This window comes from Ursus americanus, chromosome 19 (assembly GCF_024610735.1).
Source record: "Ursus americanus isolate L20-20 chromosome 19, mUrsAme1.1.p, whole genome shotgun sequence".
NCBI lineage: Eukaryota > Metazoa > Chordata > Mammalia > Carnivora > Ursidae > Ursus > Ursus americanus.
In genome coordinates, this window is record NC_142145.1 from 58726493 (window position 1) to 58798581 (window position 72089).

The 72089-nt window shown below is 38.1% G+C and overlaps 1 long non-coding RNA gene across 1 annotated transcript; it reads left to right on the plus strand.

The window, feature by feature from the left end:
* The first annotated feature begins 11136 nt into the window (after positions 1-11136).
* LOC148108522 (uncharacterized) lies at positions 11137-42065 on the plus strand. The gene is made up of 3 exons (XR_015727816.1): positions 11137-11218; positions 39363-39563; positions 41403-42065. It is a non-coding gene; the product is annotated as an uncharacterized LOC148108522 (long non-coding RNA).
* Positions 42066-72089: the final 30024 nt, after the last annotated feature.

The window sequence follows — 72089 nt, forward strand, 5'->3', positions numbered from 1 at the left end:
GAGTTCATATTATGGGTAGAATTGTCAGCTCTACCATTTTGTAATTGTTTATGTGAATTTTAATAAATTAGAATTATCTTCAATACAAAGTTCATTGGCACAGATCTTCTTAAGCTCCTTACAAAGTTCTGGGGAATGAATTAAGTTAAAAGAAGATAAAATAATCTTTGAGTATTCCCTTCTTCCAGTTTTGGCACACCTAAGCTATAATACATAGCAATGTATTCAAAGCAAATAAGTGCAAAGAGAACTGCTCTAAATCCCTCTGTCTTTTGTTTAACATATTTTAAGTATCATGTGTAAAGTGACCAGGTATTACATGGATTAATTCAGAGTACCAAAAATAATCTGTTAAACATTAGTAAGGCTTACTTATTTTTTGAAATTAAAAGACACATAAATAGATGTTCTCATTTTTAACCTACACTTGATCAATTGGCTACAGACAGCTTAAAATGTGTTCACCCTCCTTTGGGACAATGGATTTAAATAACTTTTAATGACTATTTATTGCAGTCTTCTCTTTTGGTTCAGTAATGGATCTGACCCAATTAATACAGGCCCATACTTTCCACAGTCATAGTTCTTTACTTCTGATTCCATATTCACCCTACATTGCTAACCAGGGTAAAATTATGTAATTCCTCAAGTATTCCTTTCTTGTCCTCAAATGTTTAATATTTCCAATTTCTGTTAGGTCACTGTGTATTCCTTGGTGGTAGGGATTGTATTTAGCATTCAACCTTCATTTAATTTCTTACTTTTGACGAATTTATTGAGTAAATTTTCTTTCTGTTCTCTAACATCCTTCAACTCTCTTGTGTTAAATGTATGGTTCTTTTATTTCCTCTAAAGAATATTCTGGGGACAAAATTTTGGCGTTCTGTCTTTAAATTTGTTTAATAGCAGCATAAGTACTTATAGTGCAGATATTGCTCTAAGATATAAGGAAACTCTTTATTTACTACTAGCTCTCAAGTGAGTAAAATGAAGCCTTGAAGTAGGTATTGAAGTCAGCTAGTCTCAAACTTTCTTGGGCCCATACTATATGTCAGGAACCTGTCCTCAAGGATCTCAGAATCTTACTGTTCAATACTGACTCCAAATAACCCACTGCTAAGTGTGATGATACAGGTATGCAGTAAGGCAAATGTTGTTTTATGGAGTTTGCAAATTTCTCCTAAAAGAAGCTACCTTTCCCCAAAGAGGCAACTTTGTCTTTAATGATAGGCATTGATTGGCTGCACAGAGGAGCAAGAAGAAAATTTTAGGCAGAGATAATTATATGTAGGGAGGTATGGAAGCATAGAGTATTCTGACATATTGAGTGAACAGAAAATAGCTAGTATGTTTGAATTATGGTATAGCTTGGATGGTGAAGAAGGGAGAATTTTTGATGAGGACAGAAAGGTTAGAATGATAGCTTTGAAGGGTCTTAAATATGATTCAAAGTAGTTTGAAATATATTCTATAATTACTTAGGAGTGCTTAAAATGGTAAAACAGAGACTGAAAAGTATTGAGGTTTTACAGGGTGATGGTAGTAACACCGTGAAGTAACTCCTGTATTATTTTAATAACCTATGTAAGAAATGATGAAGGTCTGGGGCACCTTGGGTGGCTCAGTCAGTTAAGCATCTGTCTTCTGCTTAGGTCATGATCCTAGGGTCCTGGGATTGAGCCCCTTGTCTGGCTCCCTGCTCAGCAGGGAACCTGCTTCTTCCCTCTCTTCCAGCTCTTGTTCTCTGTTGCTATCTTTGTCTCTGTATCTCTCTCTCAAATAAATAAATAAAAATCTTTTAAAAAATAAATAAATAAATTCTTAAAAAAAAAAAAGAAAGAAAAAGAAATGATGGAATTCTGACCTAAAGCCATGGAGGGTAATGAAGAAGAGGTTCAGATTAACTTGTCAGGTAGAATTGTGAACTTTGGTAACAGAGGTTGTACAAAGGATGACACAAGACAAAAGCACAATCTCTAACCAAATACTGTCTGAAAAATAAGCAACACCAACCCAAAGGCAACTCCTAGGGATTCAAGTTTTAAAAAGTTACACAAATTCATGTTAGACTAGAAGAGAATATCAGCACCCAAGCCTGTGTACCTCCCTGGAAACACAGCAGAGTTAGCATCCAGGTATTAGTCCCTGGCTGAAGGTGAGACACAAATGAAAATCTTTGCACTGCGGTAGTAGCTTCTAAGCCACACACGTCTCCTAGTAAAAGATAAAATTCTACCTGGCCTAGGAGACTTAAGCAAAACCATTGAGTGATAAGTGGCTTATGATGTCCCAATGGTAGCCAAATGGCAAGATTAGAAACAAGGAAAAAAAATATCTCAGCAGGGACATCAGAGGCAACACACTGCAGGGGCAATAAACTTCTGAGTTCATTCAGCCAAGGAACTAGACAAATCAAATAACTACAACCAAACAACTACGACCAACCGATCATATAACTACAAGAGCATCAACATTGGAGAGAAGAGAGATCAGTTACCAGAGTCGCTGCAATACATTATAAAAAGTGTCCAGTTTTAATCAAAACTAATGTGACATTGGAAGAAACACAGTTATGTCCCATACATGAAATAAAAGGTCAATAGAAATTGCTTTTGTGGAGACTCAGATGTTGCACTTAGCAGACGAAAACTTTGAAGTAGCTATTATAATTATTTTCTGAGAACTAAAGGAAAGCATGCCTAGAGAAGTAGAGGACGGTATGAAAATATCAAGTAGAGGGTATCAAAAAAGATAGAAATTATTTTTTAAAAATGGAGATTCTGTTGTTGCAAAGTACAATAACTTAAATGTAGAACCCACCGGAGGAACTCACCAGTCAATGTGAGCCGTCAGAAGAAAGAACCAGTGAATTTGAAGATATATCTGTAGCAGTGATGCAATCTCAAGAACAAATAGTACAATAGAAAATGAGGAAAAATTACAAAGCATTAGGAGAACGAGTGACACCATTAAATACACCAATATATATGTCATAGGATGTAAATTTTGACTTCTAGATTGGACCATTAATCTCATCAAGATATTATAAATTCAAATAGGGAGTTCAGGAAGAATAACAGGTTTGGGAAGTTAGGTAACTAATTTAGTTTTTACATATTGGACTTGAGATGTCTTCAAGATACCCAGGGAATGGTTCAGTAGGAAGTTGAAAATAAAAATTTGCAGCTCAGAAATGAGCAGAAAGGAGAAAATGATATTACTGAGAGTAAGTTTAAACAGTAACTACCACCTTGAAGACCGGATGAGCAAGAGGAAGAGGCATTACCCAGAACCCATAAATGCTGCTGGGACAGTATGACCATTTCTGATGTTGGAACCTCTATCCTATTACTGAATAAGAAGATAAGAGCCCATGCACTTGATGAAGCTTTAGGAGCCTTGAACCCTTCAACATTGCTGATGCTGCTGAGCCCCCCAAAATAATTCTGGAATCCACAGTTGCCCAATACTGCTGCTGCCTGATCCCAAAGCAGAGGAATACAAAGGCTTTCCTCTCTTCCTGCCATCCAGTATCACATTAGTGTCTTCCACTGATAGAACCTGATAGGCATATGACTGCAAGGGAGTTCAGGAAATGTAATTTTCAGAACTGTAGCTATCTCCTCTAGAGAGAGGACTATAGGAGAGCTAATATGGGGCTGAGAGTCAAAAGAGAAATATTCAGAATCATCTTCCCATTTGGTTGCTCAGCATCCATGCACATCACTCCACCTTTATTTAAATTTCCAATCAATGACAGTTGCTTCAGCATAAAGACTCATCTGTCCTGCCTACAAATTAAGATATTGTCCTTTTTTTTCTCCAAAAGGAAAGCTAAACATTCTCATAGATTACTATATTCATCTCAGGTTAGTGTTGGGATTTCCTCTAGTTTAGTTATAATCCCACAGGAATATTCTGTAACTTAGAGACTAAGTGGTAAAGTTAATCACCAACATCTCCTTGGTGAGGAAAAATAAAAGAAAGTGAATTTGAAAATTCTTAATAAATATCATAAATACACAATTTTACCATAGTACACAATTCAGGAGGAAAATATTCTTAGTTAATATAATCATCATTTTCCTACCAATGAGTCACGAGACCCAGTTATCCACTGTTGTCTTCTTTTACTGCAAGTCCAGTGCAAACACGATGGCTCATGATCCTTTTGTAATGGAGGGGTTTGCATACGGCACTGAATCTATCACTTGCCATGGCTACAAGCAACATCATCTCACTTCCACCTAAAGGGTGAAGAAAGAACATCTGGATCATGGAGCCTTCATAGGAGATAGCCTTATATTCACTAATTAGGTCACAGATCATTTTAGGAGTAGCAAAGGAGGTCAGGGTCATATCAATAAAGGAGAGGTTGACCAGTAAGAAGTACATGGGAGAGTGTAAGTGAGGGTCCAGTTTTACTCCAAAGGTAATAATGAGTTTACCTAATACAGTGACTATGTAGATAATTGAAAAAAAAAATAAGAAAAAGCAAATCTGTAACTCATGAAACTCTGTGACTCCCAGGAAAATAAACTCAGACTCCATGGAGTGATTTTATTTCTCCATTTGTTTGAATATTGGCATATGTTACCTAAAACAAAACAAAACAAATTAGAATAAAGTCTGTGAATTAAAGTTGAGAGATGCAATACATATTCACTTGACTTTCCTCCTAAAATCCACCGAAATGTGCAAAAAGAATCAACAGTGTTGAACAATATTGAATTAAAATTTTTTTGAATGAAAAATGGACACTATTTCTTAGCAAAGGTTATGAGGGATTTCTGTCAAAAACTGAGACATTTGAACAAGATTGATGCTGACAATACCTAAGTCATATCTGCACTAACCTTGAGAAAAGTGGTACATGAGTTGGTGAAAGAATTTAGAAATTCCTTGCCCCTTTTTTTAGAGAATAAAAAAGATTTTTATAGATCTATCAGTCCATGGGAAAAGAAGAGGTTTCATCTTGAAATCTATTTCTACACTGCAAAATAGTGAGGGGCATAGCAGTGGAGGAGAGGCCAAATGGTTTTCTAACTAAAAAGCAGGACCAAGAAAAATGAAATTAAGTAGATGAAATATAGAACATGCAGAATGTAGGAGTCAGCTGGAAGTCAGCTGAGCAGCAATAATAAACACTGAATTTTAGACAGTTGAATCTATTGTTGGCCAAATTAAGGTCGCTTCTCACCTTTTTCCATAAGGTGGAAAAAAGACTCAGCTGTTTGGGTCTTTTCCCATGGGCTCTGACTTTACCTCCAGGCCTATGAATTTAGTAGATGGGAAGGTACAGTGCGCAGGGATGGCACAAATGGATGCTTGTTGCTAGCTTACTACTGCCTTGTTTAAGTTACTTGCTTTGTCGAGTGGTTAAATATCCTAATGGATTTGGTATAACATCCAGATTATTTATAAGAGAGTATGATTGTAGAGTTCTTTTTTTTAGATGGTTATTTATCTTCTTTAAATTTTTTTTTATTTTAGTGTTTTTTTTTATTATATTATGTTAGTCACCATACAGTACATCCCTGGTTTCTGATGTAAAGTTCGATGATTCATTAGTTGCATGTAACACCCAGTGCACCATGCAATACGTGCCCTCCTTACTACCCATCATCAGTCTATCCCAACCCCCACCCCCCTCCCTCTGAAGCCCTCAGTTTGTTTCTCTGAGTCCATAGTCTCCCATGCTTCACTCCCCCTTCTGATTACCCCCCTTTCTTTATCCCTTTCTTCCCTTACCCATCTTCCTAGTTCTTATGTTCCATAGATGAGAGAAATCATATGATAATTGTCTTTCTCTGCTTGACTTATTTCACTTAGCATTATCTCCTCCAGTGCCGTCCATGTTGCAGCAAATGTTGAGAACTCATTCTTTCTGTTACCTGAGTAATATGCCATTGTATATATGGACCACAGCTTCTTAATCCAGTTGTCTGTTGAAGGGCATCTTTGTTCCTTCCGCGATTTAGCTATTGTGGATAATGCTGCTATGAACATTGGGGTGCATATGGCCCTTCTCTTCACTACGTCTGTATCTTTGGGGTAAACACCCAGTAGTGCAATGGCTGGGTCAAAGGGTAGCTAAATTTTTAACTTTTTAAGGGACCTCCACACTGTTTTCCAGAGTGGCTGTACCAACTTGCATTCCCACCAACAATGTAGGAGGGATCCCCTTTCTCCACATCCTCTCCAGCAATTGCTGTTTCTTACCTTGTCAATTTTTGCCATTCTAACTGGCGTAAGGTGGTATCTCAGTGTGGTTTTGATTTTAATTTCCCTGATGGCTAAGGATTTTGAACATTTTTTCGTGTGTCTGTTAGCCATTTGTATGTCCTCATTAGAAAAGTGTCTGTTCATATCTTCTGCCCATTTTATGATTTATTTGTTTCTCACGTATTGAGTTTGAGAAGTTCTTTGTAGATCTTGGATACCAGTCTTTTATCTGTAGCATCATTTGCAAATATATTCTCCCATTCCGTGGGCTGCCTCTTAGTTCTTTTGACTGTTTCCTTGGCTGTGCAGAAGCTTTTTATCTTGATGAAGTCCCACAAGTTCATTTTATCTTTTGTTTCTCTTGCCTTTGGAGATGTGTCATGAAAAAGGTTGCTTTGGCCAATGTCGTAGAGGTTGCTACCTATGTTTTCCTCCAGGATTTTGATGGATTCCTGTCTCACATCGAGGTCTTTCATCCATTTGGAGTTTATCTTTGTGTATGGTGTGAGAGAGTGGTCAAGGTTCATTCTTTTGCATGTAGCTGTCCAATTTTCCCAGCACCATTTATTGACATTTATTGAATATGTCATCTGCAAAAGCAATTTATCTTTTTTTTCTGATTTGATCCCTTTTATTTATTTTTTTGACTGATTGCTCTGGATAGGACTTTCAGTACTATGTTGAATAGAAATGGTAAGCATGGACGCCCTGACCTTGCTTCTGACTTTAGCAGAAAAGCTTTTGACCTTTTACCATTGAGTATGATGTTTGCTGTGGGCTTGTCATATATGGCTTTTATTATGTTGAGGTATGTTTCTTCTCCACTCACATTTTATGAGTTGTTTTTTTTTTAATCATGAAAGGGTGTTGTATTTTGCCAAATGCTTTTTCTACAACTATTGAGATTATCATATGGTTTTTATCCCTCGTTTTTTAAATATAGTGTCTCACATATATTGATTTACATATGTTGAACTTTTCTTGTATTCTAGGGGTGATTCCCACTTGATCATGACATATGATCCTTTTAATTTGTTGTTGAATTTGCTTCCTAATATTTTGTTGAAAATGTTTGCATGTATATTCATCAGGAATATTGGCAGTAGTTTTCTTTTCATGTACTGTCTTTTTTTTTTTTTTAAGATTTTACTTATTTTAGAGGGTGAGGAAGAGAAGAGAGGAAGGGACACAGGGGAAAGGAGAAGGACAAACACACTCCACACTGAACACAGAGCTCAACACATAGCTCTATCCCAAGACCCTGAGATCATGCCTGAGCCAAAACCAAGAGTTGGGACACTCATCAGACTGAGCCACCCAGGTGCTCCTTGTGGTGTGTTTTTTGGCTTTGGTAATGCTGGCCTCGTATCCCCCCTAGTAACAATACTTTGGCAGCCAACCATGGACAAAAGTGCCTTTGTGGGAGCTTTGGGATCTAGTTAAGAGATTGTGAAAATCCCAGTGTAACCCATGATCAATGAGGGCCATTTTGAGTAGGCAGACCCATGCCCAGGTGGCAGACTCACTGATCTAGTGTCTGGGTACAGATTCAGAAACAACTGCAGTCTCCCTGTGGACTTGGCTAAACCATATTTGGTCTTGGTCTCCCCACCAACACCATCTATCCACCGGGACCACTAGGAGTCACACTCACCTGTGCCACAGGTAGCAGTCCTGCGAACCTCAGAACTTGAAGTGGCCTGTGACCCAATTCTGGTCCCTTTTAGCCACTAGTTGTGTATGCCAAGGGACCGGGTGGTAGACACATCTGTCCGTGTTCCTGAGGCAGGCCCTCTGAGCTTGGTCCAACTGTAGATCCTGATATGGCCCTTTAATTCAGTCACAGGCTGGGAACACTCCTGCTGCCAAGCATCAAAAAGTAAAAGTACTTAGGAATAAATTGAATCAAGGAGGTGAAAGATCTGTACACTGAAAACTGTAGGACATTGATGAAAGAACTTGAAGACACAAATAAATGGAAAGATACCTTGTTCCTGGATTAGGAGAATTAATATTATTACAATGTCCATACTACCAAAAGTCATCTATAAATCTAATGCAATTCCTGTCAAAATTCCAATGGCATTTTTCACAGAAGTAGATAAAACAACCTTGAACTTTGTATGAAACCACAAAAGACCCAAATAGCCAAAACTATGGAATACCATTCAGCCATAAAAAAGAAGGAAATTCTATTTGTGACAACAGGAATGAAACTGGAGGACATTATGCTAAGTGAAATAAGCCAAACACAGAAAGAGAAATATTGTGTGATTTCACTTACATGTGGAATCTAAAAAAGTTGAATTCATCAAACCAGACAGTAACATGGTGACTGCCAGGGGCTGGTGGCCAAGGATGGGGGTGGTGGTGGAATGGGGAGATGTTGGTAAGATGATAAGTTCTGGGGCTATAATATGTAGCATGGTGACTATAATTAATAGTATTGTATTGCATACTTGAAATATGCCAAGAGAATAGATCCTAAGTGTTCTCACCACACAAAAAGTGTAATTGTAAAAGGCGATAAATGTGTTAATCAACTTGAGGTGGTACTCATTTCCTCACAATGTATACATATATTAAGGCATCATTAACTTGTATAACTTCAAAAAACTCACTGTACAACTTAAATACATATAATTATTGTCGATCATACCTCAATAAAGCAGTAAGAAGAATGAAGGAGAAATATATACTTTCTCATAAAAACAAAACCGAGGGAATTCACTGCCAAGTAGACTTGCACTATGAATAATGTTTAATGTTTTCAGGCAGAAGTAGTGTGATACCAGACCGACACATGGACCATCCACCAAAGAAATGAAAAGCATTGGGAATGGAATAAAAGAAATATGTATGGTAGCAAAAGTAGAATTTATGGCAAAAAAAAAAAAATCACCCAAAGGATGAGAGTGAGGAATTGGGGATATACTGGTGTAAATCTCTTTTACAACACATCAGGTAGTGATATTATTTGAAGTTAGACTTCGATTAAGTGTTTTTAATCCTAGAACAACAATTTAAAATATTTTAAAAAGATATAAATAATAGGGAAATGATGAAGTTAAATGGATTCATAAAAACTAACACAAAAGGGGGCAGAAAAAGAACTGATTAGATAGAATAAATAGAATACAATTAGCAAAATGGTAATTTTAATCTAACCATATCAGAAATTAGATTCAATATAAATTATCTAAAGAAACCAAGAGACTGGGATGATAAATTAGAAATAAAAGGAAGACCCAACAATATGCTGTCTACTTAAAAAAAAAAAAGACTAAAAGTAAAATAAAATCTAAAAAATAATTTAAAAAGTAAAATACATACTATTCAAACATTAAACAAAAGAAAGTTGGAGTAGCTACATTATATTAGACAAAATAGACTTCAGAATGAGGAACATTACCGGAGAGAAGGACATCTCTTGATTCAAAAGGGGTCGTTTCTTTTCTTTCTTTCTTTCTTTCTTTCTTTTTTTTTTTTTCCAAAAGGGGTCATTTCTTGCGGAAGATATAACAGTTCCAAAGGTGGGAGGTACCCAACAGAGCTTCAAAATACATAAGCAAAATCTGATCAAGGTGAAATTAATTCAAAGAGTGAATTTTACTGTATATAAAGTAAAAAGAAATACATTTAAAATAGAATATATTAAAGATGATTCCACCTATATAAGTTTTAAAACAGGTAAATCTATTTTTTAGTGGATGAATAAAAAGTATAAAGCAAAGAAGTTTACAAGTGAAGTTAGGGGGAGAATTAGGGGTGATAAAAACAAAGGGACTTCCAGAGTTCTTGCGATGCCCTGCTTGTCTTTGGTAGTGGCTATTGGATGTTTGCTTTATATTTATTATACTTTTCATATATGTTTTGTGCATTTTATGCTGCATATTGTATTTTATAGGAAAGTTGTAAAATAATTTTTAAAATAAAACCATGGGGAACCCAACTGAATCAATTCTTTTCCAAGTATCATGCTATGTAAAATTTTGCTTCTCTGATTTATATTGTCTCATTATACAACTAGAACACTATAATTTATTTAGCTTCCTTTCTTGCTTTGGATTCTGGGATGCTCAAAGATGTTTATTCTGAAATTGAAGTTTTATTTACTGATCTGTTGTTTCTCACAATATTATGTTTCTTATGTATGATGAGTGTGCTGGTGTATCATATATTTTATTAAGCTTTTTTGTACTTTATTTGGGTGTGTATTTATACCTACTATATCTTCTGACAGACGTCTGACAGCATTCTTTTTTTAAGACATCCATTTTTTTAGAGCAGTTTCAGGTTTACAACAAAATTGAGAGGAAGGCACAGAGATTTTCCCATATATCCCCTGCGTGAGTGCGCAGACACACACACACACACACACTCCTCCATTGCCTCCCCCATTACTGACCACTCACCAGAATGGTACATTGTTACCAAAGATGAGTGGACATTGACATCATCATAAGCACCCAAAGTCCACAGTTTACCTTAAAGTTCACTCTTGGAGTACATTCCATGGTTTTGGACAAATATATAATGACCCAGCCATCCTTATAATAGTATACAGGGTATTCTCACTGCCCTAAAAATCCTGTGTCCTCTGTTAATCTTTCCTCCACCTCCACCCCTGGCAAGCGTTACTTTTTTGTTCCTGGGTCTTCTTAATACAGTTGGAAAAAGTAGACTCTCCAGGGCTGCCAATCACAGTGCCTTAGTAACAAACAAGGAAGCAGCACAGCTGCCTGCGGGCCTCCCTAGCACCAAGAGCACGTGCACGACTGTTGCAAGCTAACTGGCTGCAGGTGGGAGCGCGCGCGCTCCCCAAAGGCTTCTGGGCAGGAGCCAATAAGGCGCATGCTCAGGCACAGACTTCCCCGCCCCCTCCTGGCTCTGGAGTCCACTTTGGCATGGGGAATGGCCTCCGGTCCTGCAGCACTGAGCCGGTCTCCTGAGCCCCAAGTAAATCTCCAGGGAGAGACTCAGTCAGCCCAAGGTAAGGAGGCATGGCCAGCCACATCAACTCACTGTTTGAATTTTTAATCTTGCTGTTTGAACACTTTTAAGGTTTCCTTCTTGTCCCTGACATTCTCCCGCCGAAAGTATCAAACCTAAGCGGTAAAGTTTGAATCTTGGGAAACACGGTGGAAATGCTTCTGTGTGGGTCGTTTTTTACCTCTTACCCTGTATAAATCTTTTTATTGTCTCCATAGTTTTGCTCTTTCCAGAATGTCATAGTTGGAATCATATAGTTTGTAGCCTTTCCAGACTGGTTTATTCCACTTAGTAATAGCATTTAAGGTTCCTCCATGTTTTTTCATTGTTTGATAGCTCATTTCTTTCTCTTTTTTAAGGTTTTTATTTAAATTTCAGTTAACATATAGTGTAATATTAGTTTCAGGTGTAGAATTTAGTGATTCAACACTTAATTCAACACCTGGTGCTCATCACGTGTCCCCCTTAATCCCCATCACCTATTTTTTTTTTTAAGGGAAATTCGATTCTTTATTAGAACTCTTTAGATCAGTGTTTGCAAACATTTACCTGGGGAAGGGGACCGAGAACTACCCACACCATTTTTTTTTTAAAGATTTTATTTATTTATTCGACAGGACAGAGACAGCCAGCGAGAGAGGGAACACAAGCAGGGGGAGTGGGAGAGGAAGAAGCAGGCTCATAGCGGAGGAGACTGACTTGGGGCTTGATCCCATAACGCCGGGATCACGCCCTGAGCTGAAGACAGAGGCTTAACCGCTGTGCCAACCAGGCACCCCTACCCACACCATTCTTTCCCCAGCTTCTTCCTGAAGAAGCGGGACTTAGATGAATAGAGCAGCAGCAAGGTCTTCCACTTTATCTTTGCCTGGCTCCTGCTCCCGGGCCTGAAGTGCTTTTATGACCTGGTAACCAGGTCCTGCGTAGCGTTGGGGGACCTCTGGGTCGCCACCTCCGGGCTGCTGCGGGGTAGCTCCGGGTGGCTGCCTGGCGGGCAGCGTGGGGGGGGGGGGGGAGCTCCGGGTAGCCTCCTGGCAGGCTGCGCGGGGGCGGAGGGGGGAGAGCTCCGGGTAGCCTCCTGGCGGGCAGCGCGGGGTGGGAGGGGATAGCTCCGGGTGGCCGCCTCGCAGGCAGCGCCGGATGGGGGGAAGGGAGAGCTCCGGGTGGCCGCCTCGCCTCGTGGGCTGGGGGGGGTGAGGAGCTCCCGGTAGCCTCCTGGCAGTCTGCTGGGGGCGGGGGGGGGGGGGAGTCCGGGTAGCCTCCTGGCAGGCAGTGCGGGGTGGGAGGGGGTAGCTCCGGGTGGCCGCCTCAAGGGCAGCCTTCAGGGGACCGCCGGGTAGCAGCCTCGGGGGCAGCCTCGGGGGACCGCTGGGTGGATGCGTCCTGGGTAGGGACCTCGTCTGAGCTTTGTGCCCGGAGTTGGCGGTGATAGTCAGCTAAATTCATGATCATCTTGGCTACATCTTTCTGGTAATAAGGCCGACCAAATATCAAGATATAAGCTTCGCCCTTGGGGTCCCACTGATTAACATGAAGTAGGGTCTGTGACATACACTCCACGTGCGGGATGTGCTCTCCTCCGGCATAAGATCGCTTCCACCAGCCAGCCTCGAGGTGAACTGCCTTCGGACTCTTCAGATACTCCGAGTGGAACCAGTAGAGCCGCTTGCTGAGGTTACCGAGCATCGTGAATAGCGTCCCTTCTTGCTGCTCCAGCTGCAGGAGCATCGGAAACCGCCTTTAAGAGAAGCGAGCTGGTATGTGCGGAGACACACGTGCTTTCCCATGGTTTTAATGGGACCAGCATTCCTGAGGGGTTGGAATGACTTTTTCATGGAAAGCCTATATATAGGACCTGGAAGCCTCCCAGTTCAGTAATATGATTTTGTTAGATCAGTGTTCACGTTGATATTATTATGACCTTGTAAATAGTATCTGTAGCTGCAGAGTTTGCTACAATTTCTTGCATAAAGTTTTGTTTTTCTTGATGTCATTAATTGCTCTTTTGCTCAAATGCTTCTTTTTCTTTTAAAATGCTTATTTTTCTACCTTCTCCTTTATCTCCACACTCCCCAGCTGTGTAAATTTCTTCTCTGGACCTTCACGCACAGCAGGAACTTTATCATTTCATCTTGAGAGTACTGCTCCTTCAGTCTTGACTGCTCCAGTCTGGGTTAGCTGCTTTCAGGCCCACAGTCCTGTGGGTTACTATAGCCTTTCCTGGTGTTAGATCCTGGGCTCTCTGGATCCCGTGACTTCCTTTCTTTTGTGTGCATGCACATTTGGTTTTGTTGTTGTTGTTTGTGAAGCAGATTTTACAGTAGTAGCAAGAGCACCCTGGCAACAATTCCTGAGTTGCTCTGTGATCATCTCCAAGAGGACCCTCATGGTTTTTACTATAGTTCTCTTTCCCACTTTATTTCTGCTTAGCTTCCAGGAAGCTGAGGATGAGGTAGCTGAATTCCAGGAGGGAAGCAGAAAATGAGAGACAGAGTTGTGGGCATAATTAGTTTAGGCTGAATGAAGAAATAGAGACTTGCAGGCTGGTAAGGAGACTGCAGCTTGAAGTGGAAGCTTTGAAGCTAGTGGTAGCAGTGGGTGCCGATGCCTAATGTGCTAGGTTTATCAAAATGAGAAATATACTTTTTCAGGTGGAACTGAAGAGTGGTCATCAACAGCAACAACAACAGAATAAGCGTCAAGTGAATTTTTGAAATAAAATGTTTTATTTCATGGAACCAAGGGAAAGTGGTTTAGAGTTTAGAAGTTCACTTAGAAACTTCATAGCTGTCAGTTTTCTAGCTATAATGTTCCTATAATTTTCAAAGGCTGATTGTTTTGACAGAGTGCTTCCTTCTACAGGACTTTATTTTTTTTATTTTTATTTTTATTTTTTTAATGTTTTTTTTTTATTACATTATGTTAGTCACCATACAGTACATCCCTAGTTTCTGATGCGAGGTTCGATGTTTCATTAGTTGAGTATAACACCCAGTGCACCATGCAATATGTGCCCTCCTTACTACCCATCACCAGTCTATCCCATTCCCCCACCCCCCTCCCCTCTGAAGCCCTCAGTTTGTTTCTCTGAGTCCATAGTCTCCCATGCTTCACTCCCCCTTCTGATTACCCCCCTTTCTTTATCCCTTTCTTCCCCTACCCATCTTCCTAGTTCTTAATGTTCCATAGATAAGAGAAATCATATGATAATTGTCTTTCTCTGCTTGACTTATTTCACTTAGCATTATCTCCTCCAGTGCCGTCTATGTTGCAGCAAATGTTGAGAACTCGTTCTTTCTGATAGCTGAGTAATATTCCATTGTATATATGGACCACAGCTTCTTAATCAAGTCATCTGTTGAAGGGCATCTTTGTTCCTTCCGCGATTTAGCTATTGTGGATAATGCTGCTATGAACATTGGGGTGCATATGGCCCTTCTCTTCACTACGTCTGTATCTTTGGGGTAAATACCCAGTAGTGCAATGGCTGGGTCATAGGGTAGCTAAATTTTTAACTTTTTAAGGGACCTCCACACTGTTTTCCAGAGTGGCTGTACCAACTTGCATTCCCACCAACAATGTAGGAGGGATCCCCTTTCTCCACATCCTCTCCAGCAATTGCTGTTTCCTGCCTTGTTGATTTTTGCCATTCTAACTGGTGAAGGTGGTATCTTAGTGTGGTTTTGATTTGAATTTCCTTGATGGCTAATGATTTTGAACATTTTTTCATGTGTCTGTTAGCCATTTGTATGTCCTCATTAGAAAAGTGTCTGTTCATATCTTCTGCCCGTTTTATGATTTATTTGTTTCTCACGTATTGAGTTTGAGAAGTTCTTTGTAGATCTTTGATACCAGTCTTTTTTTTTAATGATTTTTTATTATATTATGTTAGTCACCATACAGTACATCCCTGGTTTCCGATATAAAGTTCGATGATTCATTAGTTGCGTATAACACCCAGTGCACCATGCAATACGTGCCCTCCTTACTACCCATCACCGGTCTATCCCATTCCCCCACCCCCCTCCCCTCAGAGGCCCTCAGTTTGTTTCTTATAGTACATAGTCTCTCATGTTTCATTCCCCCTTCTGCTTACACTCCCTTTCTTTATCCCTTTCTTCCCCTACCGATCATCCTATCTCTTATTTTCCATAGATGAGAGAAATCATATGATATTTGTCTTTCTCTGCTTGACTTATTTCATTTAGCATTATCTCCTCCAGTGCTGTCCATGTTGCAGCAAATGTTGAGAACTCGTTCTTTCTGATAGCTGCGTAATATTCTATTGTATATATGGACCACAGCTTCTTAATCCAGTCGTCTGTTGAAGGGCATCTCGGCTCCTTCCATGATTTAGCTATTGTGGACAATGCTGCTATGAACATTAGGGTGCATATGGCCCTTCTCTTCACTACGTCTGTATCTTTGGGGTAAAGACCTAGTAGTGCAATGGCTGGGTCATAGGGTAGCTCAATTTTTTAATCATGACATTTGCTTACCATCATATTGTTTCACTCATTACTTAGTAACACTAAATATAATTTTAAATTTAATGTGTTACAGGTTGAATTGTGTCCTCTCCAAAAGATATGTTCTGGTCCTCACCCCTGATGTCTCAGAATATAGCCTTATTTGGAGATGGGGTCTTTACAGAGGCAATCAAGTTAAAATGAGATCGTTAGGGCTGTCCCTAATCCAGTACGATGATGTCCTTTTAAAAAGGGAAAATTCAGACCTAGAGACAAACATGTGTAGGAAAAAGAAAAAATTAAGACCTAGGGAGAAAACAACTGTCTATAAGCCAAAAAGAAAGGCCTGGATCAATTATTTCCCTCATGACATTCAGAAGGAACCAAACCTGCCAACATCTTTATCTTGACTTCTAGCCTCCAGAAATATGAGACAATTTCTGTTGGCTAACCCACTCAGTTTGCAGTAATCTGTTACAACAGCCTTAGGAAAGTAATACAAGTATATTCGTTTCAATTTTATATGAAAACTTTCCATTCTAAAATCCAATATTTTATATTATCTTAATTTTTAATTCTTTAAAATATCAGTTCATAATAATTAGTGGTTTAGTACTGTATAAACATTGTTTAAACATATTTATAGACATGAAATTTTTCCTTGCCTTTCTTCCATGATATTTGCCTTTACCTGTTATAATTCTTCCTCTCTGCCCATTTATTTCCTAAATCTTTTACTGACTTCTTTACTAAACAATTCATGTGAGAATTCCTGTCTTGTCCATCTCCTCTTTCCCTTAGGCCATCTTGTATATATATCAACTACGTCCATATAGCTGTGTAGGTATATAGTCAAGTTATTAGTAGGTCACCCAGGCAACCCCAAATACTGACTCATTTAATGGTGTGACAGAGCAGCAGGGCCAAAGATTTCATCGAAATGTGAATGTACCCCGAGTGACTCAGTACCAGAAGCATATGAAGATTGGAGGAGAAATAAATTTTGAAATGTACATAACTGAAAATTCTTCTAATGTTCAATGAATAACATGCAATTAGAGAATTTGGTTCTCAAGTAATAGAAGTTCTTTCTTTTTGGGTATATGCAAAGATAAGCACACTATTTTTTAGTGGCAATTACACAAAATAGAATTTATCAGAATTCCTGTGTTTGTAGGGTACAAACCTGTGAAGTCAGTGAGTATGAAAGTAACAACTCGTGTGAAGGAAACTTGAGATTTTTCCCAAATTTGAAAACAATCCTTAAAGTTATATGATATTCCATTAACAAGTTATAATGCTAAAAATATTTTTTTAAACAACCAATGTTTTAAAAAATCAACCATGCTAGTGGAAAAGTAGAATTTTCTTTTTATTATTTGTATAGAAAATTATACTGAGGCACCAAGGTGGCTTAGTTGGTTAAGTGTCTGATTTTTTATCTCAGCTCAGATCTTGATCTCAGGGTCATGAGTTCAAGGCTCGTGTTGTGCTCTAGCTAGGCTGGAGTCTAGAAGGGAGGGAAGGAAGGAAAGAAGGAAAGAAGGAAGGAAGGGGAAGGGGCAAGGGAAAGGGAAAGGAAGGAAAAAGGGAAGGAAGGAAGGAAGGAAGGAAGGAAGGAAGGAAGGAAGGAAGGAAATTATATCACCAAAGCACTGGAATTTGAAGAGGAGGTCAAAGAGTACCCAGCCAAAAATATCAGAAAAGAAGTGTTACAGAAGTACGTCAGAAATAAATAGCATAAAAATACGTTATTTCTCTGGACTTTGTGATGTTTAAGGTATTAGTTTTTTAAAATTTGTAATTTATTATTTTTCTCATTCTAAGTAAATATCCCTGTCTGTATGTAATTCTGCATTTATGTTTTTTTTATTTTGCGAACTATATAATATCATCCTTTAAAAACCAAACTAAATGTATCCCAACTTAACTTTTCAAGCCAGATTTCAAATATGCCTTTTTCAACATCACCTGACATGAGGAGGGTAGAGTAGAAAAGGTCAGAGTTAAAAAAATATAGTACTTTTACCATGGTTAAAATATCTTATTTTGTGAATTTCACACACACACAAAATCTGATTGTGTGAATCCATTGCTAGCAGCTCTCCCAGAGCTGTAGAAGGGGCTTGGACAATTGAAACTCCCCAGTAAATCTTCTTGTGCCCCCCACTGAGTATCAGCCCATCCTTTCTCCATAATTCCATGGCCATAGGTTCAGTCATTCATTGAATAAGTTTCGGCAGGGCATTTAGTACATATGAGGCTCTGTTCTAGATGTGGGTGTAGAAACAGCGAATAACAATCCATGTTCCCACAGAGCTTTTTTGTCAGGTGGGGAGAGGGGAAAACCAATTAGCAAGTAAATACATAAGTAACCAAGACTATTTTAGATAGTCATATAAGCAATGCAGGAAATAAAATAGGAATTGATAAAGATGACTGGGGTAATGAGCAACCTGAGATAGTACTAGAAGGTGATTCTAAGAAGAAAATATTCTGAGACATAATAATAAACATAAACCATTGCTATAAATATTTTAGGAGAAATAATTTTAGAGAGAGAGAGTGAGCACACATGTGAGTGGGGAGGAGAGGCCGAGGCAGAGGGAGAGAAAAAATAAGCTGACTCTCTGCTTAGCTGGGAGCCCTATGTGGGACTGGATCCCAGGATCCTGAGATCATGACCGGAGCTGAAATCTAGAGTCGGACACTCAACAGACTGAGCCACCCAGGCACCTTAGAAATTATTTTTTTTAATAATTTGTTATTTATTTGAGAGAGAGAGAGCAAGCACGAGCAGCAGGGTGGAGAAACAGAGGAAAAGAAGCATGCTCCCCGCGGAGCAGGAAGCCTGACGTGGGGCTTGATCCCAGGACCTCAAATTCATGACCTGAGCTGAAGGCAGATACTTAACCGACTGAGCCACTCTATTATTTTAAATAGAGTAAATAATAAATGCAAAAGCTCTGGGCAGAAAACTGTTGCATGTTCAAGGAATCTAAAGAATGTAGTGTTGGCTAGAGCAGGAAAGCAGAGAACGGGAGGAAATGAGGAAGGGGTGAGAGCATGATGTTAGACTTTCAAGGCAGGACTGTTGGACTAATTGCAAAAGGCTATTCCTTCCTGAATGTTCCAAAGGCACTTCAGATTTAACATATTTAAAACCAAATTCGCCACCTTTCTTCCACCAGCATGTTTATGCTTCTACCTTGCCCATCTCATTTAATGACATCATCTCCCCTCAGTTGCCCGACCTAAAAGAATCTCCTACTCTGCCCTGTAATTCTTCCCTGATTCCAAATCTAGTTTATTAACAAATCTTATTTGCTGATTCTTCCTCACAAATCTCTCTCATCCTGCGCCCCTTTCCAGGTCACTGCTCCTGTTCCAGTTTACCCCTTCACCATCACCCCTGCAGTTTCACCTCACTTCCCTCTTAGAGACCCACTGCTTTTCCTTTTATTTCCCTGAGTTAGTCTTTACACAGCAGCTGTCATGAGCTTTGCAAACAATGATCGGTTATGTCGCTCTGTTGTTAAAACGCCTCCTAATGGTCCATCACCGCACAAATAAGAATGTCTACACCATTAGACATGGAATCCAAGATCCTTTAGGTCTGACTATTGCCTATGACTCCAGTCTCCATCACACAGATTAATTCTCCAACAAAACCAAACTACTTTCAATTTCCTTTATGTTCCCACTGCTTCAAACCTTTATTCTTTGCACATGTTGTTTTTGACATTTGGAAAGACTATTCCCATTACGTCCCCTGCTGTGTCCCTGCAAAATTCACCCTGAAAAGCCTAGGTTTAGTGTCCATATTTTTTGGTAACACTTCTCTTGAAGCTTTCTCTCCCCACTACACACCACCACCAGGACTTGACCTCTCATTACCTCTGTTTGTGCTGCTTTTTGCACATAGAATCATTTTAGAAGTCTGGTTTCCCCCTGTTGATACCCATTAGAATGATTTGATGCCTGTACTTCATGCAATGTGATGAGGAGCCTACAGAGCTTGTCCCTGAACAGTACAGCTATCGATCACAAAAATAAAACGTTAGACCTACAGGGAATTTTTATCATTAAGGTGATCCCTTGATCATACAAATGAAGGAACTGATAACCAGAAAGGTTAAGCAGCCAACAGCACCCTAACTAGTTTTTTATGTAGCCCATAGTAACTTCCTATCTCCTGCCTCCAGAGCTTTAGCCTCGGGCTTTGTGTGCCATTGGGGATTTCTCCCCTCCTCTGCCTTATTTACGTTCACGGATGTTATCTTCAATGGAAAGCTGATGGGTAGCTATGGATGCATTTACTTTATATTAAGCACTCTACCAACATTCCTGAAGGGATGAAATAAAAGGCTTGAGTTTGTAATGATCTAATTGATACTGTCAATGGAGTGAGACTATGCTTAGGAAGCCTATTGCTTCATTCCTTAATTCTTTTGTCAAACATTCACTAATCACCTTTAATATGCAAAATGCCATACTTTGTGTTGAGAATGAAAAGGCAAACAGAAAATGTGCTCTTTGCACACCAGAAAGTCACAGAGAAATAAAACACATGATCATAATACTAAAGCAAAGTTAGAAAAGCCATACTGAAAGTGTGAATAAATCAAGAAGTGCATGATTCTGGAAATCTTTTAGGAAAGAGTCACCAAGTTTTTTAGAGAAGATTATATTTGAGCTATACATTCCTTCATTTATTCATTCATTATTATTCATTTATTTACTATTAACGAGCACTTAGCTTGTTAATAACAATTTTTTTAAGAAGATGAAACTAAAGGATGAATCATGAAATAACTGCTCAATCAGTGTTATTTTTAGGGACAGCTTGACTTAATCTCATTGACAGTGCTGCTTTATTCATCACACCATGAAACTAGATTCAAGTCAGTGATATTCATATGCCTATAAAATTCAGAATTATTTCAACTTTTATTTTATTTTTTATTTTTATTTTTTTTTAAGATTTTATTTACTTATTTGAAAGAGATAGAGACATTCAGCAAGAGAGGGAACACAAGCTGGGGGAGTGGGAGAGGAAGAAGAAAGTTCATAGCGGAGGAGCCTGATGTGGGGCTCGATCCCATAACTCTGGGATCACGCCCTGAGCCGAAGGCAGACTCTTAACCGCTGTGCCACCCAGGCGCCCCTATTTCAATTTTTAAAATCGTATGTTTTATTAGTTTAGTCTTGAGTGTTTCACCTTTAAAGTTTAATTTTAATTTTCTCTCTGTGGTCTCTGAAACTGGAGTAAGTCCAGAATTCTTTTGTGATTAACCCTCTACCGATATGAACAACATGCTCATTTCGCTTGCCACAAGAATGCTGGTACGGGAGAGGAGTTAAGATGGCGGAGGAGTAGGGGACCCCTTTTTCAGCCGGTCCCCTGAGTCGAGCTGGATAGGTACCAGACCAGCCTAAATAACCACGGAATCAGCCTGAGACGCAGGATGATGCATCTGGATCTCTACAAATGAACATCTCCAGTGCTGAGTATTGAGGTACCAAGAGGGGAGCTGTAAACAGTGCACGGATATCAGAAGATAAACGGAAGGGGGAGGGAGCCGCCACGTTTGGGCGCCGGGAAGCGGCAGCCACCTGCACGGGGGAGCGGGCGGACACACAGAGGGCACCCGCGAGAGAGCGGACTGAGACTGGTGAGCCGTGAATGCGCGCGCCACCAGGCATCTCCCGGAACACCGGAATCCCGGTGTGCTCACGGGATCCAGACTGAGACCGGGAACTCCCGGAGCGCGCGCGGGGCGGCTGGCGGCTGGCGGGCCACCTGCACGGGGGAGCGGGCGGACTCGCGGTCGGCACCCGCGAAACAGCAGACTGAGACCCTGAACAGGGTGCACGCGCCACCAGGCTTCTCACGAAACTCCGGAATCGAGGTGTGCTCACCGGGCATAGACTGAGACCGGGAGACCCGGGAGCGCGCGGGGCGCCCGGTGGCTGGCGGCATTAGAAACACAAAGGACAGAGACGCGCCGGCCCTGGAAGTGAGGGCAGGGTCGCCAGGTGTGGGACGAACATCCCGGGATGCCGCAGGGTTGAGCAGCACCAACAGTAACAGAGTTAAAGTGGCCAGAACATCAGTGGAGAACGGGCCGCAATCCCTCTGTTCTGCGACAATGCAGCCTCTGCTGCTCTGACCCTCAGAAGAGGCATAGCCGGCCGCCAGGGAAAGCCGCCAGAGAACAAAAGCCTGGAAATACTGGCTCAGAGAGTGCCCATCCCCATCCTCCCTCGCAGGGGACACGGAGACTCTAACCAAACAGGGTTGCCTGAGTATCGGCGCGGCAGGCCCCTCCCCCAGAACACAGAAGGCAGGCTGAAAAATCAAGAAGCCCACAACCCGAGGCGCCTGGGTGGCGCCGTCATTGAGCGCCTGTCTTCGGCTTAGGGCGTGATCCCGGCGTTCCGGAAAGGAGTCCCTCATCGGGCTCCTCCGCTGGGAGCCTGCTTCTTCCTCTCTCACTCCCCTGCTTCTGTTTCGTTCTTGCTGTCTGTCTCCCTCTCTCAGATAAGTAAATAAATAAAATCTTTAAAGAAGAAGCCCACATCTCTAAGATCCCTATAAAACAAGGGGCACGGCCTGGGACCCAGTCAATAATTTTGGGCTCTGGAAACCCCGCAACCTCTCTTCATCAGAATTACAAGAAGGAGAAGCCCCCCCCAGCAAAGAAAAGACAGTGAGTCAGTGGCCTCTGCCACAGAAGTAACGGATATGGATGTAACCAAATTATCAGAAATGGAATTCAGAGTAACAATGGTCAAGATAATGAGTAGACTTGAAAAAAGTATTCAGGAAAATATTACTGAGAATATACAATCCCTAAGGGCGGAAATGAGAGTGAATTTGACAGAAATTAAAAATTCTATGAGCCAAATGCAGGCAAAACTAGAGGCTCTGACGGCCAGGGTCACGGAAGCAGAGGAAAGGGTTAGTGAATTGGAGGATGGGTTAATAGAGGAAAAAATAAAAATAGAAGCTGGTCTTAAAAAAATCCACGCCCACGAATGTTGGCTACGGGAGATTACTGACTCAACGAAACGATCCAATGTTAGAATCATCGGCATCCCCGAGGGGGTGGAGAAAAACAGAGGTCTAGAAGAGATATTTGAACAAATTGCAGCTGAAAACTTCCCTAATCTAGCAAGGGAAACAAAAATTCGTGTCCAAGAGGCAGAGAGGACCCCTCCCAAGCTCAACCATGACAGACCTACACCACGTCACGTCATAGTGCATTTCGCAAATATGAGATCCAAGGAAACAGTATTGAAAGCGGCCAGGGCAAAGAAATTTCTCACGTACCAAGGCAAAGGCATCAGAATTACATCAGACCTGTCTACACAGACCTGGAATGAGAGAAAGGGTTGGGGGAGCATTTTAAAAGCTCTTTCAGAGAAAAACATGCAGCCAAGGATCCTTTATCCAGCAAGGCTGTCATTCAGAATTGATGGAGAAATAAAGACATTTCAGAATCGACAGTCACTAGCCAATTTCGTAACCACGAAACCAGCCCTACAGGAGGTATTACGGGGGGTTCTATAAAAGTAAAAAGGCCCCAAGAGTGATACAAAACAGAAAGTCACAGCCAATACAAACAAAGACTTTACTGACAACATGGCAGAATTAAAAGCATATCTCTCAGTACTCAGCCTGAACATTAATGGTTTAAATTCTGGTTTCAAACGCCACAGGGTTGCAGATTGGATAAAAAGAAATGACCCATCCATTTGCTGTCTACAAGAGACTCATTTCGAACCCAAAGATGCATTCAGACTGAGAGTAAGGGGATGGAGTACTATCTTTCACGCAAATGGACCTCAAAAGAAAGCTGGGGTAGCAATTCTCATATCAGATAAATTGGATTTTAAACTACAGACTATAGTTAGAGACGCAGAAGGGCACTATATTATTCTTAAAGGAAGTATTCAACAAGTGGATATGACAATTATAAATATATATGCCCCCAACAGGGGAGCAGCAAGATACACAAGCCAACTCTTAACCAGAATAAAGAGACATATAGATAAAAATACATTAATAGTAGGGGACCTCAACACTCCACTCTCAGAAATAGACAGAACACCCTGGCAAAAACTAAGCAAAGAATCAAAGGCTTTGAATGCCATACTCGACGAGTTGGACCTCTTAGATATATATAGAACACTACACCCCAGAACCAAAGAATACTCATTCTATTCTAATGCCAATGGAACATTTTCAAGAATAGACCATGTTCTGGGACACAAAACAGGTCTCAGCCGATACCAAAAGATTGAAATTATCCCCTGCATATTCTCAGACCACAACGCTCTGAAATCGGAACTCAACCACAAGGAAAAATTTGGAAGAAACTCAAACACTTGGAGACTAAGAACCATCCTGCTCAGGAATGACTCGATAAACCAGGAAATCAAAAATCAAAGTAAACAATTTATGGAGACCAATGAGAATGAAAATACAACAGTCCAAAACCTATGGGATACTGCAAAGGCAGTCATAAGGGGGAAATACATAGCCATCCAAGCCTCACTCAAAAGAATAGAAAAATCTAAAATGCAGTTTTTATATTCTCACCTCAAGAAGCTGGAACAGCAACAGTGGGACAGGCCTAATCCACGCACGAGGAAGCAGTTGACCAAAATTAGAGCTGAAATCAATCAAGCAGAAACCAGAAGTACAGTAGAGCAGATCAACAGGACTAGAAGCTGGTTCTTGGAGAGAATCAATAAAATTGACAGACCACTGGCAAGACTTATCCAAAAGAAAAGAGAAAGGACCCAGATTATTAAAATTATGAATGAAAAAGGAGAGGTCACGACGAGCACCATTGAAATTGGAAGGATTATTAGAAATTTTTATCAACAGCTATATGCCAATAAACTAAGCAATCTGGAAGAGATGGAATCCTTCCTGGAAACCTATAAACTACCAAGATTGAAACCGGAAGAAATTGATTCCTTAAACAGGCCAATTAATTATGAAGAAATTGAGTCAGTGATAAACAACCTTCCAAATAACAAAACTCCAGGCCCGGATGGTTTTCCTGGGGAATTCTACCAAACTTTCAAAGAAGAAATAATACCTATTCTCCTAAAGCTATTTCAAAAAATAGAAACAGAAGGAAAGCTACCAAACTCATTCTATGAGGCCAATCTTACCTTGATCCCCAAACCAGGCAAAGACCCCCTCAAAAAGGAGAATTACAGACCGATTTCCGTAATGAATATGGACGCCAAAATCCTCAACAAGATACTTGCTAATAGAATCCAACAGTTCATTAAAAGGATTATCCACCACGATCAAGTGGGATTCATACCTGGGATGCAAGCGTGGTTCAATATTCGCAAATCAATCAGCGTGATACATCATATCAACAAGAAAAGACTCAAGAACCATATCATCCTCTCAATCGATGCCGAAAAATCATTTGACAAAATACAGCATCCTTTCCTGATTAAAACCCTTCAGAGTGTAGGAATAGAAGGTACATTTCTCAATCTCATAAAAGCCATCTATGAAAAGCCTACTGCAAATATTATTCTCAATGGGGAAAAGCTGTAAGCCTTTCCCTTAAGATCAGGAACTCGACAAGGATGCCCACTCTCGCCACTATTATTCAACATAGTACTAGAAGTCCTTGCAACAGCAATCAGAGAACAAAAAGGGATCCAAGGTATTCAAATCGGCAAAGAAGAAGTCAAAATGTCTCTCTTCGCAGACGACATGATACTCTATATGGAAAACCCAAAAGAAGCCACTCCCAAACTATTAGAAGTTATAGAGCAATTCAGTAACGTGGCGGGATACAAAATCAATGCTCAGAAATCAGTTGCATTTCTGTACACGAATAACGAGAATGAAGAAAGAGAAATCAGGGAATCCATCCCATTTACAATAGCACCAAAAACCATACGTTACCTTGGAATTAACTTAACCAGAGACGTAAAGGACCTTTATTCTAGAAACTATAAATCACTCTTAAAAGACATTGAGGAAGACATAAAAAGATGGAAAGATATTCCATGCTCATGGATCGGAAGAATTAACATAGTTAAAATGTCCATGCTACCCAGAGCAACCTACACTTTCAATGCTATCCCGATCAAAATACCGAGAACGTTTTTCAAAGAACTGGAACAAATAGTCCTTAAATTTGTATGGAACCAGAAAAGACCCCGAATCTCCAAGGAACTGTTGAAGAGGAAAAACAAAGCTGGGGGCATCACAATGCCGGATTTCGAGCTGTACTACAAAGCTGTGATCACAAAGACAGCATGGTACTGGCACAAAAACAGACACATAGACCAATGGAACAGAATAGAGAGCCCAGAAATGGACCCTCAGCTCTTTGGGCAACTAATATTTGATAAAGCAGGAAAAAACATCCGGTGGGAAAAAGACAGTCTCTTCAATAAATGGTGCTGGGAAAATTGGACAGCTACATGCAAAAGAATGAAACTTGACCACTATCTCACACCATACACAAAAATAAACTCCAAATGGATGAAAGACCTCGATGTGAGACAGGAATCCATCAAAATTCTAGAGGAGAACATAGGCAGCAACCTCTACGACATCAGCCAAAGCAACCTTTTTCATGACACATCCCCAAAGGCAAGAGAAACAAAAGATAAAATGAATTTATGGGACTTCATCAAGATTAAAAGCTTCTGCACAGCCAAGGAAACAGTCAGAAAAACTAAGAGGCAGCCCACGGAATGGGAGAATATATTTGCAAATGACACTACAGATAAAGGACTGGTATCCAAGATCTACAAAGAACTTCTCAAACTCAATACACGAGAAACAAATAAACAAATCAAAAAATGGGCAGAAGATATGAACAGACACTTTTCCAATGAAGACATACAAATGGCTAACAGACACATGAAAAAATGTTCAAAATCATTAGCCATCAAGGAAATTCAAATCAAAACCACACTGAGATACCACCTTACGCCAGTTAGAATGGCAAAAACAGACAAGGCAAGAAACAACAATTGTTGGAGAGGATGTGGAGAAAGGGGATCCCTCCTACATTGTTGGTGGGAATGCAAGTTGGTACAGCCACTCTGGAAAACAGTGTGGAGGTCCCTTAAAAAGTTAAAAATTGAGCTACCCTATGATCCAGCCATTGCACTACTGGGTGTTTACCCCAAAGATACAGACGTAGTGAAGAGAAGGGCCATATGCACCCCAATGTTCATAGCAGCAATGTCCACAATAGCTAAATCGTGGAAGGAGCTGAGATGCCCTGCAACAGATGACTGGATTAAGAAGTTGTGGTCCATATATACAATGGAATATTACTCAGCAATCAGAAAGAATGAGTTCTCAACATTTGCTACAACATGGACGGCACTGGAGGAGATAATGCTTAGTGAAATAAGCAGAGAAAGACAACTATCATATGATTTCTCTCATCTGTGGAACATAAGAACTAGAATGATCAGTAGGGGAAGAAAGGGATAAAGAAAGGGGGGGTAATCAGAAGGGGGATGAAACATGAGAGACTATGGACTATGAGAAACAAACTGAGGGCCTCAGAGGGGAGGGGGATGGGGGAATGGGATAGACCGGTGATGGGTAGTAAGGAGGGCACATATTGCATGGTGCACTGGGTGTTATACACAACTAATGAATCATCGAGCCTTACATCGAAAACCGGGGATGTACTGTATGGTGACTAACATAATATAATAAAAAATCATTATTAATAAAAAAAAAAAAAGAATGCTGGTACGATGAATTCTACAAAGAATAGTTTGGGAAATTGAAATAAAGTAAAAGTCTTCTGCTCTTATAATGAGACTATCTCCTATTTCACAGTATAACAAATTCGACAAACGGCTATTTCATTCGGCTTTTCATATTTGTTTGCTTGGTCTGTGTCTAAAGGTAAATATGTACATGTGCAAACCTATTCTTACTGTGTCTCTTAGTCATCCAAACCCTGGATTTCTGGAAGGCTAAAAAAGAAGCAATCATTCGATGTTGCCAGTTTGATTTCCAAACATGAAAGTTTATAAGGTTTTACAAAAACATCCCAAAGCTCTAGCTATGCATTTTAATTTATTTTGTTTACGGTAAAAATTCTCTGATAGCTTTTCAACATTTTTCAACAGTCATTTTAAAATTTTGAACAAATCTGCCTCTTGTTATTACTCTTGGAAGAGAAGATCCTATAGGACTTTTCTTCCTTTGATATGAAGAGTATTTCATAATATTATAAAATATTATCAAATCTAAAAATTAAATTTTTTATAAGTACATGTATACTTGTGTTTAACATGGAAATAGGAAAGTATAGCCATCATTAGTTATGTAAATAACTCCTGTCTATACATATAGATGTATGGATATAAAGATATCTTACAATTTTTAAAATAAGGTATCATGGACTTGCTTCGTTATTTTTATGATTGTTGAATACATGCCTCACTGTACCCTCACAAGTCAGTTATTTATATGCGCACACTGAAACTAAATGACTCACCCAAGATCACACAGCTAGATTACTTACTAAACTGGGTTGCAATAAAGCAACATTTAGGCCATGTGATAGATTATTTTTTTGTATGTAAATTTACTCCTTAGGCATGATCTTTTGTTTTGTGATTAAATTTCCAAAGGGCATTTTTGATATTCACATTACCTTATTTCAAGTGGAAATTAATTTCCCCTTGACAAGTGTTGTGAGTTTCAAAATATCCCTGTGCACACGTTTGCTGAAAAGGTTATTTATATTACAAATGTTTGCGTCAAAGATATCTAAGCTTTTATTATGCACACATATCTTTATATACATAGTACTCATTATAAGTTTATGAGATTAGTTTTCTGTAGTGACTTTTGGAAACTAGTCTACCGCTTATGATTATGCTGTGTGTTTCGCATCCTATTTAAATGTTATTTTGGCTTTTAATTTTTAACCTTGTAAGTTTCATTACCGTGTCATACAATTTCATCTGAATAACCACGTCCCCCCCCCAAAAAAATTAGAGCTCTTCAGCTCTAAATTCATGTAACTGAAAGTAGCTCTCCTCGTCTTTGTTATTATGATCAGCACATTGAAACTGGAGGCAAGGTTGTTGATGGGCAGAGATCCTGAGGGCAGGAACTGCAGGCAGCTCTGTGGCTGGAGGAAAGCATCTGAATGCAGGCCCTGGCACTTCTGCAGAGCAAGTTTCTTCATTCCAAATCTGTGGAATAGACCAAAAACCCGAAGCATCTGGCAGGATATGTGGCAGCTGGAAAATCCCCTAACCACATATTTTAAAGCCCGTAAGATGCTTGTGGTTTAGCACGTATATGTCATTATTCTAACATTCACTAAAATAAAATGCAATTACACATTACTGAATACTATTGATTTTCTCTTATATCAGGATAATTTCGGCTGTCTTAATTCCCTCAAATAATATCTTAGAACTCGTGTGCTAAATGGAAACCCAGAGAATAATTTACATTTTTCTTTTTAGTGAAGATATAAATGAATTAAAACTTTAGAAAGAATAACCCAAGGCCCTCAAGAACTGATTATCCCTCTTGCTTTAACCTGAATTCTCCTTTTATTAAGAAAGATTCACTATTCAAGGAACATTTTATCTTCATTCATAAAATGGAGTCTTTCATTTCTGGGGACTCATGACAAATGAACAAATGAAGGGACAGATGAAGACTCATTAAGGGACTTGTTTGAATTTAAATGGGGGAAAAGATTTCAAATAGGTAAATTAAATATGCAGATATATGTGCATATATGTATATGCATATACATATACTTGCCTGTGGTTTTCTTCAGTAAGTTAATTTATAGCTTTTTTTTTTTTTTTTTTTACTTTAAGGAATAGGAAATGGGTGTGTATATGAATGGGTTTTAATCTTTGCAGCAGTTCCACGATGTCTCCATTGCTTTTCACTTAAGAAAACATATCCAGCCTTTGCCCACCTAAATCAGGATATTTCCATTAGAAGAAGAAGGAGGAGGGGAGGAAGAAGGAGGAGGAAGAGGGGGAGGAGAACCACCTCACCAGGTTCAGTGTGATGCCTTGTTTTACATTAGGTGTTATAGAAATCTGTACAAATGTGTGCAGCTGTTTCCGTTCAGTCAATGATAGTATTTATTCGGAGACCTCCTGCAATTTCATGGCCGATGACTCCTGTTGCCATAAACCATTCAGAGGGAAAGGAAAACCCAATGAGTAATCACTGTGCACTGAAAATGTTGTTGTAAAAGTAAGGTGGCAGAGACAAGGCCTCTAGAGTTGAACTCTGAAGACCCAAACCAACTCTAATCAATCTGTTAGATCTTGTTACTCAAACTTGGTAGCATTTTTATGCTGCGTGAGCCATTTAATATTATTTTAAACTGAATGCCTTTACTTTAACATGAAATACTAATTAACCATTGTTAATTCCATAAGATATTTTTTTTATCCCCTTTCCCTTCCATTGGCTATATAACAGTGATTATAGTTCTGTAAAATGCCTTGTTTTCTTCATTTTTTTATTAGAAAAACTAAATTAATAAACTTGAAACCTTTCATTAAAAGAAGTTCTTCAAAATTTAGTATCTTAATGTTCAAAATAAGTAACTAAAGGGTAGCATAAGAAAATTTTTAAAAAAGGGATATTCCTTGATATATAATGTGTGTGCATATATACACAAAAATGATAGATAGATGATAGTCATAACATTATTAAAGCAACATTTTCTAGCCTGGGATATATTTTCAAAAGAAAATAGAAACATACGCACCTAATTTTATTTATATGGTAATTTTTCACTTTTTTATATTAGGGGAAAAGGTAATAGGTTTTTTTGTAGAGTTTTTTCAAAAGAAATAGTTAAGGGGCACCTGGGTGGCTCAGTTGGTTAAGCGTCTGCTTTAAGCTCAGGTCATGATCCCGGAGTCCCAGGATTGAGCCCTGCATCAGTCTCTCTGCTCATCAGGGAGTCTGTTTCACCCTCTCCCACTCCGGCTGCTCATGTTCTCTCTTTCTCTCTCTCTCACTCTCAAATAAATAAAATCTTTTAAAAAAATAAAAATAAAGTAAAAAAAAAAAAAGTAGTTAAAACCCATGTTAAGAAATCCCCTTTCTTTTAATATGAAAGTGACTTTTTATTTTATTCTATTTTAATTCAATATAGTTAACATACAGTGTTATATTAGTTTCAGGTGTACAATATAGTGATTCAACAATTCCATACATTACTCAGTGCTCATTGTGATAAATGTACTCTTAATCCTTGTCACCTATTTCACCCATCCCCCCACCCACCTCCCTTCTGATAACCATCAGTTTGTTCCCTGTAGTTAAGAGTCTGTTTTTGGTTAGTTACTTTTTTCCTTTGTTTTGTTTCTTAAATTCCACATATGAGTGAAATCATATGGTATTTGTCTTTCTCTGTCTGACTTATTGCACTGAGCATTATACTCTCTAGATCCATTCATGTTGCAAATGGCAAGATTTCATTCTTTTCTTCATTCTTTGGCTGAGTAATATTCCATTGTATATATATCCCACTTCTTTATCTATTCATCTAGTGTTGGACACTTTACGATATTTGGCTATTGTAAATAATGCTGCAATAAACATAGGGGTACATATATCTAGCCGAATTGGTGTTTTTGTATTCCTGCATCATATGGTAGTTCTATTTTTAATTTTTTGAGTAACCTCCCATGTCTTCTGCCCATTTTTAATTGGATTATTTGTTTTTTTGGTGTTGAGTTATATCAGTTCTTTATATATCTTGGATACTAGCCCTTTGTCGATTATGTCATTTGTAAATAGCTTCTCCCAGTCATTAGGTTGTCTTTTAGTTCTGTTGGTCATTTCCTTTGCTTTTCATTTTGAAGTAGTTCCAATAGTTTATTTTTGCTTTTATTTCCCTTGCCTTAGGAGAAATATCTAGAAAATGTTGCTATGGCCAGTGTTAGAGAAATCACTGCTTGTGCTTTCTTCTAGAATTTTTATGTTTCAAGTTTCACATTTAGGTCTTTAACCCATTTTGAGTTTATTTTTGTGTACCAAGTAAAAAAGTGGTCCAGTTTCATTCCTTTGCATAGAGATTTCCCAACATCATTTGTTGAAGAGACTCTCTTTTACCCTTTGCATATTCTTGCCTCCTTTGTCAAAGATTAATTGACCATATAATTACAGGTTTATTTCTGGGCTCTCTATTCTGTTCCATTGATCTATGTGTTTATTTTTATGCTGATACCATACTGTTTTGACTACTACAATTTCGTACCATAACTTGAAATCTGGGATTGTGATACTTCCTCTTTGTTTTTCTTTTTCATGATTGCTTTGGCTATTCAGGGTCTTTTGTGGTTCCATACAAATTTTAGGTTGGTTTGTTCTACTTCTGTAAAAAATGCTGTTGGTATGTTGATAGGGTTTGCACTTAATGTGTAGATTTCTTTGGGTAGTATGGACATTTAAACAATATTTGTCCTTCCAATTCATGAGCATGGAATATCTTTCTGTTTGTGTTGTCTTTGATATCTTTTATCAATGTTTTCTAGTTTTCAGAGTATAGACTTTCATCACTTTGGTTAAGTTTATTCCTAGATTTTTCTTTTTAAAGATTTACTTATTTATTTGCCAGAGAGAGAGCACAAACAAGGGGGAGGAGCAGAGGTAGAGGGAGAAGCAGGCTCCTCACTGAGCAAGAAGCCCAATGTGGGCCTCCATCCCAGGACCCCGGGATCATGACCTGAGCCAAAGACAGATGCTTAACTGACTGAGCCACCCAGGGGTCCCTAGTCCTAGATATTTTGTTATTTTTGGTGCAATTGTAAATGGGATTATTTTCTCAATCTCTCTTTCTGCTGCTTTATTGTGTATAGAAATGTAATGGATTTTTGTATATTGATTTTTATATCCTGTGATCTTACTGAATTCCTTTATTAGTCGAATAGATTTTTGGTAGTCTTTTGGGTTTTCTGTATGTGGTATCATAAGACATTCCTTTCTTCTGAGAGGAACTGAAATAATCATCATACTTGCGTTTTCTATAGCTAAATCATTCCTTAGTTCTATTTTCTCTCACACAAAGCATTGGGTTATTTTCCTTAGAGAAGATAGGTTTTTTGTTTTGTCTTAGTTTCATTATTAAGCAATTGAGAGAATCACTTGTATTCTCTGTATCTCAGTCATCAGATGGATCTTCTCAGAAGATGATTATTCCCCAAAGGTGGTGCATGGTTACAGAGATGTTAAGGAGTGAAGGGACCATACCTTCTATTTTTTGTAACTCCCAGAATTTCCAGTTCAGATTCCCGTATCTAAAGAGAGTGCAATTCCAGGGCGCCTGGGTAGCGCAGTCGTTAAAGCGTCTGCCTTCGGCTCAGGGCGTGATCCCGGCGTACCGGGATCGAGTCCCACATCGGGCTCCTCTGCTGGGAGCCTGCTTCTTCCTCTCCCACTCCCCCTGCTGTGTTCCCTCTCTCGCTGACTGTCTCTCTGTCACATAAATAAATAAAAATAAATAAATAAATAAATAGAGTGCAATTCCAAAGCATCCCAATGATATTGTGCTAACTAGCTTTTTGTGCTGCTTTAACTTCAACTAGTGCTTATTAGGTCTGTAGGAAGCTCTATTTTTAAAAAAGATCTTTTGCCATTCCAGTATGAACTTCCCCAGATGGAGTTTTTCATCCCCTCTCAAAAATAATCATACCTACTTCTCTATTGTTGTTGATAGTTCCATTTGTCTCTCCTTCTCTGCAACATCATTTCATTTATTTATCGATAACCTAATATTTCAGGTCCAGTTTGCAGTTTTGAAAACACAAAGATGAATGGGCCATATTCTCTGACGTTAAAGAATTCATGGAATAGTCAGAACCAAAACACATGGTCAAAATCCAATACTGTAAGGATGATGGCATGTGTAGATCAAGGGGTATGACGGGAACAAGGATGCAGAATACAAACTAAGATTTAAATAATCAGGAATTGCTAAGTAAAATCACCAGTTGTGTTTTAAAGAATGAAGAGTAATTATTCAAGTAAGGCAGAAGGAGGCATTCTAAACTGAGGATAAAGCTTTTCTTTCTCTTTTTTTTAATGAACATGAAGTACAGAGCTTGTATCGAGTATAAAAAATTGCACATATAACTAGTGTATCAAATCCATCCTCCTTGGAATGAAAGTATACATGACCCTGATCCTCCTCTTATTATTCTTTATATTCATTTGATGAGGCTAATCATTTCTCTTTTCTCCAGCTGAAACTCGGAGTTTCCCTCATGATTTTTCCAGTCCGTTCCTTCAGTCAATTATTAAAATGCCCAGTCCCATAAAATAGTCAAGATTCCTAGTTGATTTAAAGTTAAAATTTCCCTTTCCCATCTTTTTCTTCCAGTTGAAGAAGGGGATGTGGAAGTATCTTCTCTTTTGCACATAATATAGGAAGATTGGAGTTAATTCAAAGAATATGTAGAGTCATTGAAAATACCTGATCATAACCGTAGTATAGTTATATTTCAGTTTGTAGCTATGCTTTGTTTAGAGAATGGATTTAAAGAAATAAGACCAGAGGCAGAAGAGAACAAAGGAGATTTCCCCCCCAATTACCCATGATAGATCTAGTAGTGATGCAGAAGAAAGAAAAGGGAAACTAAGAAAGTAAAATCTGTGTGCACTGGGTGATTGTTTAGATGTGAGTGGAGAAGAAAAATGTGAGATCAAATGTAGATCTCAGTTTCCATATTGGATGGGATGGGTGGAATCTGTTGTTTCTGTGGAGGTATACAGAAGGTGGAGTTTTAGACAAGATGTTAAGCTCAGTTTTAAATGTGTTGACTTCAAGGTGCATATGAGACAAAGTGAAGATGGCCATTGGACCCTTGTATCTATTATGGAAGTCTCAAGTAGAGAATGATTATTGTTGAAAACTATAGATAGTTATAAATGTAGATATAAGTACATGGAGTATACATATACATAAGATCTATGTATCTATACTTTTTTCTAGAATTTCCATTTGGTTCTTCAATGAACATTTCAGTTTATATGCTAAGATTTATGTGTTTAATCATTATGTGTGTATTTTAATTTACATACTGAGCCTAGTTATTATAAATGCTTTTAAAATCTTGTCTGCTAATTACATATGGATCATTTCAGAAACCCCAGTGATTGCTTGTTATTGCTGAAATAGTTTGAGAAATTATTCATATGATAGAATTTATCATTTAAAGTCTATAGTTTAGTGGTTTTTAGTATATTTACAGAGTTGTTCATTGATTGCCTTTTATTCTGAGTATTAGTTACATTTTAATGTTTCTTTGTATAGCTAATAATATGAGATTATATCCAACATTGTGAATGATACCTTACAGAGACGCTGGATTTTGATATATTCTATATCTGTATGTATAGACATATACACACACACACACACACACACACACATATATGGCTAAAGTGTTAAATCCACAGAATGGGAAAAACAAGTAGTCAAGGGAAGAAGACACACCTGGACAATGCCAATGTGTATAATGAGTGGTCTACACAAAGAAGACAGAAAAGAAAATGAGAATAAGTAGAGGTTATGTTATCACAGAAACAAGACATATTATTTCTAACTTAGAAATTTATTGATTTATTAAAATCTTAACTTCTCAATTCTGTCAAGATTACTTATTTCCATTTCATTACAAATATCATATACGTTTGCTAAAACTTATTGTAAGTGCATTCATCCTTCCAGAAATTAAAAGGAAATGCAATATAAATAAATTAAAAACAAAAAACAAACTTCCTTTTAAAAAAATGTCCATGACTGCCTGATAAATCTGGATTACTCCTTTTTTTTTTTGGTGGGGGGGGCAGTGAAGGGAGTGTTGGTAACTATGTTGTGATCAACATCTTTTCATTCTCTGCTCCCCGCTTAGCCATTTAGGATGCAGGGTTTCTGCCAGAGTTATAATGCAGGTGTTCTCTAGCACATTATCATTCCATGATTATGTATACAGACCTTGGATTTACCTCTGTTTCTGGAACTCTCTGTCATTAGGAACATAAATTTATCACTTTGACCTTTATCTGTGACGGAGTTTTGTTGAAATCCCCACCATAAATCATACTGGTGTTAACTATTTGTTTTAAAGTCTTTAGGGCCATTATTTTATAAACGGAAATTGAAAGCATCTTTATCTCAATTAAATGAGGTACACATTTTTGTATATGAGAAGAGATATTTAGAGTCACCTAACAGAAATCTTTGAGTAAGATTGGGATAAGTCAACTACTTTTCTGGTTGAGTAAGTATTGTCAGCTTTATTGTTACTACTAAGAATTTTATCAGCTTAGAACTTGAATTTTGATTTTAACCATGTTTTCAGAAGAAATTTATATCTTTTCTCCTATAATTGTTTGAATGAATTATTGTAAAATGAAGTATTTACTGAGTGAGCTATAATAATGGCAGCTACTATTTATATAGCACTTACTATAATTTTGTTCAAGTATTTAAGGAATAAAATACCAAATTTAACAATAAATACAGAAATATTGAAGTTCACTTGTATCCATATCAAGTATAGAAGATCTGGGATGGATGGATGGATAGATAGATGATAGATAGATAGGCAGATAGACATAAATGAAACAATGAGAGAACCAGTCTATTTCTCAAACTGGTAAGTAGTATTTCCAGACCACAGTGTTATAACTGACTGAAAACTGGTACTAAGGAGAAGACTAAGACCTTATTATTGTCCTCAAGGATATTTTTTCCAACTGTATTGAGATATAATTGACATATAACATTGTATAAGGTTAAGATGTACAAGGTGATTATTTGAACACATATTTTGTGAATGACTACTATAATAAAGTTAGTTAACACCTCCATTATCTCACATAATTACCATTTTGTTTTTGTGGTGAGAACACTTAAGATCTACTCCCTTAGCAACTTTGAAGTGTATAACACAGTATTGCTAACTGTAATCATCATTAGATGCCCAGAATTTATTAATCTTATAACTAGAAGTCTGTACTCCTTGACCAACTCTTCCCATTTCCCATCCTGTGGCAACCATCATTCTATTCTCTGATTCTGAATTTGGCTTTTTCAGATTACACATATGAGTATTTGTTTTTCCCTGTCTGATTTATTTTACTTAGCATAATGTCCTCAAAGTCCATATAGGTTGTCATACATGGCAAGATTTCTTTCCTTTTTATGTTTGCATAATATTCCAATTGATCAATTTATATGGAATATATATATATTCCATATTATATGTATATTTGCTATTTTTGCTATATATATATTTATATATTCCATATATATATGTATATTTGCTATTTTTCTATCCATTCATCTCTCATTGCTTTAGGCTGTTTCTATATCTTGGTTATTGTAAATAAGGATGCTATGAACACAGGAGTGCAAATATCTCTTTAAGATAGAGATTTCATTTCCTTTGGCTGCATGCCAGAAGTGGAATTGCTGGATCATATGGCAGTTCTATTTCTAGTTTTTTGAGGAAACTCTAAACTGTTTCCCATAGTGTTTGAACCGATTTACATTCCTGCCAACAGTGTATGGGGGGCTTCCCTTTCCTCCACATCCTCACCAACACTTGTTACCTCTTTTCTTTTTGATGACAGCCATTCTAACAGATGTGAAGTAATATCTCATTGTGGTTTTGATTTGCGTTTCCCTGATGATTAGTGATTTTTTTTTCCACGTAACTCTTGGCCATTTCCTCAATTATATGTTAACCCAATAGAAAGACAAAGCTACTGTATGAAATGAAAGACAATTTCTGTTAAACTCTGTGGAAACAACTATAAGAACAACAGAAGACTAGACTTCATTTTTACTGAAAATCTAATTGCTGAGAGCTTTCACATGCATTCTCTTATTTAATCGTCACAAGAATGCTCTGTGGCGACATTATTAAGGCCATTTTGTAGGTGAGAAACTAAGAAACCTGTGCTAATTCACAAACATGACTCAAATCCAGATTTATCTCATTCAAAAGCCTGTGATCTTTCCATTATTCCACAGAAGTAGTGGTGAAGGACGCAGACTATAGTTTCTTTGCTCTGTTTTTCACATGAAAGTAGATTCTGCATGCTAAACTCTGTTTTGTATCAGTGAAGCTCCTTTAGGTGGCATTATTTTACATTTGTAAAGGTTAAAGTAATCCAGTTTTTTTTTGGGGGGGGAAGGAAACTTTTCTCTTTCCAAGGATGGGTGATAACACTCTCAATTTAACCCAAAAGTAGTAGACCAGGAAGGTTTTACATAACACAACTTCCCAGCTTTGCCAACCATGGATATCTTTAGGAAAGTTAAGTCAAGATTTAGACCTCAAATATATAATCCCACCATGAAGTTTCAGACTTCTAATATGAGGTTTCAGAATTTCTAATACATGTTCAAGCAAATGCAGATATCTCTATTTTTTCCTTGCAGAAAACAAAATTGTGATCGTCATAAAAACAGACTGCATTATGCACTTTTTATACCACTCATAGAATCTAATATTATGCTAAGAGAGTAAAAGTTATGGTAGTTGCTAAATAAGTCTGGAGGCAAGAGCCTCACTACTGTCTAACCAAATAAGTATTTTACATTAAGGAACTTCAAGCCAGGCAGGAACTGTAGACAATCATGAAATGCTGTTGGTGAGAAACGTAGGCCTGTCTCATATGTCTAAGCTTGGAGTTATCTTTCTCACCCAAATATATGTAGTTATTTTCCATATTTTTCTTTTCAAACTTGTTACCATCAAAACATACTGAATATATACAGAGCTTGGTAGCCTCACCAGAAGTGCTGCAAAGGATGAAGAGTTCAAAGTTTCAAGAGGTGGTTTATACCATTGAAAGGTGTTAATAATTTTTAGAGCAAACTAGGCCTGAAGACATCTCAGATCACACTACGTGGTAACTTCAGTATCCCCTAAAAATAGTGACAGAGCCAATCTCAGTGGACATTCAAGATTTGCCTCATTTGTAGATACTATCTGGACTATGTGTTTAGAGTGAATAAGAGATTGATGTTTACAGACTTCTGTTAGATGCCTCTCCAACTAGATTATACTGCTTATTATCATCACCCTTAAGATGTTTTTAAGTCAACTTTTAGAGAAAAACTGATCCATTTGTTCAACACATATATATTTTTTAAATTTTTATTGAAATTCCAGTTAACATACAGTGTAATATTAGTTTCAGGTGTACAATTTAGTAAGTCAACACTTACATACAACACCTGGTGCTTATCCCAAGTGCATGTCTTAATCCCCATCACCTGTGTAACCCATTCCTGCACCCTCAACACATATTTTTGAGTACTATGAAATAAACCTTAATCTCAGTGCAAGAGATACCACAGAGAACAAGACACACAAAGTTCACACTCTCATAGGGTTTATGTTCTCATGTAATACCCATGTCTGCATCGTGTCTTCCCTGAAAGTATTTGTTTTTATTGACTGATATTATAAATATCTTTAACAAAATATATCAAGTGAATTATAATGAAAGAAAATTAACTTTTGTCACCTCATTGGTATATGATATTGATCAATGAATAAGTGAATTAATTATTTTCATCAAATATGACTGTTATTAACATAGTTCTGCTTTCATTTTAGGTTTGGAGTATGAGTCAAAATTTACATCCATGCTGGATTTTACTAAAACTATAACCTCATTTGTGGCAATTAGTTTCATGTAACATCCAGTTTCTACTAAAGGACATTCTGGAAGGTATTCTGACAAAGAGTGGAGCATTACTTGTTTTCATCTGACCGCTAATAATCAAATTCCAGCCAGTCTGCAAACTTTGGTCAAAAGTAAGTGTCACTTAATTGTCTAATAAATTATTTTCTATGGTGTTTCTTCCCCTCATAGTTGTTTTTTTTTTCCTATGAACTTTCCCCGCTTTTCAGTTTTTCCTTCTCTTAGTAGTCAAGTTAGTGTTATAGGAAGGGTGTATTTCTTAACTGCAACCCAAAAGACTAAAAATAAGACTGACAGTGGAATTCTTAATAGAAATTTTTTTAAATGGCAATTATCATTTTAAACAAAATAATTTAAAATATATAATTGTATGCCCACTGAAAATATCCTTCAAAGTAAAGGTGAAATAAAGACATGTCCACAAAATTATAGTGAAGAGAATTCACTAGTAGTAGATAGATACTAAAAGGAAGTCTTCAAGAAGAAGGAAAATACTCCTAGAAATAAATAAGAAAAGAGTAAAAGTGCTAAAAAAACTAAAGAATGGAAAAACATGTATCCAAAAGAAGTCTTATGTAGTTATGCCAATGTCAAATAGGGAATATTTTAAGGCAAGAAGTATCACTAGAAATAAAGAGAGAGCAAAAAAATAAATAAATAGAAGAAAAACATTTCATAATGAAAAAGGTCAATCTACCAAGAAGATTTAATAATTCTAAAATTGTGTGCATCCAACAGTATAAGTTCCAAATATATACAGAACAAAATGGGAAAAGTAAAAGGTGGAGTGCAAAAATCCACAATGAAGAAGATTTTAACACACATTTCTCATAACTAAGTCCAAGCAGGAAAAAAATTCAATAAGCACATAGAAGATCTGTAGAAGTTATTAAGATATTTACCTAATTGATATATATGAAGTGCTGCAGAACAAAATAGGTGAATGCACAGATTCTCTTGACATTCACATGAACATTTATCAAAGTGTATTGTAAAAAAATTTATATAGGCTGGAGTAAAAAGAAAATCTCAACAAATGTTAACTAGATAATTCAGAAAGTCCTTTGATCACAATGTAGTTAAACTGGAATTCAGTCATAAAAGATGACTAGAATATGTCCTTATATTTGAAAATAAAGCTATATATTACTAAATAATCCACAGACAATATTTTGAACTGAATTACAATTTTTTAAAAATCTAGTATTGCCTGCAGAGGCAGGCAAAATTGTTTAGACAGAAGGTATTACATTAAATGTATATATACAAAAAAAGAAAGGCTAAAAATTATTATTCTAAAGGAGTTAGATAATATCAAATTAATTCTAAGAAAATGGTAGAAAAACATAAAGAGCAGAAATTAAAATTTAAAATCTATGGAACACTAGTCAATAAAAGTATTAAACAGCCAAAAGTTGATTTCTCTATAAATTATAGACTAATAGATTTGATACACTCCTAATAAGATCTACTTAGAGGGGCATCTGTGTGGCTCGGTCAGTTAAGCGTCCTACTCTTAATCTGGGCTCAGGTCATGACCTGAATCTTGTGAGATCAAGCTCTGTGACAGGTCTGTGCTCAGCGTGGCGTCCGCTTGAGATTCTCGGTCTCCCTCTTCCTATGCCCCTCCCCCACCCTTAAAACTATAATCTGTGTGACTATACAGATAAAGGAAGAAATGTTTTCTCTAAACAAAACTTCGTTCAAGCTAAAAGACATCACAGACCAGCACAAAAAAAAACAAAAAACAAAACCCAAAAACCAAAAAAAAAAAAATAGTTTAAATTATGTTCTGTTTCAAGAAAACAAAGTAAGAGATTCATCTAGCATTCAGCAGTTAGAGATTAGGAATATAATAATAAAACTATGGAAATCTGTATCAAAAACTGATTTTCAACCTTTCCAGTTTCATGGCGGTCTCATAAATAGCTACCGTATTTTCATCCTTGCAGATGCGAGAACGCTCGATGCCTATCAAAAAGGAACGATGAGGCAGAGCAGATGAATGAAGTAGGGAAGTCTTTTGAAAAAACAAATCAATACAAAAGACTTTCTTTAATAATAGAGTGTAAATCCAACCAGGAAGCAGTTGTGCCAGAGCCGCCTTGGAATTCCCCCAGGAAAGACAAGGCAAGAAGGAGTCAACACTTTAGGCTCAGCTGGTTCGAATTACTCTGGTGCCTCTGGGGCCACAGAGGTGGTCTCTAGTTGCCTGAAACCCATTCAGGGCAGAGAAAGCACCGAGCTCCGCATCTTCAGCTCCGCACTCGCACCTGCATCAGGGAGCAGCTGTGGCTCCGCCTCCTTCCAGTGGGAGCGTGAATAGTCGGTTGCCGAGGCTGTGTCACATGGCGCGCCGGCCTCGTTCCTCCCACTTCCTGTCCTGCTGTGGATGTTTCATAGCACGTCACAGAGACAAGGGTGAGTGCGTTGTAATAAGGGATTTGGGGAGAGGGGGACCACGTTCGTGAGCTTTTGTGAACGTATATTGCTATAATGACGCTATTTTATTATTGGGTACTTCTGTGTCTCTTCCGGTGCCTCCTGTAGGCATTAAGCTTTGTTAGAGGGGCTTAGGTATAGGAAAGGGCGTCGTGTCCGCGGGGTTCGGTACTCTCCACGGTTTCCAGCACTGCTGCGGTCCTGGCATGTGTGCTCCCCAGCAAGGAAGGGGACACGACCGTACGGGTGTGGGAGGGAGAGCTGGGTAAGACGTAGTTGGGGCATGGACAGTGCGCTGCTTGGTGTGTACATGAAAACGTGCTTGTGGGAAGGTTGTCGTTATCTTCAGGAATCCTCTAGCTCCGGGAAGGGCAGTCTCTTCCCGGGTCTGAAGGCTCCCAAGAGAGGTCAGAAAGTCATAATATGCAGAAAATAACCAAGCACAATTCATACACATACCGAGTGTTGACAAGGGTGTGGAGGAACTGGAATTCTCATACACTTGGGAAGACAGTTTGGTAGTTCCTTTACAATGTAAACATTTACCTGCTTTGTGACCCGGTGATTCTACAGTTAGGGGTCTCTCTACCCAAGGGAAGTGGAAGTGTAACTCCATACAGATATTTGTACACTCGTATGAGGTATATAGCTGTGTATTTTGGATAGCCAGGATTTTGTAAACCATCTAAATGTATGTCAGCAGGTGAGTGAATGAACTGATGGTGGTAAAGTCATGTAATGGAATACTGTTTGTTAACACAAAGGAGCAACAAGTGAATGTGCACGTGAATGAACAACACCATGAATGAGTCTCAGAATAATTACGCTGAAAGAATCCAGTGCATGCCATATGTCTATAATATATTTCATATAATTCTAGAATTCTTATAAATTTATGTAAAATATATGTAAAATTGTAGAAAATGCAATCTAGGATGACAGAAAAATGTTCAGTGGTTTCATGGGGATGGGGTGAGTGTTAGGGAGATGTCACTGGCAAGGGGATCATGTAACTTTTTGAGGTGATGCATTTGTTTGCTATTTTTGTTGTCAGTTTCCTGACTGCAAATTTTATTAGTTTCCTAGGGCTACTATAATAAATTACCACAAACTGGTTGGCTTAAAGTAACAGAATTTTATGATGTCAGTTCTGGAGACTAGGAGTCCAAACTCAATGTGTTCCAGGGTCATGCTTCCTCTGAGGTCTCGACGGGAGGATCCTTCCTTCCTTCTTCCAGTCTGTAATAGTCCTGGGTGTTTCTGGCTTTGGGGCAACATCCCTGCAGTCTCTGCCTCCATCTTCATATGGCCATCTTCCCTGCATCTGTGTCTTTTTCCAAAGTTCCCACTTCTTAAAGGAAGGGGAAAATGAAGGGGGGGGGGCATCAGAGGGGAGACGAACCATGAGAGACTATGAATTCCGGGAAACAATCTGAGGGTTTCAGAGGGGAGGGGGGTGGGGAGATGGGTTAGCCTGGTGATGGGTATTAAGGAGGGCAGGTATTGCATGGAGCACCGGGTGTGATACACAATGAATCATGGAACAGTACATCAAAAACTAATGGTGTACTGTACGGTGACTAACATAAAAAAACCAAAAAACACTAGTCATATTGGAATTCCAATACGACCTCATATTAACTAATTACATCTGCAGTTACCCTATTTCCAAATAAGGTCACATCCTGAAGAAACAAATATTTCAACATCTTTTTAGAATTTGACCAATATATGTTTATTTACATACTCAGAACTTATCAAATTGTATCCTTCAACATGTGTGGTTAATTGTATGTCAATTAAACCTCAATAATCTGTTCAAAGTTGCTGAAAAGAGAGTCCTATAAGCAATACACTACAGTAGGCCAAATTCTAGATCAGAATTTTTACAAAAGAAAAAAAAAAACAGCATAATAAGAATAGGCTGTGTATCATATGAAGGAAATTGAAAAAAACATTCAAGACACTGGAGTCATCCCATTAGAAGTTCCCTCAGGAGAGAAGAGAATGCTGTCAGGAAGACGAAGCATCATGATTTTATCCACAGGGTGTCCATTACATGGGTGAAGTGTGGCAGGCTTACTGCTTAGAAGACATTCAGTTAAAAAGGGTCATAGGCAACACCAAGTTTTGAAAGTACAAAATAATAGCTATGTTTTCAAAGTTTAAAGGGTCCTTTAAAATTACAGAAATGTGTTTCAAATACCCACCCAGAGGAAGGAAATAGGAGCATTGGTATATTTAAGTATCTTTACAAATTAACATATTTGAATGTTAATTAGAATTCAAATAAATAGATTTAATAAGAAAATGTATATTTTAAAATAAAAGAGATTTAAGCACGGTGGCCATTGAAATAATTTTCATATAAATTTCTGAATACATTTTAGAAATTGGCAGAGTGAAATTTAAAATAGCTTGTATTTGATTCAAAAATTGTATTTCTTTTAGTAGGGTACATTCGAAGACTAAAATATATTCTTGAATATGACTTAATTAGATAGTACCTGCAGTGATTTAGTACAATTTTTTTTCTTATACTGGACATAGAAAAATAAGAGAAATCAAATATAATTATGTTTTCTGGTATACAAACCTATTCAAAACTGCATCTAGATTCATTTTCTAGAAATACTTGAAATAGGGGAAAGATTTCTTCTGAAATTTGCTAAATTTTTTAAATCATTATTAGCATTTCTGCCCATTAATAATTACCAAACCGTTTTTTCTCCCTTGAAGACCTCCTCTGTTCTAATTTTATGATGTTACTCCTAAAATCTTTGTGTATCTACTAACCTAGTTCTTGGGCTGGTAGTGAATTTATTTTCTAATTACAGGTGGCCTGGTTTAGGTCAGACAGTGATGGGTCTCCATCTATATTTTGAGTCAGGAATGAAGTCTTATCATCCTGGTGTGCTAGCATGGAGTCCAGTGAGCTATCCAAAGATACGCTTTTTTTCCTAAATGAATTGAAGCCAAGGGGATGAGTGTCTAGCTCTCATTTGGTTGGAGGTCTAGTGTGGAACCATGCTGAGCTGATCACTGAATGAGTCTTTGTGGAACATCCTTCCATGTGCCACTTTCACTGGGCAAAAATCCCCTGGGGGTTACATGAGAATAAATGGAAAAAAGTATTTTACCTTTATTAGTCTTATGAGACTAAATTTTCGATTCAGCATTATTTTCTTTTCCTAGTTCTTCTAAACTTTAGTGATCATGAAAGTCAATTTGTTCCACTTCTCATTCATTTACCAATGGAAAACAATCCTTGGGGGCTCTTTTAAGATTACGTTAAATGTAATTATCTGGTTTCAAGTGAGTAAGACCCTAATTACTTTTGAAAGAAGGTGCCTGAATGATATACCTTCAACCTACATCCAATTTGTTTTACTCAGACAACCATCAAGGAAAACATTCAGTTACAGAAATACAATGTGTAGTCTAATTTGGTATGGAATGAATATTTTCTGCAAGGCTAATTACAACCTCCTGGAAAAAAAGACTAATCTCTTGTCACTGACACAGTAGGTCAATAACTATATTTACATTCCCCATTGGCACCTGCTATGTTCTCCGGTAATCAACTCACCAGTAAGTAGGACATACCTACCATGCATAATGTGGTTTTAAATGTACTATTACATTTTATTTTTTTATTAAAACATTTTTAATTTAAATTCAATTAATTAACATGTAATGTATTATTTGTTTCAGGGATACAGTCTGTGATTCATTAGTCTTATATAATACCCTGTGCTCATTACAACACATACCCTCCCCAGTGTCCATCACCCATGTACTATTACCTTTTATTTATATCTATTTTTCAAAGCAAGCACATAAGCTAAACTATTTATTTTCATTCATTAATTAAATTTAGGTACAGAGAACTCATGAATTCATCTAAACAAAACATAAATTACAACTAGCGCTAAGACTAAGCAAATTTTATTGCAGCAAATACTGCTATAAAATCTGCAGTTTAGTGTGAAACTGTGATTAATGCCCATGTTTGCCAGGTAATACCTAGGGAAGTTGTTTGGTGGGGTTGTTTGTTTGTTTGTTTTTATTGACATTGGATTTCTGGTCCTTGTCTATAAGAAATTGAAATATTTTTATATTTCTTTTATTTTTGCTTGTTTATATTCTTTTTACTTTTTCTGGTTTAGTCTCACAGACTGATTTGGTCTTATAGCCAGCAATCATGTGTGAGTGTACATCTGCATGATAGCAAAGGAGTGACTTTTCCTTCCTTTGAGTATTAACCTTAATGTGCCTTATTTTAGTTTTCGTTTTCCCTTGGGCAATGTTCTGAGTGCATACTTTGACGTCTACAAATTCTCTTGCAAAACTACATGTGGCTCCTTTCAAATTGAGTGTTCCCCTCCCCACCCTCCCAAAGATAATTTCAAAAATTTGATCAGAAGTCATAAACTGGCAGCCTGTAAGCCAAATTCATTCAGCAGATGTTTTTCTATTGCAATGACTGTTGTGAGTTGTATTGTTTTGTTTTTACCTCTGTAGTATTTTTTAATTGAATAACTTTTAAAAATCGGGAAATTTCATGTAACCTGGCTTTTGAAAATTGTGGGATTTGCCAACATGGAGTTCACTTTTTACAGGGAAGAGATCTTCTGGAGTCAAGTCCTTCTAGCCATGGCAAGTACACATCAGTTTACCATAGATTTCAACAATCATGATTTTTCTTATCTTGGCTCGTTTCATTCATGTATTATTTGCTTGGTCCAAGTAGCCATTTGAGAGTGTAATATGTGATTAATATGCATTCAAAGAGCATATAGATTGGAGTACCATGCTTGTGCTTATGGCCACAGTTTGGCTTAGTTTCCACTAAATGACGTAGCTGCTTGACAGACAAAAGCAGTGCTCTGAGAAAGCGTCCTTTATATGGTCATAGTTTACTAAAATTCAAAGTGTTTTACCTATATAAAAATAGCTGTTTATTAAATATAAAGGCAGATATGGATAAAACATATATACATTTCCATTACAAGACAAAATGACGTTAAAGCAAGATGTGAGGGGCGCCTCACCCCACAGTTGGTTAAGCATCTGACTGGCTCCGGGCACAATCTCTGAGTCCTGGAATCGAGCCCCCACATCAGGCTGCATGCTCGGTGGGGAGTCTGTTTCTCCCCCTCTCCCGTTGCCCCTCCTGCTCACTCTCTCTCTGCCTCTCAAATAGTCTTTTAAAAAATAAAAGAAAGCAAGATGTGAAAATAAAAAGATATAAGTCTAATTTTAACTTGCCCACTATGAGTTAAGTTTGTTTTTTTTTTTACTGGTTTATGAAGACAAATTTACTTTCAAGTACACCTTGGCTATATACAGCCCCGGGGCAAGTCTTGTCTCTCTCCCCTATGCAGTAGTTGTTCTGCTGTTAGCCAAGTGCCAGAACCCACCCACAGAGAGCACAGCAGTACCGGTTTTACCTCTGAATCTCAGAACCGAGACCAAGTCCTCACTGAATCTGTAGGGACTGAGCTGTGTCTCATTCTTCTCCTGTCGTCTGACAAAGAAGCTGTCCTTCAGGGTGGTAGCTGAGCCCACTAAGGTTGGCATGTCATACCAAGTCCGCCATCTTCTTGCTGTCTCTCTCTCCAGCTTCTCTTTGTGCCTTATCCCAGTGCTCTGCTCTCTTTACCCTGAATGCTCACATGAAATCTAAACCCTTCCAACCCTACATCTTCCATTGTTACATTTCTAAGTAGCAAAGCATCAAAACACAGCTGTTTCTTGAGAAGTTTTTAATGATACTCTCTTGTATGCTTTAAACAGGATTAAACAGTGTTAAACAATTTTTTAAAATTCGGTGTAATTTTTTTTTTTAAAGCATTTCCTACTTCATCTTTCCCATAGTGCTAAGGGATGTAGGGACACAGCTGCAATCTTCATTTGCTCCAGCTCTACCTTTGTTGTTATTGTTGGGTTTCCCCAGATGCCTCCTCCTGTCTACAGTGGCTCTCCCTACGTACTTTTCATAATGAGTTGGGTTTTAGTATTCTCTGTAGGTGTCACCGATGTCCTAAGTGGCCTTGAGAAGAACTCCATGAAAGGAGAGGATGTCTGAAGTGGAGGAGAAAGGGACGCCATTGAAGTTAATCACACGTGATGGTGATTCAACCTTCCTGTACTTAGTATTAGTTGCTAGAATGAAGCTGAGAGTAGAGAGGAAGACAAATAGTGATCCTTTCATAAAATCACAATATAGGTAAAAATACAACTTTATTTCTATCAGGACAAGGTGTACGTAGAAACATCACATAATCCCTGATACTTCGTGTAGCTGATGAAGTGAAATATGCCTGATTTCAAATCACCACTTCAGCCCATGTTTTCAATATGTGTTTTCATCTAGAACTTTTATTTCTTGAAATTGAGATGTCAGGGAGTGGCCAAGCAGGATGATTAGCTCAGATCATTTAAGGAGTAGACCTTGGGCAAACTTGTTAACATTTTGAAGATAATTTTTTTTTTTAAATATAGCTTTATAATATTGTGAATTGAAATAATAGAAGCACTTCATTTTAAAAATCGAACATATCTGTACTTTAATGATTTTTCTTCAGTATTGCAAATTAAAATTTTATTTGTAGAATTTAGTAAAAGCAGAGTGGGGCATAGTACTTAAGCCTACAGTCTTATTCAAATTAAAATACCCAGATCTTTTAATTGATTATATCACTTAGAAAGGGTGTGATCTAATTAGTAACGTTGCTGTGCCTGGTTTTCTGATTTGAGAGATGGAAATGATAATAGTCATATATTAATACTAACTTAATGAAAAAAGAGGCTTTGCAGATGGGAAATATTTCCATCCATTTGACTAATGCCCTGATTTAGTTAATTCTAGGTCCTTCTTGCAATTAACAAATATTTACCAGCACGTAGGTGTTCTGGTGCCTGCTATGGAATGTGTACTGCGTAGACCTCCCATCTCTCCTCATGTGACTGCCTGGTAGGTGGCAGGGTAGAGGAGCCCCTTAAGACTGGGCTGCAAAGAGGAGTTCATGGGGAATTTGGCGTTGACAAAGCAGTTACTAAGAATTTCTTATCTTCCAATCCCATGTCAGTTCCCACGGTTTATTGTCTCCGGTCAATATTATTTGCTGTGGATTAGGTACACGTGGCTTTTATTATTTTGCTAGTAATGTGGACATTTTCCTTCTTTACACATTGGCAAATGTACATCATGTTCTGTTTCCTGATGGCCTCAAATGTCTCCACTAATTCCTTAATGTATAAGTCAGCAGTGGGAACAAGGCTGACCACAGTACTATGTCAGGAGGAATCCTAAAATTCCTAAGAAAGATGACATAAAGGTATTGTAGCTTACTCAAGAAGAGCGTGGGGATTGGAGTTGTATCCCAGTTTGAACACAGAAACTTCCATTGGGTGACTAGCTGGGCTTCTTTAAACAAATCAGTCAAACTTATCTATGACTGATTTTTCTTGTTCTTAGAATAAAGCAAATCTGGACAGATTGAGAGTGATGTTGGATAGGCGAGGAAAGTTAATATATGAAAAGCACATAGCAAAACACCTGGCATACAGCACTCATCCAAGGAATGATAACAAACCTTATCATCATCAAAATCATCTTGGGGATAAAGATCAACATTACAATGACTTGCAATTTTATGCCTTTTAAGGCCTGGCTTTTCAGAGATCCTGTTACCCTGTTTCAGGTCTTTTATTTACAGTATTAAAACAAGCAGTGTTTTGGGTTTTCTCTGTATGAACCAGCTTTAAAAAGTGGTAACGAGATTGGTAGATCATAGGATGTGAAAGCGTGAGCCATCATTCTAAATGGTGTATCCACATTTCATCAAAAGAAATTGAGATGTAATGTTTTTCCTGCTTTAATCAATATAAATATCAAAGTCAATATTTACATTCTTGAAATAGAAGCAGACAAAGGACCCTAACACTTCCCTGGTAAGGTGGCCATTAAGTTCCAGTTAGCCTGAAATAGGCCCAGATTATGTTTGTTTTCCTGGTATCCTTATTATCGGTGTCCCTTTTACTCTTAAAAGTTCAGTTTGGAAAATAGTATATAACTTACATGGTTGCAACATAAAATGGTAGACTTGTTAGGCTGTGGCAAATTTATGTAGCAAACTGAGAAAGGCACCTGACTGTCCAAATGTGATTTTTGAAATTCTGCTACCTACCTGTCTGACATGAGGACCTCCATAGTTTTCCCGGATCTAGTTGAAAACCTTTGTTATTCTGAGAACCTCCAACATAGGAGGAAGAACTGTAAACCTAAAAGGTGATGTCATGATTGAGATCTAGTGGTTTTAGTGATTGACTAGGATTTAATGCTTTGATGGAGATCAGATTCCCATATGAAATAGTTTTTTTGTAAACCACAGTAAAGTGCTCCATGCATATCCCACTTAAAGAAAACATGTGAACTTGACTCAAAAAGAAATCAAGGTTATTTTATGAACTAATAATTGCTAAAATACTTCCCATTCTGATAGCCCTACTGCTGCATTTAATTGCCAAAGTACATGTTCTTGGGAACGCATGGACAGATTTTGATTTTTTTTAAATAAAAGATAATTATCCCAAAGTCACACAGAAAAGCATCTCTTTTATTTTAGACAGAGTCACAATTTAAAAAAAAATAAGTAGTTACATTCACATTCAATGTGTATTAACTTTTTAGAGACTCTTAATATGTTTGTATTTTCTTTCTATTCCTTCCAGGCAAACTCTTACCTTCACTACCTATCCACCAGTTCTCTAGCTAGTATTTTTATTTATTACTTACAGCTCAATTACTTGATCCCAAAGAAAGATCAGATTTAATTGGGAAATTGAGCAGAAGAAATGCACTGGCTTAGAAGCAAGCAGTGGATACTAGCCAACTTTAGGGAGTTAGGCGGCCTTTCGCTTACAAAAGTTGTGGCCAAGAGGCAGGTAAACTACTCCGTAGTCATCGTCTAAGGAAGTACTGCCTAATGGGGTTCTTCTGTACTTGTAATTAACCATCTTGCTGTGGATCGAAGGTAGAGTCACTTTATGTCAAAGCTACACTCTGCTATGGAATGTTAAAGTGAAGTTCCATCACACTTACAGTATTAAATCCTGCACAGGATATGTCTGGGAGTGGTAGGTGCCAATCACTCACCCACTCTACCCCACACTCCCACCCACAGGGCTGCTCTCCTGCTTTTCCCACCTGGGTTGAAAGACCTACCAGATCATACTCATGGATAAACAATGCCATATACAATTACTCCTCAAAACTTTCTATTTTTCTGAAATATTTGATTTTATTCCTTCTGTTGTTTAAAATCTTATCTCTGTATGTAATGATAAAAATAGAAGTAAAAGACAAGATTTTCCTGCACCTCCATTTATATGTCACTAACACTGGAAATTTGTTTCATTCAAAACAATTCATTATATAAAAAGGTATTTATTTGAAGTCTCTTATTTAGGGTCTTCCATATTGCTCCATGTGGGATAAATGTTTGAATTTTCCACTTTACTTTCCACATTATTATAGGGACATCAATGAAATTGAAATCTTGGTTAAAAGTACATCATTTAAGTAAATTATAGGGACAAATGAACTTTTGGGTAGAATTACACATTTTAAGTAAGTAAATACAATTTACAATTGGTACGGGCGGACTGTTTAGATAACTATATTGGAATTTTAAAATCTGATTATCTTATTCATGTACAAACCCAACTCCTCTCTTTTATGTTGAGAATTCTTGGTATGCTTTGACTTGCTCTGGAGATTCACATGAAGTCCTTGGACTTTAATTACTTCACTTATACTAACTCACGTATACTAACTGCAAGACTATGTTGTAGTCTCTCCTGAAAGAGTTCTCTAAACCTTACAAAACTTTCTTTCTCTGATTTAACTACACAGGTTTGCCTTACCGAGAAATGTGAGTATAGTTTTCTTTTTTAAAAAGGGAAAATCTTTTCTCACAAAAGAACAAAGCCATGAATCTATAGAATATCCCTTCAAAATATTACTGTTGGATATTTCTTGTATACTTTTTGGACTAAATGTATATATCAATATAAAAAGAGCATATAGGTTTATGTGTAGATACTCCCATTTAAGTCACTCAAAAAAATAGTTTCATGTCATGAAGAACATACGTAAGGCGTTTTCAACATATATGATTAATTACGAGACTTTGAGTCCACAGATAGAAATATCACCAGAAAACTGTAAAATCTCAGTGAAGATACAAAACCACAAATGCTTTTACGCCATCTACTTCATGAGAAGTAGCTTCTAGTTTCAGGTAGAATAAACATAAGAAAAATATTTTGACAAATACAATTCTAATTCTGGTCAAAGGGATGTAAACTACATCTCCTACATCTTAATTATAGTTGGATCCTTTAGGGTAACTACTAGATGACTTGGAGGCTGTCAGTTTCTACTGGAAATGAGAACAAAGTATCCTTGTTTGTGTCAAAGATGTGGTTTTATCATTTGGAACCAGAAATAGCTTTAGAAACAATTAGGCCTATTTTCCAATGCCTGTGCATTTGAATATTAACCATGCAAAAAGCAAAATGTTGACTATCTCAAACTCCAAAATTTAAATAGGAGATATTTTTTTCCAATAGGATAATTCATTCATCTGCATGATACATTTTATATAAAACATACCACTAGTTAACTTATCAAGGCAAAGCTCAACTCAAATGCTATGGTGTTGGATTGGAGAAGGCTTTTTTAAAATGACAAAAAGCTCAAAAATATATAAATAGCTGTGTTTAATTACATTAAAGTAAAACTGCATATAAAATTCTACAAACAAAAGATAAAACTGGAAAAAATGATAATTCCTTTAACAGTTAAGGAATTCATATTCTTAACATGTCCAGCATCCATGTGAATCAGATGGGAAAAGACCAATGTCCAATGAAGGATTGGGAAGATGACATGCATGTGGGGAAAAATCTCATCCTCACTTATACAAATTGAAACTCAGCTATGTAACATACCTACCCTATTCCTATAGTTAAAAAAAAAATTACACAATGTATCAATGGGGTGTCAGGAAAGCATGCATTCTCATGCGTTGCTGGTGGAAATATAGATTAATACAACAGGCAGTTTGGCAATATTTCTCAAAATTGAAATGTATAATTCATTTTGCTTAATAATTCCCCTTCTAGGAATTTATCCAGTGACATACATGCTATCTAAATGACATCTGTGCAAGATTTATTTGGAAATAACTTAAATGTCCAACTGGTCAAATAAATTATAACACATTTCTATAGCCATTAAAATAAGGAAGATCCTGTGCTGATACAGAACGAAGAGTGTGTGCGTCCCCAGGTGTGTGTGTGTGTGCAAGCACACTTGTCCATGGAGCTAAGTGATAAAAGTTGAAACTAATTTGTAGGACAGAATCATTGTGTTAAAAATAAAGGGCAGGGAAGCAAAAAGAAATCATGTTTCAATATCTTTGCTTGGGAGATATAATTGTTTGGCTGGGATGCTTCTGGCAGCAAGAGACAGAAGGGAGATAGACTTTAAATTCTTGTGCTGTGTATCTTGAAATTTGTGCTGTGTGCATATATGTGTGGGTGGGTGTGTGTGTTAACTTTGATAGTATTTTGATTTTTAAAAATATTTACTCAATGTTGTCTTTAGGAATTTGAATTATTCTTACTCTTCTAAATTTATTTTGTTGTGCACTAAAGAAAATCTGATGCATGCCCATACTAACAAATCTTATAAATCAAAGGGTGTCAAAATGTTCTTTATAGGCTCATAAAGCAGGGTTTTTTCCCCTAAGACAATAACATGATGCCTAAAAAACTTAGTGAAACACAAGACATAGGGTATATGACCCTGCTCTTCAACTTATTACATATATACCTATGGGAGGTCACTTAAGTTCCATTTCCTCATTGTTAAATAGCCAAAACTTGCTCTAACATACAATACTGTAAAAGTCCAAAGACATAACATATGTAAAATTGTTTTGTAATCAAACAAGGAATACAAGTGTAAATTATAGGAAAAGTAAATTTTTTCAGAAGGAAACCAAAATAAAGCATGTATTTAGGATACATCATCAGCAAAATCGGTACATTTTCCTATTTCCTTACTTTTGCCTCTAGGCACAGATATCCTCATCCCAGCCTGTATCAGATGAAAGTTTAACTGTACCTGCTTCTCTTTCTGTATCTATCAAGAACTGTTAATAATTTAATTGTGCCTTTGTGTTTCCTTCAAATCTCTCCAGACTGCCTCCTTTTGTATTAAAAAAAGCATAGTATTAAGGAGGCCACGTATTGCATGGAGCACTGGGCGTTATACGCAAACAATGAATCACGGAACACTACATCAAAAACCCAATGATGTATGGTGACTAACATATAATAAAAAATTAAAAAAAAAAAGAAATTAGGTGAGAGTAAGGAGATAAGGTATGTGTTTAACTAGAAACATCAGAGGTCTTTGCAAACCTGCAAAAGTTTCCTGTTGAATTTCAGTTTTTAGCATTTAACTTCTTAATGTGTATTCTTAGAGAAGAAAACTAATGAGTGAGGAGGAGGAAGAAAAGGAACAGGAGGAAATGGGTGTTTATTAGCTCCCCTGAATCCCAGATTAGGGGTATTAATGTACAAGGGGTATCAATGTATAAAATTCAAAAATAAATAAAGCATAGTAGGTTAATTTCTATACCCAAGTGAAATACATATCTACATGTTAATGATTGCGAGGTTAAATCCCTTAATAAGACACTTTATGGCTCTTTTCTGTAACTATGTCGGATTTCCAGGGGAGCTGTTTCAGGACAGGTTGGCCTTAAAGAATAAAGGAAGATGTGTGAGTACCTTAGTGGGCTGAAGAGGAACTCAACTCTTATGTAAAAGTAGTTAAGTCTGGAAATTGAAGCAACTGTAGGCATTTCATTTTTCTTAGATACAGAATGTTCTAGATGAATGTCAAATTTCTGAACGAAAATGACCTTGCCTGATGAAAGATTGAAACAATATCACCATTTAAATGCAACATGATTTTTTAATGTCTTTCATGAAAATCTCATTTTACTGGAAATGGCACTAGAGCTGTGAGAAAGCTACATGCGGTGTTTAAAATAAAATATCTAAGTGATCTTGCAATGTATTAGGACAAGTTTTAACATAAATTACAATATTAAAAAACCTTTAGAATGTATTATCAGGCCTTCACTACCCCACTACAACTTCTGCTATTTTCAAGCAATTTCTCAGAATAATAAAACTTTTTGAGAAGAAGCAAGTTCATCATTGAAATAACTACAATAGAGCTTTCTTTGGGTAGACAGAACAAATAATAGACCTGAGAACCAATTAAATATGATTGTTCAGGCACATTAATATTGGGGAATACTTACAAGTTTTCAATTTTCCCTTTCCGTGATTGGTAGCATTTATCTATTGAGTGGAGTTTTGCTTTGGGCAGAATGATTCCTGGGGAGGAGACTGATAATAGTCAAACGCAGGAGGACTTATAGGGCATTGGGATCCATCCAAACCGGCTTCCAAGAATGGAAAAGCAGGAACACTGAGATAAATACTCCCCCCCCCCCCTTCAGGTACTGTTATGACGTAAGTTGGGTCCTAATTACGGCCACTGATTTCATTCAGTGTTATAGTGGAAACCTAACTACTTTTACAGTACCACATCAGAAAGTTTAGAGAGCGGATGTATTTAATGCAACTTCATTTTAGCAATGGGGCGATAAAATTATTGTTTCTCTTGAAGGGAACTGGAAATTAGGAGAAGGGAGATTTAGTTATTATTTTTTTCATTGATAACATATGACGCTATATCAGAAATAGAGCCCGAACTGGAGGAAATCACTTGGTTGCTGTAATAGTAGCTGATCACTGCACTTTCGATTATCAGTTTCTGAATCACAGTTTGCTTACCAAGACCATTGTGTCTTACTTTGTTACTGTTGTCTTACTTGGTGTCTCCAGTCAGTGTCTAATCAATCTCTGATAATCCATTTTCTAGGTGATCCTTAGAACCACCAGCCATCTCAGCTTTATGAGTATTTCCCTTGTAAACATGGTTTGAAAGGGAAGAGTTGGCTTGGTGTTCAACAGAAACAAAAGTGTTATGTTTATTTTTGTCATAGAGCAAGTTCTTGCTATTCATGAAAGGTATGTCTTGAATTCATAAATACCGTTATTTTAGAGAGAGATGCTGAGTCAGTGGAATACTAGTATGACTGAACAACATAATGAGTCCCTCCCACAGACCAGCCTTGCAGTTCGCATATCCGTAGGGTACTTACATACATTACCTCAAGAAACCCCTATAACAATCCTATATTGTAAATATTATTATCAATGTACTTTGTATCATAGACCTCGGTGTTGACTGTGAGAAGTACAAAAAGCATTTTAAATCCTAAAATCAAAATATATATAATAGATTCAGTAATCCTTTTTTATTAACTCTAAAAACGTTGTTCATCTTCATGAACTGTTTGAGAATCTGATGAACTAACATCAACAGATGATCTAGCATCCAGTGCCCATTACCTATAAATTATAAAGATTGATAAATATTCCCAAAGCTTTAAGATTGATATTTACATAACATTTCATGGTTTCTAAGGTGACCCTAAGTCTTTGTTCTTCCACTAAATATTGGTGACATAAATGGCAGCAAATCACCCATAGTTTGCATCTGGATTTTTGACATTATCACTCCCTTTCTGTTTCTGCCCCATTTTTTTCTAAATGCACTATCCTCCTACAGACAGCCATGCAGAGCACTCAGTGTCTGCCTATTTGAAGATGTAACACACTTTTCTCTGGTGTACAGGCTGGCAAATGGAATCTTGCACCACGGAGTATGTGCATATTTAATTTCCCTAATTAATTTTCCTTCCAAACAAGTTGTATACCAATTTTCATTTTCATCCCCAGTTTAGGAATGCCCATTTCTTTATACTCTCACTTACACTTAAAATTATCCAACAATAAATAATATTTAGTTGATTTTTTAAAAAAATCCCATTGCTGTTTTATGGTACAATCCTGATTATTAATGGGACTGCACATGTTTTCATAATTTTGTGTCCCATTGTATAGGTTTTTCTGTGAATTTGCTATTTGTATCTTTATCCATTTAACCTTATTCACTGTTTTGTCATTTCCTTATTAATTTGCTTGTCTTTAATTTCCTTTATGGTATCTTTTGTCATGCAGAAGATTGTAAAGAATGTTGAAAAGGCAGTTAACTTGTAGCATGAGCATACAAGTTAAGCATAATTCTTGATAGAAATACAACATGAGAGGGGCGCCTGGGTGGCACAGCGGTTAAGCGTCTGCCTTCGGCTCAGGGTGTGATCCCGGCGTTCTGGGATCGAGCCCCACATCAGGCTCCTCCACTGGGAACCTGCTTCTTCCTCTCCCACTCCCCCTGCTTGTGTTCCCTCTCTCGCTGGCTGTCTCTATCCTGTCGAATAAATAAATAAAATCTTAAAAAAAAAAAAAAAAGAAATACAACATGAGAAATCCAAAAGCCTGTCAAAACATTTCTTTATCCTCAATATTGGTGATAGTCAAAGGTTTCAGACGATAACTCCTAAAAGAATACATACATATATTCCTCCTTCTAAGTTGTAATCTTTACAACTATCTTAGGTATAACATCAATCCTATGTGAATGAGGATAAAAAATAAAGAAATGTGGCTTGAAGAATGTTGAGTAATCTCTCATTTTAAAAATCTTACCTTCTGTCTTTCATCAAGTCTCTGATTCTAACATGTTTCACTAAATTGTCATTATTACATTATTTTCAATTTAAATCCTGGTTGAATGGATTTTGATTGAAACACCAATTTCAAGGATCAGTGTTAAGGGGGATTTAAGTCTGGGGATGAGTATAATAGGGGGACAGAATGTACATGAGAGCCTGTGGTCACAGTTGGTAACCATAAGAAAGTTCAAGGCAATGCAGAGAGTGACTTTGGTGTGTCTATGATGGTGTCTAAGGCATAAGCAAGGATATTGTCAACAGTGGGGAGTTTGGATTAGAGGGTGGCGATGAACTTCATGTAAATTGACAAGTAGGCCGGATGAGAAGTGATGAGAGCTTGAACTCATATCGAAAGGGTAGATCGAGGGAGGAGACAATAGTTTTAGTACACACTTAATAGAGGAATCCTCCTTCTACTTCCCCAGTGAGCCTGGCAGGGAAATGGGTCTTGGATAAGATAAAAAGTCTGAACAGGTCAGGTGGAGGAAGTTTCCTCCAGGGTTCTTTCTAACTGGGATAGGGTAACTTTTAGAGATATGTTCCTGGCTCAGCAGTAGACTCCTTTCTTAGTCTCACTTTGTGTGTTGGGGTGTGTCTGTGTAGGGGAGGCAGCATGATTTGAAAGTGTCTGATTGAAGAAGGGGAAGAAACAATGCTTTAGAATCCAGAAGTACTAACTCGGGTGTTGAGAGATAAATGGCCAATGATCAAGCAGTTAGGCAGATGTTTCCCTACCTTCTTATTTGTTTAGACTGAGGGTCACACTCACTGCTCATTGACTAAATCCTTCTCACGGAAATTTTTTGTTTGGTCTGCACAAGACTTGACTATTTTGAGTTAACATATAAGAAATTGTACATGAGGATTCCTGGCTTCTGTGTAAGAACTGGAAGCTCTGGAAACCTGGTCCTCGTTCCCATGTGGCGGCAGGCAGTGGAGCTGAAGAGTCGTTTCTTGATGGAATTTTAGTGCTCACTTCTTCATTCTCACCACACAGCTTGCTTCTTACGCATGGCCTCTTCCACTGAGATTTGTGGTGTTCTTTCTCTCCTCTCCTCTCCTCTTTCTCTTCTCTCCCTTTCCACTCTCTCCTGTCCTCTCTTTCCCCTCCCCTCCCCTCCCCTCCCCTTCTCATTTCTTCTCATCTCATCTGCCTGACTTCAGTAAGCAGTTTGGAGACTTTAGGATAAGATAAGGCTCAGCGTTAATCTTTGGGACATAGACGAGTGTGTGTGTGTGTGTGTGTGTGTGTGTGTGTGTGTGTGTGTGTGTAAATATATATGCATGTACATCTGATTCAACCGTTACCAATAAATAAAAGATAAAGGTCTGTAACTTACCCTTATACTCAAAGAGAAGCCAGTTTTAAGTGCCTTTCATGCCTTAGATGCTTCTGTGAAATTAGCAGTGTCAAACCCATCACCTCACGGCTAATATTATTTGGAGGTACGCAAAGGACCAGAGATAACCACAAAATGACCCACCAGGAGCCTGCACCACAACTGCCACCAGAGGGTCTTTCTAGACTGATAATGCAGACCTAGTGTTACATCCTAAAGACGAGGGATTTGTGTCAGGGAAGGTCTAACCTCGCTAGTAAGGAGGAGATTGTGCTAATGGTGGCTGGAGATTCTAAGGCAGAAGTTAGAAATAAGCACTCTCAAAGGCAGGGGACTTGAGGATAGGAATTTTCAGGATTTACTGAAAGACTCTCTGGAAGGTGTTAACTTTTCACGTGTGTTACCCTTGAACTTTGGCAAAAGTTCTGTACTGTGTACAGTTCTGTGTGTTTTAATTTAATAAATTAGTTTTGGTGTTTTTATGTGCTTATTGTACAGGCATGGCAGGATTGTTGGCACACATATTTTGGTTAAGCCCCCTCAAGGATGTTTTCGTCCTTGTTTGTATTCAATGTTTTCTCGCCTTTTCTTAAACAGTGTGGTAATGGAGAACAAAAACATCTTTTGTTGGTACTATGCCACTCCCGGAAAATGGACATTTTTGTAAGACAGCCTACTGTAAAAGGATATGCTTCTTATAGTGTGTGTGACAGTGATCCAGTGGCTCAGGCTATTCAAGCCCCTTCCTGGTTACTCTCAGAGCTACCTTATCTATGGCACAGAGATTGGAAAATGCTGCATCTGTGTATAATTTTCTTTTCCTAACATGACCCTTTCAAAAATTGTTATATCCTTGATAGTCTGCAAGGTTGTGTTGTGAGAGACAAAATACCCAGCTAGGAAAAGACACGTGTTCCACTCTGACAGCCATATCTGTTTTTGTGTTACATTGATTTACCTTCCTGGTGGAGAGTCCATTCTCATCCAATTCTCTGAGTACATTCTGTTACCCGTATTGATAGAACTACATAACTGGACAACGTGGAAGCGAAGGAGAAAAGTGTTCTGGAACCACCCTGAGGTTCCAGGCTGTGAAGATGTGCACATTCGATGTGCCACTCCAGCTTTTCTCCTGAGTGGAGCAGATTTCAGGATTCACCCAGTTGTTTAGGCCACGAGCCAGGCAAGATCATGGCATCGCACAAGGGGAGCACTGATCTTAGTTACACATTGGACACGTTGCTACACTTTCTCCACATAGAATATTTTGGGACTGCTCTGGGCAAAGTTTAAGACATGAGAGTTGTTATTATAGTTGTTCTTCTTCTTGTTGTTATTATTTATTTATTTATTTATTTTATTCCTCTACCCATTTCTGTGTTTGTTTATGTCCTCGTATCACCTTTTTCATTCTCCCCTGACTTCTATGTTTCATGTTTCCTGTTGGCTACTAAAATTTACCAGGCCTCTCTTCTCTGAAAAATATCCCAGTGCTCCAAATTCATTTCTGCTTTCCACCAAAAATTACCTCTTTTTTTTTTTTTTTTGATCAATCACAGCAAAGAGGGAGACTTTCTGGAAGTTGGAATGGCTACCGTACCTTGCTTAAGCTTCCTGGAAATACTTGAGCTTAACCACATAAGCGAATGTCATTTTGGGTGAAATCTCAGGCAGAGTGACAGAGCAAGAGGTGTTAGCCACTGGGGCGAGATATTTGCCAGCCTCGGGGAAGCCTTCCCACACTCTTTACTGGACCCCAGCTGAAGATCTGTTTCTGGCTCGGCCAGCTCCTACTTCCATCAGTGTCTTGACCTAGCAGTGAAGAGAGAAAACCAATACTGCTGCTACACGTTACAAACTGAGCGAACTAATATGTTTTCAAGGGCACATTTTCCAATTTCCAAATTATGCTGGCACTTCATTTATCACTCTTAGTTCTCACTGAGTTTTTAGCATTCTGCTTTCAATTGGCATCTTGACAAGAGAGTAGGAATTAAAGCACAACACTGTAAACATTGTCTCTGACAGCAACTCAGGAAAACATTTGGTAGCAGGAGGGTAAAAAATCTGTATCTTCTGATTATTTGCACATTTAGACTATACACGTTATTCAAGTTTTCACTTTGGATAATTAACTGAGAATTATTTATATTTGATCCTTTTAATATTAAATATAATCTTTTGTGGCCTAAATGTCTCAAGATGTGTATGAAGTGTTAAAGCAATGATATAATAAGTTGAAATGATTTGTATATTCAAAAAAGCTAGAATTACTAGTGAAAATTACAGTGTAATTACAAAAATGTGGTATCAATGTGTGAGGCCAAATTTTATCAACAGACCTAGAAAATAGTTCTAATAACAGTGTAAATGAATTGTAGTGAAAACATTGACCTTGTCTGAAAAATAGGGAGCATGTGTGAAGCATATGTGTATGAGAAATGTGTAAGAAATATTAAGGAAGTTATTTTGACTACAAAACTTGAAAATATCTAACATTATGGATTCCTATATTTTGTAGCATTTTCAGAGGAATAGATGTAGTATTCATGTAAAATTGGTTCTTTCCGTAATCTTAAAAGTCTGACAGTTAGTAAATACTACTTTTCCTATTAAGTTTGAATGAATTTTGTTACCCCTACCTTTCTGACTCCTTCAGAAATGTCACTCCCTATAGTGAATCATTACCAAACCCCTTGCACATGTTTTCCAAAACCACTTTCGAAACTACCATCTCCTTTTTATACGTTTACAGAAGAGATACATAGTAGGGTATGTTTTGTCATTTTACAGATAAGGACATTGATGCCCAAAGAGGTTATGTGTCTTGCCTGAAACCCGGAAATTGGTATCTGAACCTCATTTTCTCTTTTCTAATTGACTAAAATGTATGTGTTCTATTGCTTTCTAGAATAACAGTCTCATCATATACATATAGTGTTAGAGCGATGAGATGATAAGTTTACATATATCTGTGTATGTATATAAACGTGTATGTGTGTGTATCTACATATACGGCCTTCGTCGTGATGCTGAGACATACCACTGAAGGAGAGCGGTATCACGTTTCGGTTTCAGAAGATCATAAATCCATAATATGATTCAAATGATGGTATTTTTATGAGTAGGCACTAGTTAAAATAGTTTAGATTTGTATGTAATCACGTCTCTCTCCTTTTGCATTTTTCATGCATGTCTCTCAGATCTATATTTCCCTCAGACAATTCACTTTTCAGATAACATGTCTGTTTCCACAGTACACACTTTACATTTTCTTAGCCTCCGTTTACCTCTCTTTTCATGTTATCATTTCTTCAAATCAGTAAGATCAAATATCTAAGCCTTTGTTTTCATGTATCTTTCAGCACAAAATTGTAAATGTGTTCACAGGTATGGAATACTATGGGACTTTTCAGATAGTGTTTAGTCACATTTGGATGATTAAAGATAAATGTTTTAATAGATAAAACAATCTGGGAACTTGAGATGATGTGTAGAGAATCTGTGCTTAAGAGATAAATACAGGGGCACCTGGGTGGCTCAGTTGTTGAGCGCCTGCCTTCAGCTCAGGGCATGATCCTGGGGTCCTGGGATCAAGCCCCACATCAGGCTCCTCCGCTGGGAGCCTGCTTCTTCCTCTTCTACTCCCCCTGCTTGTGTTCCCTCTCTTGCTGGCTGTCTCTCTCTCTGTCAAATAAATAAAAATAAAAAACCTTTAAAAAAATAAATACAATATTGTTACAAATAATACAAGGAGATCTATAAATAAATGGCCCCTCAGACTAACAGAATATTTTAAAAGTAACATCTGTAAAGTCTATTACAAAACAATAGTCCTAACAGAATAAGTTGAGAAGTAAGTTTATTTTATGTTGTTTTTTTTTTTTTTCTTTCTTTTCCATCACTACCACAGGGTAAGACAGTATCATTTCTTATCTGAACTGGTCTAATTCCATTATTCCCTCTAAAACATTCATTATACTTGAGCCAGGATGATCTTTCCAAACTGAAATGTGATTATATCACTCTCCTTCAGTGATCTATCTCAACATCAAGATGAAGGCCAAACTCCATTTTAACTCTGATTTAATATGACTTTAAACCTATGTTGTAACATATTCCTACTGTCCATGTAGACGTGTCTTCTCCTGACTGGCACACTCTCTCTATTCTAGGACCTCATGCCTAATTAGGTCCTATTTGAATATCGCTTGTTAACAACTTTCCTGAATGGGTGTAAGGTGTGCCAGTGGTATCCTGAATAAATCCCTATATTGATAGTTTATCTCACAAATTAGAATTACTTAGGTATTTTTGTTCCCACTTGGCTCTAGGCTCCTTGTTATTACACAGTGAAATTTGTTCATCAGTATATCTTATGATCTAAGAAATATAGGTTTAATAAACATGCCATTGATTAATGTTTATAGTTACATTTTATCTCACAATATTATGAACTGTGAATATCTTGGAAAATACAGTTGCTATTCAGCATTGTAAATATTGCATGTAGTGAGTGAACATGGTCACTTCTGTCTAGTTAAATTTGTATGTATTTATACATATTAAGTTGTAGACGCATACGGACTCTTGACTTTAAATCTATGCTATAGACTTTACATTTTTAGAGTTATTTTAGTTTTGATTATGACATAGAAGATACTAAAAACCAAAGGATATATTACATGAATTAATGAAACGATACAGTGTAATAATATGAGGCAACATATTTTAAAATAGGCATTTATGACTTAATAATAGCATTCCCAATCAGCTTTCTGTCAGAGTTAAAGTGGAACTGGCATAATAATAGGCCTACTTTATAGAAAAGCATTGATAAAGAATTTTCATGGTTGATGATAAATTTGAGCTGGCTTCCTACAAAACAAATTATTCAGCTATACAGTGACTTTCCCAAAGAGCACATTTGCATGATCTTCAAGTTCACTGCTGGAGAGACTCTAAATAATAATCAGGCCATAAAGCCAGAGAAAGGCATTTTAGATTGCCATATAATTTGCACTGAGAACTTCTGAGAATTCCAATGGAGGCTAAACATTAGTAATCCTTCTTGGATAATAATGGAAATAATTAGGAAGGCTTCGAACAGTCTGTCTCTGTAAAAGTTTAGTGTCCTAAATGTGAGAGAGCAAGAACATTGAAAGTCGTTTAATGGCTTTTTGAAAAGATCTAATCAGGCAAGTTTTACCCTCTGACACAAATTGGGTCTTGGCTGATGAAAATTGAAGCTACTGTTGCAAGGAACATTCAGATTCTTGCATACTTTTTATCTGCTTGAACAAACTGTAGAGGAAAGTAATGATATACCGGTCTTAAATCACTTGGCCTTTCAAATTTGATATGCATTTAGAAGCAAACTGGAAATCTTTTCAAAGTGAGCAAAAAGAAAATATTTCAAATGTCCCTACATATTACTTTTATAAGTCTTTCATAAGCCACTTACATAGTCAAGGCAAAATCTTAATTTTACTAGAAAAATTAAGATAATGAAATAGAAGTGAACCTAAAATCTGTTTCTGCGATCTACTTTTATATCTTCCATTGAATTATTGTGTATCTTTGGGATACTTTCAACTAAACATGTTTACGGAATTTCCATGTTATTCTACTCCAAGATAGTATTTATCATCATTCAGAAGAACAAAGTCAACTTGAGTTAATGTAGGCAAGTCACCTATTCCAAAATTTGCTTATTTTTTTTCATACTATTGACAACTTTAGAAGTGTGCTCTTGGTTTGTGAAAAAGACAGAAATAATATCAATATTAACTCATACTTGACATAACTCATACCCAATCCAGAAATCTTACAGAGAGCATGAAATAACCTGGAAAGGGACCATTTCTGAGCATTGTGGTTGTTCTGGAACTTAAGTAGTATTTTGAAAAGTGTTGCTAACATTAATTAATGCTTCATTTTACACATTTAGGAGTTCAGATCTATGAGAAGGACAAATTTTAAAGTCTTAAGAGAGCTACCCATTTAAACTAATCTATGCTAGAGATTTGACTACTATACTTCAAGCTGTCTAATAAATTTGGATGATATGTTGTATGTTCAAATTTATTACGAACATTAAAAAGTTGTGGACACCACTCACACAAACTAACTCAAAATGTATCAAAGACTTAAATGTAAGATCTGAAACCATAAAACTGCTAGAAGAAAACAGGAAAAAAGCTCCTGGACATGGATCTTGGCAATGATTTTTTTTGGATATGGTAGCAAAAGCATAAGCAACAAAATAAAAAATAAGGAAGTGAGACTACATCAAATTAAAAAGCTTCCACACTGGGGTGCCTGGGTGGCTCAGTTGGTTAAGCGGCCAGCTCTTAGTTTCAGCTTGGGTCATGATCTCAGGGTCTTGGGATCTGCTCCATGCTCAGTGGGGAGTCTGCTTGAGGACTCTCTCTCCCTCCACCCCCTCCCACACTCGGGGTCATGCTCTCTCTTTCTCTAAAATAAGTATTTAAAAATAAATAAATAGAAAAGAAAAGTTTCCAGGAGGAGTTAAGATGGCGGAGGAGTAGGGGACCCCTTTTTCAGCCGGTACCCTGAGTCGAGCTGGATAGGTACCAGACCAGCCTAAATAACCACGGAAACAGCCTGAGACGCAGGATGATGCATCTGGATCTCTACAAATGAACATCTCCAGCGCTGAGTATTGAGGTACGAAGAGGGGAGCCGTGAAACCGCGCACAGATATCAGAAGATAAACGGAAGGGGGAGGGAGCCGTCGCATTCGGGCGCCGGGAAGCGGCAGCCACCTGCACGGGGGAGCGGGGGACTCATGGAAGGCACCCGCGAGAGAGCGGACTGAGACCGGTGAGCCGGGAGCGCGCGCCACCAGGCATCTCGCGGAACACCAGAATCCCGGTGTGCTCACGGGATCCAGACTGAGACTGGGAGCTCCCGGAGCACGCGCGGGGCGGCTGGCGGGCCGCCTGCATGGGGGAGCGGGCGGACTCACAGTCGGCACCCGCGAAACAGCAGACTGAGACCCTGAACCGGGTGCGCGCGCCACCAGGCTTCTCACGAAACTCTGGAATCGAGGTGTGCTCACCGGGCATAGACTGAGACCGGGAGACCCGGGAGCGCGCGGGGTGGCCGGTGGCTGGCGGCATAGAAACACAAAGGACAGAGACGCGCCGGCCCTGGAAGTGAGGGCAGGGACGCCGGGTTGGTGCGCACATCCCGGGACGCTGCAGGGTTGAGGAGCACCAACAGTAACAAAGTTAAAGTGGCCAGAACATCAGTGGAGAACGGGCCGCAATCCCTCTGTTCTGTGACAATACAGCCTCTGCTGCTCTGACCCTCAGAAGAGGCATAGCCGGCCGCCAGGGAAAGCCGCCAGAGAACAAAAGCCTGGAAATACAGGCTCATAGAGTGCCCATCCCCATCCTCCCTCGCAGGGGACACGGAGACTCTAACCAAACAGGGTTGCCTGAGTATCAGCGCGGCAGGCCCCTCCCCCAGAACACAGAAGGCAGGCTGAAAAATCAAGAAGCCCACAACCCGAGGTGCCTGGGTGGCGCAATCATTGAGCGCCTGTCTCCGGCTTAGGGCGTGATCCCGGCGTTCCGGAAAGGAGTCCCTCATCAGGCTCCTCCGCTGGGAGCCTGCTTCTTCCTCTCTCACTCCCCTGCTTCTGTTCCGTTCTTGCTGACTGTCTGTCTCCCTCTCTCAGATAAGTAAATAAATAAAATCTTTAAAGAAGAAGCCCACATCTCTAAGATCCCTATAAAACAAGGGGCACGGCCTGGGACCCAGTCAATAATTTTGCGCTCTGGACAAGCCCGCAACCTCTCCTCATTAGAATGACAAGAAAGAGAAGCCCCCCCCAGCAAAGAAAAGACAGTGAGTCTGTGGCCTCTGCCACAGAGGTAACGGATATGGATGTAACCAAATTATCAGAAATGGAATTCAGAGTAACAATGGTCAAGATAATGAGTAGACTTGAAAAAAGTATTCAGGAAAATGTTACTGAGAATATAGAATCCCTAAGGGCGGAAATGAGAGCGAATTTGACAGAAATTAAAAATTCTATGAGCCAAATGCAGGCAAAACTAGAGGCTCTGACGGCCAGGGTCACAGAAGCAGAGGAAAGGGTTAGTGAATTGGAGGTTGGGTTAATAGAGGAAAAAATAAAAATAGAAGATGGTCTTAAAAAATTCCACACCCACGAATGTTGGCCATGGGAGATTACTGACTCAACAAAACGATCCAATGTTAGAATCATCGGCATCCCCGAGGGGGTGGAGAAAAACAGAGGTCTAGAAGAGATATTTGAACAAATTGTAGCTGAAAACTTCCCTAATTTAGCAAGGGAAACAAAAATTCGTGTCCAAGAGGCAGAGAGGACCCCTCCCAAGCTCAACCATGACAGACCTACACCACGTCACGTCATAGTGCAATTCGCAAATATGAGATCCAAGGATACAGTATTGAAAGCGACCAGGGCAAAGAAATTTCTCACGTACCAAGGCAAAGGCATCAGAATTACGTCAGACCTGTCTACACAGACCTGGAATGAGAGAAAGGGTTGGGGGAGCATTTTTAAAGCTCTCTTAGAGAAAAAACATGCAGCCAAGGATCCTTTATCCAGCAAGGCTGTCATTCAGAATTGATGGAGAAATAAAGACATTTCAGAATCGACAGTCACTAGCCAATTTCATAACCACAAAACCAGCCCTACAGGAGGTATTACGGGGGGTTCTATAAAAGTAAAAAGGCCCCAAGAGTGATAGAAAACAGAAAGTCACAGCCAATACAAACAAAGACTTTACTGACAACATGGCATCATTAAAATCATATCTCTCAATAATCAGTCTCAATGTAAATGGCCTAAATGCTCCCATAAAACACCACAGGGTTGCAGATTGGATAAAAAGACATGAACCATCCATTTGCTGTCTACAAGAGGCTCATTTTGAACCTAAAGAAAAATTCAGACTGAAAGTAAAGGGATGGAATACCATCTTTCACACCAATGGACCTCAAAAGAAAGCTGGGATCAGCAATTCTCATATCAGACAGATTGGATTTTAAACTAAAGACTATAGTTAGAGACACAGAAGGGCACTATATTATTCTTAAAGGATGTATCCAACAAGTGGATATGACAATTATAAATATATATGTCCCCAAGAGGGGAGCAGCAAGATACACAAGCCAAATCTTAACCAGAATAAAGAGACATATAAATAAAAATACATTAATAGTAGGGGACCTCAACACTCCACTCTCAGAAATAGACAGAACACCCTGGCAAAAACTAAGCAAAGAATCAAAGGCTTTGAATGCCATACTCGACGAGTTGGACCTCTTAGATATATATAGAACACTACACCCCAGAACCAAAGAATACTCATTCTATTCTAATGCCCATGGAACATTTTCAACAATAGACCATGTTCTGGGACACAAAACAGGTCTCAGCCAATACCAAAAGATTGAAATTATCCCCTGCATATTCTCAGACCACAACGCTCTGAAATTGGAACTCAACCACAAGGAAAAATTTGGAAGAAACTCAAACACTTGGAGACTAAGAACCATCCTGCTCAGGAATGACTCGATAAACCAGGAAATCAAAAATCAAAGTAAACAATTTATGGAGACCAATGAGAATGAAAATACAACAGTCCAAAACCTATGGGATACTGCAAAGGCGGTCCTAAGGGGGAAATACATAGCCATCCAAGCCTCACTCAAAAGAATAGAAAAATCTAAAATGCAGTTTTTATATTCTCACCTCAAGAAGCTGGAACAGCAACAGTGGGACAGGCCTAATCCACGCACGAGGAAGCAGTTGACCAAAATTAAAGCTGAAATCAATCAAGCAGAAACCAGAAGTACAATAGAGCAGATCAACAGGACTAGAAGCTGGTTCTTTGAGAGAATCAATAAAATTGACAGACCACTGGCAAGACTTATCCAAAAGAAAAGAGAAAGGACCCAGATTATTAAAATTATGAATGAAAAAGGAGAGGTCACGACGAACACCATTGAAATTGGAAGGATTATTAGAAATTTTTATCAACAGCTATATGCCAATAAACTAAGCAATCTGGAAGAGATGGAATCCTTCCTGGAAACCTATAAACTACCAAGATTGAAACAGGAAGAAATTGATTTCTTAAACAGGCCAATTAATTATGAAGAAATTGAGTCAGTGATAAACAACCTTCCAAATAACAGAACTCCAGGCCCGGACGGTTTTCCTGGGGAATTCTACCAAACTTTCAAAGAAGAAATAATACCTATTCTCCTAAAGCTATTTCAAAAAATAGAAACAGAAGGAAAGCTACCAAACTCATTCTATGAGGCCAATATTACCTTGATCCCCAAACCAGGCAAAGACCCCCTCAAAAAGGAGAATTACAGACCGATTTCCCTAAGGAATATGGACGCCAAAATCCTCAACAAGATACTTGCTAATAGAATCCAACAGTTCATTAAAAGGATTATCCATCACGATCAAGTGGGATTCATACCTGGGATGCAAGCGTGGTTCAATATTTGCAAATCAATCAGCGTGATACATCATATCAACAAGAAAAGACTCAGGAACCATATGATCCTCTCAATCGATGCCGAAAAAGCATTTGACAAAATACAGCATCGTTTCCTGATTAAAACCCTTCAGAGTGTAGGAATAGAAGGTACATTTCTCAATCTCATAAAAGCCATCTATGAAAAGCCTACAGCAAATATCATTCTCAATGGGGAAAAGCTGGAAGCCTTTCCCTTAAGATCAGGAACACGACAAGGATGCCCACTCTCGCCACTATTATTCAACATAGTACTAGAAGTCCTTGCAACAGCAATCAGACAACAAAAAGGGATCAAAGGTATTCAAATCAGCAAAGAAGAAGTCAAAATGTCTCTCTTCGCAGATGACATGATGCTCTATATGGAAAACCCGAAAGAAGCCACTCCCAAACTATTAGAAGTTATAGTGCATTTCAGTAACGTGGCGGGATACAAAATTAATGCTCAGAAATCAGTTGCATTTCTGTACACGAATAACGAGAACGAAGAAAGAGAAATTAGGGAATCCATCCGATTTACAATAGCACCAAAAACCATACGTTACCTTGGAATTAACTTAATCAGAGACGTAAAGGACCTTTATTCTAGAAACTATAAATCACTCTTAAAAGACATTGAGGAAGACATAAAAAGATGGAAAGATATTCCATGCTCATGGATCAGAAGAATTAACATAGTTAAAATGTCCATGCTACCCAGAGCAACCTACACTTTCAATGCTATCCCGATCAAAATACCGATGACATTTTTCAAAGAACTGGAACAAATAGTCCTTAAATTTGTATGGAACCAGAAAAGACCCCGAATCTCCAAGGAACTGTTGAAAAGGAAAAACAAAGCTGGGGGCATCACAATGCCGGATTTCGAGCTGTACTACAAAGCTGTGATCACAAAGACAGCATGGTACTGGCACAAAAACAGACACATAGACCAATGGAACAGAATAGAGAGCCCAGAAATGGACCCTCGGCTCTTTGGGCAACTAATATTTGATAAAGCAGGAAAAAACATCCGGTGGGAAAAAGACAGTCTCTTCAATAAATGGTGCTGGGAAAATTGGACAGCTACATGCAAAAGAATGAAACTTGACCACTCTCTCACACCATACACAAAAATAAACTCCAAATGGATGAAAGACCTCGATGTGAGACAGGAATCCATCAAAATTCTAGAGGAGAACATAGGCAGCAACCTCTACGACATCGGCCAAAGCAACCTTTTTCATGATACATCCCCAAAGGCAAGAGAAACAAAAGATAAAATGAATTTATGGGACTTCATCAAGATTAAAAGTTTCTGCACAGCCAAGGAAACAGTCAGAAAAACTAAGAGGCAGCCCACGGAATGGGAGAAGATATTTGCAAATGACACTACAGATAAAGGACTGGTATCCAAGATCTACAAAGAACTTCTCAAACTCTATACACGAGAAACAAATAAACAAATCAAAAAATGGGCAGAAGATATGAACAGACACTTTTCCAATGAAGACATACAAATGGCTAACAGACACATGAAAAAATGTTCAAAATCATTAGCCATCAAGGAAATTCAAATCAAAACCACACTGAGATACCACCTTACGCCAGTTAGAATGGCAAAAATAGACAAGGCAAGAAACAACAATTGTTGGAGAGGATGTGGAGAAAGGGGATCCCTCCTACATTGTTGGTGGGAATGCAAGTTGGTACAGCCACTCTGGAAAACAGTGTGGAGGTCCCTTAAAAAGTTAAAAATTGAGCTACCCTATGATCCAGCCATTGCACTACTGGGTGTTTACCCCAAAGATACAGACGTAGTGAAGAGAAGGGCCATATGCACCCCAATGTTCATAGCAGCAGTTTCCACAATAGCTAAATCGTGGAAGGAGCCGAGATGCCCTGCAACAGATGACTGGATTAAGAAGTTGTGGTCCACATATACAATGGAATATTACTCAGCTATCAGAAAGAACGAGTTCTCAACATTTGCTACAACATGGACGGCACTGGAGGAGATAATGCTAAGTGAAATAAGTCAAGCAGAGAAAGACAACTACCATATGATTTCTCTCATCTATGGAACATAAGAACTAGAATGCTCAGTAGGGGAAGAAAGGGATAAAGAAACGGGGGGTAATCAGAAGGGGGAATGAAACATGAGAGACTATGGACTATGACAAATAAACTGAGGGCTACAGAGGGGAGGGGGGTGGGGGAATGGGATAGGCCGGTGATGGGTAGAAAGGAGGGCACATATTGCATGGTGCACTGGGTGTTATACACAACTAATGAATCATCGAGCCTTACATCGAAAACCGGGGATGTACTGTATGGTGACTAACATAATATAATAAAAAATCATTATTAATAAAAAAAAATGAAAAGTTTCCATACAGCAAAAGAAATGATCAACAAAATGAAAAGGCAGTCTGCCGAATGGGGGGAAATATTTACAAATTACATCCAAAGTACATAAAGAACTCATACAATTCAATAATAAC